The 60948-nt window shown below is 40.4% G+C and overlaps 1 protein-coding gene across 2 annotated transcripts; it reads right to left on the bottom strand.

The window, feature by feature from the left end:
- Nucleotides 1-1180: 1180 nt before the first annotated feature.
- LOC101161184 (delta-type opioid receptor) lies at nt 1181-44123 on the bottom strand. 2 transcript variants are annotated; one of them, XM_023963452.1, is made up of 6 exons: nt 43690-44123; nt 9672-10021; nt 5690-5865; nt 4097-4275; nt 3674-3872; nt 1181-2492 (listed from the first exon to the last, which is right to left on the bottom strand). In XM_023963452.1, the coding sequence occupies exons 1-6, from the start codon at nt 43902-43904 to the stop codon at nt 2487-2489; spliced, it is 1125 nt and encodes a 374-aa protein (XP_023819220.1). In that variant the 5' UTR covers nt 43905-44123; the 3' UTR covers nt 1181-2486. The 2 variants fall into 2 exon arrangements, with proteins under 2 accessions (XP_023819220.1, XP_020565112.2); XM_020709453.2 differs by having other exon boundaries at nt 3689-3872.
- Between the last annotated feature and the right edge of the window lie 16825 nt (nt 44124-60948).

Raw genomic sequence — 60948 nt, 5'->3', positions numbered from 1 at the left:
AAGCTCTCTGTTGCATTAACACAGTATAATGACTCACTCTGTCAGTAAGATTTCATTACTTGCTCTTCAAATGTTGTTTTTCCTACAAAAACATCTGGAAATGTGACATAACTTTATGGTAACAATGACATGTTTGAATACGCTCTGAGTGTTCCAGGAAAAAAAAAAGAAGGAAGAATTAAACCTAACTAGAAGGATCTCCATTTAAAGAAAAAAGTGCAGAGTTGAATGCTTTATTTGCTGAATGAAAATGAAACTTAAAGGGTAATAATTGGCAAAATAAATACATAAAAACGTAAAGAAATGATCAAAGTTGATCAAGTGAAAACAGCACAATAACAAAAATGATATTGAGTCGTTTTACTTCTGGGTAGGAAAATAATTCATATTTAATTTAAAGAAATAATTCTTTTCTGTGCCAAAGTTGATATATTTTCGTATACATGGATAATATTTAATACAAAAAGCTTCCGGATAGCACAGTATAGGCCCTTTAGGGGCCAGCTGTGTATGTTTGCACAAATGTAAACTGGACAGCTAGCTCATGGATTTAGAAAAGGAGGACATGAGCTGGTCATAAAGTCCATCTAAACTGGTGTTTACATGTAGATGGAGGCGGATAATTCACTTTGGTGACTTGTAATGGGAGCAGTCAAAAGACACAATTTTTTTATGTCCTATGCTAGTTATTTACAAGGAAAAAATGTTTAGAAAATTTAAAATTGAAAAAAAAAACAGTGTTCTCATCAATTTTCCCAAAAAGTAATTACTCAGTTCTTAAAGAGTATTACTTTTTACTTGCTTTGCTTTACGTGCTTTTTTTCACTTATTCTAGTAACTAAGTACTGTACATTTTTGTCAATGTAACCACACTTAATTAGGTGAATAAGTATTATGTGCTTTCCACCTCTGCCTTTAATTATCTTTCAAAGTCATGAAAGCTGAAGGGCATGAGCTTCATTTTCATTCTGGTCTCCTCCTAGTAAAGGACTACTTTATTTAACATGCAGCATTTCTTATGACACAAAGCTGATAAACGATAAAAGTGAGCAGTGATTCATTTGGAAACCTGTTCTTTCATTGGTATGTTATGGCCTCGTCTAGCATGATTGGACATTTATTGGTTAATGTGATGCTTTGATGTATGAAAAGGAAAAATCAATATGTTAGGACTCACAGCTTCTCCCAAGGCTCTTTATTTAAAGCAGGCGATGTAAAAAAACTGTAAACAACAAACATGTATCTTGTTTAAAATGAGTGAACGCTGTATTCACAGTGGCTTCAGCATCACTTTTACTCAAAATTGATTATTTTTTTTTGCACCAAACTTCACAGCTTTACACACTGATTGTAGACATTGTCATAGTTTACAAGCAGACCTCAACACAACAACAAAGGTTTGGGAGCACAGTATTTTTTTTCCTCACATTTTCCCATTTGTGGAAAAAAATAACTCTACATTACAATCAAGTTCATGAGTCTTTAGAAAAGTACTGTTTCAAAAAATGTGGCATAAAGCTACTGAAAAAGGCATTTTGCACACATGGCAAACAGCACAACAAGTAAGCACAAGCAATAGTAAATATCCCATCAGATGTGCAATCCTGCTTGCTTCACTTGTCAATTACTGTAAAAGAGACGAGTGGTTCCATTCAAACTCATTATTTAATGTAATGGTTATAAAGCTGTGGTTAATCATATACTGGCAATTGTACTGTTTCCCATAAATGCATGCTTTTTTGTGTGCTGTACAAACAGCCCAGAGGGCTTTCCTTGTAGGTTTGGTACAAAGATCCACAAAGACAGTTCCTGCTTTGTACATTCAGAGATTTGTGATGAACAGAAAATATACAGCTTTTTTTTTTCCTTTCTGGTGAAATCCTGATAAGTTGATGCACAGCAACACACACCACAGTCCAGTAGTGGCTGAGGCCCGCGTGGTGCTGAACCCCTCAATGGAGGGTGTGAAACAACAAGTCCTGCTTCTGCTACACACAAAAAGCCATTTTTTTCCCTCCTGTTTAGTCAAATCCTTGCAAAATCCCACAAATCTCTTTTTTCACATGTAAATCCACCTCAAGTAGACATTTGGGGGAAGCATGACAGAAAGGCATGACGGCGTGTTCGAAAATTGATTTCTGTAGTTGACATTGACGAGTACACGTCACCATATTGGCTTATGAAAGTGGATTTACAGATCTGTCAGTTGAACACTTTTTTTTTTGAATCAATGTCAACAGAGTACTGTGCACATTTCTTCAGAGTGTAACAGTGAAGGGGCGGCGGGCTCTTCAGTCCTTTTAGAAGTTTTTGAGTAAATGCTGTGAGCTGCAAATGCCTCACAAAGGTGCTCTGGATCATCTAATGGGCATGTCTGGCTCGAGGGATTAAAACCCAGTGGTGACTTGTGTGACTTCTGAGTTGAGATCGTCGTTGGCAATGCTGCCACAACAGCGAGAGTCCAGCGACGACCCCTCCAAGGCTAGTCATACCTGCAGAGAACGCAGACAAAGCAGCGCCTCATCAGGATGCACACACTGCTGCACTTGTCTGAGGACGTTCAACAGATGTGACATCACTCTGATAAAATGCCAATGACAGACCAATTAGTTATTTACAAACCCCAAATCTTAAAAAACAGGATTTTTTTGGGTGTATTTATTATGACAGTGATGTATTTGTATTCTGTTTTTTGTAGCAAAAATGTCACATGTTGAAATCTTGCAGTGTTTTCAATATTTATGAACTTTCAGTTTTTCGTTTGTATTTGTCTTTAGCTTAAATTCTTGCCACATTTAGGCAGAATTCTGCTATTTTTGTTCCTAAAAACCATATTTGCTTGGATGAAGAAGCCCTAACACTGTTATTGTTTAAGTATTAGTTTTTTTTCTTTTTTGGGTGACTATACTTTTTTTTTTTTTAAAGATCTATCACCCAAAAAATGTATAATGCTCCAGAAAAAAGGTGAATATTTATGCTTCTATTTTTGTATTTGATGTTTTTTTTATTACATAGCATAACTAATATAACAGTGTTCATGCATTTTGGCTGTTTTTTTCATTAAATACAATAACTTGCAAATGTTTTGCAAGTCTTTTTTACAAAAAACATTTCCAAGCAGAAACAGCCAGCTGTGAAAAACTTTATACTTTCCATCTATTTTTTTTAAAATATAGTATTTTATACCATGTTTAATCTGAAGCTTTTAATGTTCAATTGAAATTGTTTTTTGTTAATTGTTATAAAGAGTGAGATTTATTTCATGGTATAATCACAAAAATAGGATAACATGAATCTTAATTTAAAAAATATAGCAGGTAAACTGAAATATAAGATGACTTGTAAAAAAAATCACTGAAAATAAAATGGCTTTGCATAATAATGATTATTATAAATTATTATAATTATTAATTATGATGATTTCTAATTTGCATATAAATCTAGTTTCTCATTTTGTTATATAGGATTTAAATGCCCAAGTGTTGCACAATTAATACTATAATTAATCATTATAATTTCTTGTATTTAGGAAAAGTTTATGTTGTTACCATAAATGTTATAAAGAAAGTTAATTCATACTAAGAAGGAAAAGCGGATTTCAGTGGCAAATCAGTTTCACGTTTTCAACATCCTTTTGATCAGATCTGGTTCAAGATTACTCATATGTGCTTACACAGACGCTGGCTACCTGTTGGTTGGACCTCTCCCCTGTGTTTGCACTGTTGTGTTCACGCTTCGGGACCTTGCGGCTGGTGGCTCCAGTTCTGGAGGAGTTTTGAATCTCCAGTACGGAAGGACTCGGGGTGCAAAACTCACGGAAACAGCGCTTGAAGTTCTCGTCCAGGTAACCGTAAAGAACCGGGTTAAGGCTACTGCATTGGGCAAAAATAGGGTCATGGGTTAACAATGCTAGCTGAACAAAAACTCAAAATGTAACACTATTTAACAAAATCCTTTTCTTTTTTGCAAGTGGTGAGATAAAAAAAATCCTTTTAGTAAACGACAATGAACAGTTTCTCTCATTAAATCTTGTTTAAATGCCCTCTCTATACATGCTCTCTATAAATGCCCACACAGCTGCCAAATGGATTTTTACCTGTTTGTGTAGCCCAAGGCGATGCAAAAATGCCAGGTGATGGTTTGAAGTGTGGAGCTGGGAATGTTGATCAGTGCAGTGATGATGACAAACACATGGATGGGGGTCCAGCAGACGATGAAGACGGCCACCACCACCAGTACCATGCGAGTGATACGACGGAGGTTCTTGTCTTTCTCCTGCGATTCACAACAACAGCTAAGTACCGGCAGAGAGGCCCTTTCAGAACACACAAAAAGTACAAAACCGATCAAGTGTAATGCTTGCGATTCACTGAAAAATGTAATAGAAATCCAGCATTTCTAAAAGCAAGGCCGTCCTTTTTCAAATGCACAAAAGTGCTGAAAAGTAATTTACAGAGATAAAAAAACGTGTTTAAAAAAATATAATGTAATTAAAAGCAGTGCAATAAATGAGATAGTGACACTGAACATATATTTCAAATCAAGCAAGAGCAAAGTTTTAGGTTTAAAAAAAATGTAAAAATCATTCACCTCATTTTTTTGTTGTATCCAATTGAGTATATCTACAAAGTCCCAATTCACAACTGAGGCCACAAAAAAGATGGATCTTTATTGAATGTGATTAATTATAATTCAATTCAGTCCAGATAATTATTTTAATTTTATGCTAATGGCATGAGTGACCAACAGATTACATTGAAGACCCACTACAGTAAAAATGTTGTCTTAGTGTTTTTAAAACACTCTTCTAACCTTTTTTTATGATGACATACAGCATATAAAAAAAGATAATTTCGAAATGTAATCTTAAAATTGTATTTCCGAGTATATCTTTTTTTATTTTTCCAAATCATTGTGAATTAGGAGCAGACAAAAAAATGCTGTTTGAAAAAAGACTGTAGCTGTGACATAAAAGCTACAGTTGGCAGGCCACAAGTTTCCTGCTCCGCTCCATTCTGATGCATCCACTTCCAGAAAAATAGATCTTTTCTTCCACATCTAAGCTGGAATCTGGAGCAAAACTGTACGGCTGGATTGTTCCAATATTGCTCACCACTTTTGTTGCAGCTGTATTGTTAAGTTGGTGTTGAAAGACGCAGTAAGCTAGCAGGAGAGAATGTAATCAGATGAATGATTAGAAATCAAGGCAGGCTTAACCCATGCCAACAGTCCCGCCCACAACTCAGAGGCGAATTTAGGCAAGTTTCGCTCTGCAGAAACTATGTCCTAGAAAATGACAGTTTTTTTTGATTTTGCCAAAAAACAGCATAATCATAACTAAAAAGACCACTGGGAACACAAAAGATGATTGAATGGGTCTTTAAGGGGTTTTCGATTTGCATACTGAGCTCGTAAAAGGCAACAGTGTTTTAAAAAAACTGGATAAAAGGCAACCAAAATGTAAACACTGTAAGTAGATCATATATGAAAATATTGCATTTCACACAAAAGGTGAGCAAATATTTGTTTTTGTAACCACAGCTTCATTTTTTCCTCATTTTTTTGTCTTGACATCAATGAATGAAACCATTTCCTATCATGCAGTGCTCTGCTATGATTTGTAAATAGTCATCAGTGATTTGTTTCAGTTTTTGTGACTGTTTGGCTAAGTTGATGAAAAGTGTCGCACCTGTGAGCCTGACAGCATTCGAACGCTCTTCAGGCGCAGGATCATGAGTCCGTAGCAGATGGTGATGATGAGGACGGGCATGATGAAGGCAAAGATGAACACACAGATCTTCAGCAGAGTGTCCCAGTACCAGGAGGGGTGGGGGAAAATCAGCTTGCAGTCCACAATCTTGGGGTCTGTGGGGACAAACATACTTGGCAAAACAGCTAAGGGGGGGCCGTGAAGGACAAAACTCATTTCACGTCGCACACGTGTGTTTGACACAAACGCTAATGTTGTTTTTGAAAAATGCAGACATCCATCTTCTTTTGAAACATGTTTAATCCCTTTTAGGATAATGGGGTTGCTGGAGCCTATCCTAACTACTGTTGGCCAAAGGCTTTGTAGTTTCTGCACAGGCATCCAGTCTGTTGCACAAACATGCAAAACATGTTTAATATATTTGTATGTGGTGAACTAGGACATCAAAGCAGCTCAGCTGCAAAGCTTTTTCTAGATTTAAAGCCTGAAGACGAGCAAAATAAATATTGGTGGGTCTATAAAGTGAGTTTGCTTAAAATTCTTAATAGGAAAAGGCAGTAAAAAAATGCAAAGCACTCAGCGAAACTGATGCGGAAATATATTTCTGCTTGATTTACAACTCTGTCTGTGCTGGGTTTACAGTTTTCTATTTCTAGTGGAATTTCTCCATGGTTCTTGTTTTTGAGTTAAAGTGTTGTAAGTGCTTTTTTATTCATACATTTATTTCTCTTAGAGTTAAATTTATTGAAAAGAAAACTTGTAAAGGGACCAGACTAGAAGATTGTTTTACTAATAAAGTTTTCTAGTTTTTCTAATAAAAGTCTACAACTGTGGGTGGCAGAAAGCAGTCATGCATTTTCCCTGAGTGTTAGAAAATCTGCTCTGTATGAGCTGGAAGAGCTTTTTTTTACGGGGCTGTTAAAAGACAACGAGATTTTGAAAATGTTTCTCGACTCCTCTGTTCTCGCTCTCAATTTCTGGAGATTCTTGCTTTAGGGCTGCAGCCATCACACCATGCACCGTCTGCACATCTGAATGCCTTTCTACTCTGATCAAGGCTGTAAAGCTTCATCCACACCAATAAATTCATCATCTGCCAATAAACGTAATTTTCTCAATTTTTGTTTTGGCCTCTTTTGGTTCTGCATGTCTTCATTACTGTTGCTGTTAATGAGCTGCTTAGAAGAGTCTGTAAGCAGAGATTTGTGGCTAACAATGACAGATTGAGGTACTGTTGGAACTCACCTGACCAAGAATCCATTAAATTCTTTCACACAAAAAAAACAAACAAACATTTTAGACATGATAGTTCCATTAGAACTGAAGTTACAGTAAGGCTACTGTCACACCGTCCTCGCCAACGCACGTTCAAGTTACCACTACCAATAATATTTAAATTTGCGTAAATGAACCTGTAGTGTGTGTTTTGGGACTCTGCACAACTTTAAGGTCAAACTTTGACAAGTCAGGGACTTTGGTAGTGACATATGGCTGGCGTCCCTTTTAATCACAGAAGTGCCAACTGCTTTAAAATTGATTATAGAGGAGAAATAAATAATTGTGGTTTGTTCCCAGCCAGAATTCAATGACATCAAGTCTTTCATATATTGGAATAGAGCTGTGAACGAAAAAACCTGGAGCAACATTTTTGCAGTGTCAATATTTCGCACAGAGCCTGTTCCAACTCTAGGTGGCGGACATGCACCAGTAAACAGTAGAAAAATAATAATAATAAGAACCCCCCCCCCCCCCCCCCTGCTTGTCCAGTGTGAACACCATGGACCAAATACACTTTCAAGAATCTGTTTTTAGTACGTTCTTGAACCCCCGTCTAATGAATGCCCGTGTGAATGTAGCTTAACAGATATCTTAAATAGTAAAATACACAAATCTTACTTTATGTGCTTGCTTTTTGTTGCTGTGTGTGTTTTTTGTTGTTGTGGTTTGGGTGTTGTTCACAACAGCTCTCTATCCTTCCAGTCCCACATCAGCAACATCACCAAGTCATCATTTTCCCACTTGCTAAATATCAGCCATCTCCGTCCCTCCTTCACCACCCACTCTGTCTCCATCCTGGTCCACAGTTTAGTAATCCAGCCGCATTGATTACTGCAACTCCTTATTCCCCCCAAGAAATCCATCCACACACTTCAACTGGTTCAGAACACTGCAGCCCGGATCATTACCGAACCCTCCCCTCCATCATCACATCTTCCCAGTCCTGCAGCATCTGCAGTGGCTCCCAGTTCAATCAAGAATCAACCACCAAATCCTTCTGTACAATTTTAAGGCCATCCACATCATTTCTCCTCCCTATCTGTCTGGTCTTATCAAAATGTCCACACCGTCCCGCTCCTTGAATTCTTCATCCTTCCGTACCCCACTTGAGCACCATGTGTAGCACGGCCTTCTCTGCCCCCAGACTCTGGAACTCTCTTCCCCCCTGATCTTAGAAACTTGGACTCTATGTCCACCTTCAAATTCCAACTCAAAACTTTCCTACATAAAAAACACATCAATAGCACCTTCTGTCTTCTGTGTTTTATCTGTTTTCTATTGTGAAGTGACCTTGAGAGCCTCGAAAATGTATTTATTTATTCTTTTTATAGGTGTAGAACTGCAGTCCTCAAAGGTTGATATCCAGTTTGTTCTTTCATAAAACACATTTTTTGCAGCTTTTTATTGGCATGGCACACCTGAGCTAGGGAATCAGCCACAGGTATATATGGGGCACCTGATAACCAGCAGGGCTGTATTCCGTGAGGATTTTTCTGCTCTTTATCTGATTTAATACTGTTGGTGTAGTTGTCCCTTTAAAATACTGGAGGGCCCAATATTCTATGTAGTTTTTTCAGTTTCTGATGTTTTTTTCCAGTAAAAGCGTCTGTGATTGTGTTTTCTCATTTAAAAATGTGAAATAACAAAGTTTTTCAGAAACTATTTGATGAAGAAGTTTACTGTTTTTTTTTTAATCAACACAGACAGAAAGTTGGCCTTCGTTTGCCAAAATCTTTTGCTGGAACCCAACTTATTAAGCTTTGAAATCTGTTTGAATTGAAGCTTTAAAACATCTCAGCATGATGTTTTTCCATTCCTTTGATGGAGCTGTTAGTTTGTATAACACACACTGAAACATAAAGAAAGTCCTGGCATTTGCACTTGCATAAATAATTTTACAACCTTCAAATTTGATAATTAATTTATTAGTGAATTTCATGAAAGGCGATTTGAAAATAGCAGAACTGTAAGTGTGTGTTTTTTAGAGTAAATAATAGCGTGTCCTTCATAAATAGTGATACATTGTGGGAAATTAAAGAGGTTGGTATGATGCTTTTGATTAAAAAAAATCAAAAACATAACTTTTCTACTGAAGTTCAAAGCCTTGACAAAAAGTGTTAGAAAGATTAATCCCCCTCAGAGTGTGGAGTCACACTTTAAACACTTGAGGCAATTTCCCCCCCATAAAAGTCACAGACACAAAGACACTTTATCAGTGAGGTTAGCTTGTGCTGGCTGTTATTCTGGACCTCTGTTTTAGCGTGTGGGCCAGATTGGAGCATGAAAGCAGCCTCATGTGTGGTTAAAAACCTGCTGGAGTCACAGGGACTCTTTGAAGTCATATCAGATTTAAATTCTGAAACATTTGATCCGATTTTCTGCTTCTATTCTATATTCAAAGGAAAAGAAACAAATCCTTTTTTTATCGTTTAAAAGCTGTTTTTACACATGCACTGACAGTTGGTTATTACTTAGATATGGCTATTATTCACTATTTGAGTATTAAATAGATTTTAAGAGAGATTTCTTTTTTTTTTCTATAAAAATTTTCACTTCTGAGAAGATCTGCCTTGTATTCTGACTGCTTGTGCAGACCTGTGCTTTTCAGAAACAGAGTATTTTAAACATAAAGACACACAAAGCTGTGGTCTCGGTTCCACAGTGCGGGTGGGCTCGTGCTTACGGCTTTTGGCTGTAGCAGCCATGAACATGACCGGCAGACCGATGGCGGAGGACAGAATCCAGTTGCAGATGTTGACAATCTTGGCATTGCGAGGCGTCCTGAAGTCCAGCGCTTTCACAGGGTGGCAAACAGCGATGTAGCGGTCGATGCTCATGGTTGTGAGGGTGAAGATGGAGGTGAACATGTTGTAGTAGTCGATGGACATCACCATCTTGCAGAGCAGGTCCCCAAATGGCCAAGACCCCATCAGGTAGTTGACGCTCTGGAACGGCAGGGTGCTGGTGACCAAGGCATCTGCCAGAGCGAGGTTGAAGATGTAGATGTTTGTGGCTGTCTTCATTTTGGTGTACCTGTAGCAGAGAGCAGCATAGAATTTTTATAGACAGCAGAGCTTAAAAAGGCTGTTTTGGGCTCAGTTATACATTTAATCACCTTTTTCATTTAAGTTTCTTCAAAAAAGTATATAAAAACAGAATGTATATCGACCAATCACCGTGTCCCTGTAACTGAGTTGTAACAACAAGACCAATGATTGGCTGGTCGAAATGCATCTTGGGTATGCGTGATCCATGAAGGAATTTATCGCTTTTGCGGCCGAACGGAGAGCATATCGGTGTTTATGAATGACTTATGATGTGAATAATTATTGTATTTGCACGGATTAATTATTTCGAGGGAACGGAATATTATCTTGTGGAACGGAATATTATTTCGTGCAAACAAGATATTAATCTGTGGGAACGAGATATATTTTAATTTTTTAATGTCAGGACACGGGCTCCATTATACTTATATTTATATATATATATATATATATATATATATATATATATATATATATATATATATATAAATATATAAAATGCTTTTTGCACATTATAGACCTAAATGACAAAGAAAACAAGCAGTTTAAAAAAAAAAAAAAAAAAACTTGTGATCTTTTGGGGCTCAGTAGAGGTTGGAACGCTAGATTTAGTCCGTTTGTGGTTCAGCGAGGGAACACATATCCCATTTGTTGAACATACTGAGCAAATTCTGTTAAACTTTTCAGTTTCACCATTTCTGTATCTAAATTCAGATGTTACCGTCACCTGATCAACACCTCAGAAAAAACACACACACCATAACATGTTTCACCTTTGTATTTTCTGATAAACACCAGTGTTATGATGCTTTCCTGTGATTGTGGTAAAAGGCTTTTTTATACCACAATCACAGTTACGGTAACGCTTTATGATAAGAGTCCTTAATAAACTATTAACAAGCACTAGTAATGTTTTAGTAAGCTGCTTATAAGAACATTAATTAGCATTTGTAAATGTCTTACAACTGACTTACAAGTTTAAATAAGCTGTTTATAAATACATTAAAATATTCCTTAATAAACTACTTATAAGACATTAAGCAGTATGAGTAATGTGGTATTAGGCTGCTTATAAAGACATTTATTAGCATTTGTTAATCTTATTCACAAGCTATTTATAAATTGCTTGTATGGGATTAATAAATATATTAACAGTGTTCTTATTAACAGTTTATTGAGTGTTTTGCAGCCCCCCCCAATCTAAAGCGTAACCAAATATGGGGGGGGGGGTCTTTACAAGCCATTTATAAATTGCTATAAATAAATGTACCCAGCTAAAATGTTTATTCAAAATAGATTTAGATTAAACATTGACCAGTTAAATCAGGCAATATAAAATATCTAGGTATTTATTTTTCCCCCAAAATATCAGAACTGGTACTGCTAAACTACACCCCATTACTGAAAAACAAACAGGACGATCTAACACGCTGGACCAACCTGCCTTTGTCCCTTATGGGCAAGGTAGCCACGGTTAAAATGAAAATCTTACCCAAAGTTAATTATCTCTTCTCAATGATTCCCACACAACCGCCACTAAAATGGTTCAAAACATTAGACTCATCCATATCAAGCTTTCTATGGAACAATAAACCTGCAAGAATTAGTTTAAAAACTTTAAAATCTGCAAAAAGCTGTGGAGGATTAGAATTACCTAACTTCCACAATTACTTTCTTGCAAATAGATTACAATACATCTTAAAATGGTTAAAAAATAATCCAGAAACCAACTCATGGTTAGACTTGGAACAGGCGTTATGTGGAAAGATCAACCTGTCAGATCTTCCATTTATTAGTCAAATAGTTAAAAAACAGGATTGTTTCAAAAGTATTAATATAAATGCCACTTTAACAGCCTGGTGGGAATTTCTCAAAATATCAAAATCATCAATTCAACCGTGCAAAATGACACCCATCTGGAACAACCCAGACATCCTCATAAACAAAAAAATTATCCACTTCCCAGCTTGGCAAGCAGGGGGCATAAAACAACTAGAGCACATAATTATTGATAGAAGATTCATAACTCCCCAGGAACTTCAAGACAAACATGGAATATATAACTTCTTGGAATATCAGCAACTTAAATCAATTATTACTAAAAAGTTTAAATACAGAGACAACGATTTAAAGCTACCAGATGTAGTTACCACTCTGATCAATTTCTCAATGAATAAAACTCTCTCCAAAATATACAAACTTTTATGTAATTTAGATAACAATATTTCACTTCCGACAACAAAATGGGATGCGGATTTGAGCATCAGCACAGATGAAAGTTTTTGGTCAGAACTTTGTCTAAACACCTTTAAAATGACAAAAAATCCAAATCTGCAGCTAATCCATTTCAAAACTCTTCACAGAATTTACTACACTGGACAGAGGATGTTCAAGATGTGTCTCAGTAACTCAGACATTTGTCAGCACTGTGACAGTAATCTACCCGACAATTACATGCATGCACTATGGTTCTGCACGCCTGTCCAGGCTCTCTGGCAGCAGGTATGTGCCGATCTATCAGTCTGGCTTAAGGTTTCAATCACAGCTTCACCGTCACTTTGTGTGCTTGGTGACATGAGTGCCATCGATGTAGAAGGAGGATTAGGCTCTATCATTTTCATAACTCTTTGCATTGCTAAAAAAACTATTTTAATAAATTGGAAAAGCAAAAAAAATATAAATATAAGTCAACACAGAAATCTGCTGCTTGATCATATCAGCTTGGAAAAAATGTCAGCCCAAAGTTCAAGTAACTTGGAAAGAATTCGGTCTCTCTGGTCTCCCATAGCTAACTCCGTGACTTAGGGGGTGGGGGGGGCATGGTCGTCGCTGCTCCTTGCCCTTCTGCCGTGGGCCGGGGTGGGGGTCGGGGCCTCCGGTGCCTGGCCGGGGGTGGTGGGGGCTCCGTTGGTCGGGGGGTCGGGTCCGGCGCCTGGGTGGGGCGGCCTGGGGCGCTGCGTGGTCCTCTGGGCTTGGGTGTGGGGGTGCGTGGTGGGGGGGTGGGGTGGTGGTCTGGCTTGGCTTGGGGGGGTGGTCCCTTTGCCTGTGCTGGGGGGGGTTGGCGGGGGGCGCTGCTCGGGGGGGGGGCCCAGCGGCGCTGGATGGGCTTCCCGTCTACACCTGGGGCTGGGATCGGCCCTTCCCTGGCTCTGGGGCGGGACGGGACAACCCTCTTGGGGCCCCCGGTAGCTCTGGGTGTCATCCGCTTCGGCTGCGGGGTCTGGGGGTGAGGTGGGGTGGGGGTCTTGTCGGCCCTGTCCTGTGGGGGGGCATTCTGGGGGAGGGGGGGGGGCACTATTGGTACGGGGCAGGGTGGGTTGACGGTTCGGGGTCTCCGCTGAGGCCATCGGCGGTTTCCCCGGCCGGTTGGCTGCCTCGGTCCCGTCGAGGCCTGACCAGAGCTCTTCTAGGGCCGGCGTTTGGGGGTGGGGGCCTGGGCTTGCTCCGGGGGGGGGCGGCGCTTTCTGGCTCCCCTCTCTCTGTGTGGGGGTGGTGGTGCTGGGCCTGGGGTGTCTGCGCCTCCGGGGGTGGGGCCCCGGGGCTGGGTGGGCCTGGCCCCCTTGCTGGGGGGGGGGGGGGATGGCTGTTTGACCACCGGGGGACAGTCTATCATCTGTCCCCAACTTACCCCCTTCCTCATATAACCTCATAATAGGGTGAGGGGGTGGGGGGCTTAGCCTGCGATGAGCCTTGGGGGGGAGGGGTTTACTAGGCAGTGACCCCCCTCCTGTGGTTGCCGTATGGAGTGGGCCCCCCCTCTTTCGGTTTTATTTGCACCTTAGACATGTAGGGCCCTTGGTAGGGGGGGTGCTTGGACATCACTGCCAGCAAGCAGCGGATGTCCTCCTAGCACCCTACCCGCCAATTTTAACCGCACCTTAGACATTTAGGGCCCCTTGGTGGGGAGGGTGAGGGGACGTCACTGTGAGTAATCAGGAGACGTCCCCTTAGTGCCCTACCCGCCAATTTTAACCGCACCCCCCTTAGTACACACACCCCTCCCCCCTCAATATATACATCCCAACATAAACACACACACATGCACACACACACTCTCTCAAACACACATACACGTACACACATTTTGCAAGGAAGGTGGGACCTAGGACCATCTGTCCCCTGCCTCTTCCCTGGTGGGGTGTACGGGCCCCTTTGCAACGGCGGCTGTGTCCCCGGGGTGCCGGCTTCCTGGGCCCGGCGGTGCTCTCTCCGCGCGGTGGGGGGGTTCACATTACATCTGAGCCGGGGGTGTTCGTGTCCCTGGGGGGTGGGTTCTGGTCCTTGCTCCTGAGTGCTGGGCCCCGCCAAATTTCCAACTGTGGCCGAGCCTGGTCGGGCCATATTTACAACACCCCTTGTGGGCCCTCTTTTTTCCCCGGGGTTCCCCCCTTCTGGGCGGGGGCGGCGGGCCCCTGCCTCGCTCCTCCCTGGACCAACCGTGGGCCGGGCGGATGGCTGCCTGGAGTGCGGAGTGGGTCTCCCTTGGGGGGTCCTGGCTCGTACCTGGGGTTGGGGCGGGGGGATGCCCGGAACTCCTGGGTGGTGGTGGGGTGCTCGTCTGGGGCTGTGGGCGTCCTTCTCCGGTGGGGCCCTGCGTTGGGTTCTCCCGGCGCGGCGGGGGGGCTGCTCTCCTGGTTGGGCTGGGGCGGCGCCCTCTTTCCCTCCGTGCCTCCCTGCTCTCTGGCTCTGGGGGCCTTGCGGCGGCCCTGCTGGCCCTGGCCTGGGTGGCGGGCTTGGTCGCCCGGGCGGCGGTTGTTCCCTGCCGGTTCCCGTGTGGCGTTGGGGGGATTCCGGCTGCCGCTGCTGGTGCGGTGGGGGTCTTGGGGTGGGGATGGCCTGGCACTCTCCCTCCTTCTTTTCACGTTCCACCATCCATTTTAGAAGAACATAAACACTCACCTGAGCACAGGTGTTAGCTCAACAGACTGAATGACTGAAATATTTCACACTAGTTGGTTTTAAGGCATAAGTATGCGTGTGAACACTATCTGTTTTGTGTACATGTCGACAGGTGGACATTTTTGCAACTAACAGGTGTGTTTATAACATTTGAGTGTGTGTGTGGACAGGCTCCGCCCTTTTTTTTTTGTTTTTTTTTACATTTGAACCTTACCATAATGATTAACAACCAGTAAACTTGTTGCTTTATGCTGCTTCATGGTCTTATCCCCCTTCCCCTCCTATTATCACCCCCTACCCCCCCTCTCTCTAACGTGATTCTTGTTTTGTTTTATTCTCGTAAGATGTCTTATATCAAAGATGTCTAATATAATAGAGGTGGACGCTTCTGACTCCGGAGTAGGGGCTGTCCTATCCCAGCGTGAAGAATCATCAGGAAAACTCAAGCCTTGCGCCTACTTTTCCAAGAAGCTATCCCCAGCAGAACGGAATTACGATGTGGGAAATAGAGAACTCCTCGCTATCAAACTGGCTCTTGAAGAGTGGCGACATTGGCTGGAGGGCTCGACACATCCATTCATAGTGTGGACTGATCATAAAAATCTTGCATATCTGCGCTCAGCTAAACGCCTCAACTCACGTCAAGCCCGTTGGTGTTTACTCTTTGATCGGTTCAATTTTTCTATCACATACAGACCTGGCAGCCGTAACATCAAGCCGGATGCCTTATCTCGCCAATTCTCTGACTCTGTACTCTCTGAAATCACCACCAGCATCATTCCGGAGACCTGCATCATTGGCAACCTGACCTGGGACATAGAGACAAGAGTCATTCGGGCGCAAGGTGAGGAACCTGACCATCCCACACCCCCTAACGGCACTCTCTATGTTCCCCTCTCACTAAGGTCAGACGTCATCACTTGGGCTCACACCTCCCGTATCCCCTGTCACGGCGGAGTTACACGCACTGTCAACCTTGTGCGTCGACGGTTTTTTTGGCCTTCCATGAATCGAGACGTTCGAGACTACATAGCCGGCTGTTCCACCTGTGCGCGCTCCAAGTCCTCGAACTCTCCTCCAGCAGGGTTGTTACATCCTCTGCCCACGCCCAACCGCCCTTGGTCCCATATCGCACTAGACTTCGTCACCGGCCTGCCCCCGTCACAGGGTAACTCGGTCGTACTCAACATCACTGACCGGTTCTCTAAGTTTGTCCACTTTGTTCCTCTCCCTCAGCTGCCCTCGGCCACCCAAACCGCTGACGTGTTGGTCAATCATGTCTTCAGGAACCACGGCATCCCCTCCGACATCGTGTCCGACCGCGGACTTCAATTTGTATCTCAAGTCTGGAGAGCTTTCTGTTCTGCCCTAGGTGCCACCGTCAGCCTCTCTTCGGGTTACCATCCCCAATCCAACGGGCAGGCCAAGCGGGCCAACCAGGAGCTGGAGACTTCCCTCCGTTGTATTGCCGCCCAGAATACTACAGATTGGGCCCAATACTTAGTCTGGGTCGAGTACGCCCACAATTCCCATCCTTCCTCGGCCACAGGTTTGTCCCCCTTTGAAGCCTCACTCGGTTACTTGCCTCCTCTGTTTCCCTCTCAGGAACTTGATTTGTCCGTCCCCTCCGTGCAAGAGCACCTTCGGCGATGCCAACGCATCTGGCATCAGACTAAGGCAGCCCTCCTACGCACCTCGGAGAATTACTGTCGCGCAGCCAACCGCCATCGTGTTGACGGCCCCACATACCAACCTGGCCAGAAAGTGTGGCTTTCCTCCAAGAACATCCCTATTCAGGCCACATCACGCAAGTTGGCTCCCCGGTTTATCGGTCCGTACACCATCGACCGCATCATCAATCCCACCTGTGTCCGTCTCCGTCTTCCCGCAGCCCTTAAGGTACACCCATCGTTTCACATTTCTCAAATCAAGCCTGTTCTGGACAGCAGTTTGTGCCCGCCTTCCGCTTCCCCGCCACCCGCCCGGCTCATTGATGACGCTCCGGCGTACACCGTCAGCCGCATATTGGACGTCCGGCGCCGGGGTCGCGGCCATCAGTTCTTGGTGGACTGGGTGGGTTATGGTCCTGAGGAACGGTCCTGGATCTCCCGTTCCCTCATCTTGGACCCCTCCCTCGTTTCCGACTTCTACCGCGCTCATCCGGATCGTCGGCCTGGACCGCCTGGAGGCGGTCGTTAAGGGGGGGGGGGGGTACTGTCACGGTGCCCCTGTCTGCTCCGCCTCCTCCTGCTCTGTTCCTGATTCCACCAGCTGTGACCACTTCACCTTCATCAACCCGTCTGCTCTTAAGGAGATCCAGTCCATCCATTCGACGCCAGATCGTTACCCCTTATGGTGACTACGCCTGGTCTGCCTGCTCATGCCTTGTTTACTCTCGTCTTGCTACGTTCTAACCCTGTGTATCCCTGTCACAGGATTCATCACGACGAAGGTCACCTGTGTGGAAAACCTCGGCTGCTTACCTGTTGCTACGACGAAATCCGGAGACGCTCTGCCGCTACTCTGCCTCCAGCCACGCCACGAGCCACGCTCTCGCCAAGGATCATCTTACAGCCAAAACAGAATTGACATTAAAACACTCTTGTGATCATTCTGGGTTTCAGCGTCTGGGTCTGTCCCGCCTACCGATCATGACACAAATTTGAATAAACTTCAAAATGTTTGCACTCAGAATCTGCCCTTTCCAATGGGCAGTAACTGTCTACAAGCAATTTATAAATGGCTTATAAAGATCATATATTTGGTCATGCTTTAGATTGGGGGGCTGCAAAACACTCAATAAACTGTTAATAACAACACTGTTAATAGATTTATTAATCCCATAAAAGCAATTTATAAATAGCTTGTGAATAAGATTAACAAATGCTAATAAATGTCTTTATAAGCAGCCTAATACCACATTACTCATACTGCTTAATGTCTTATAAGTAGTTTATTAAGGAATATGTTAATGTATTTATAAACAGCTTATTTAAAGACATTTACAAATGCTAATTAATATTCTTATAAGCAGCTTACTAAAACATTACTAGTGGTTGTTAATGTCTTATATATAGTTTATTAAAGACTCTTATTATAAAGCGTTATTGAGTTTTTTTTTATTATTCCAATCAAATTACTAAACCCTAACCCTGCAAATGGACTTGTTTACACTTAACAAGGAGAGAAGCACAGGAAAAGCAATGTAAAACAATTTCCTTCTTCATTTTCCTTCTAGTTTTACCCCTCCAAAAACCCAGAACGCTTACATCCATGTTTTCTCATGAAGTGACTGAAGCAGCATTTACTCAAACCAATTTGAAGAACATTCCTGTTTTCCTAAAACATCCACATCAATGTGGTGCAAATTTGGGCACAAAAAGAGAAAGGCATTGAAAGAAAACATAGACTGTATAGTGTTTCTGAGAACAGCAGTAACTATGAGCATAAATCACCTTAGCGAGCAAAAACACCAATGGCTGCAGTGTTTAGAGCTGCTGTCAGCAAAGATGTAAACCATGTTTGGGGCTTGCTGTCTTTTAAATAAAGCTACAGTTTGACTTTGTAATCCTCTGCAAAATTTTCTGGAACTAAATCAAGCCTGTGTATGAAAAGAGGTGTGAAAAGTTCACTTCAGCCTATTTATGAAGCTGTTTCTGCCTAACAACGCGAGGACTTTTATGACTTTTGTTGCCACCATGGTCAGAACGCCCGCCAGCTATGACGACCTCCTGGGAGCCGTTACACAGAACTAAGCTAATGAGCTCAAATAATGAAGGTTTAATGAAAGTACCTGAGAATTAGAAGAATCTGCCTGTGAAAATGGATTTCAATTCTGCTTCACTCTTACTCTTGGGATGAGTTTTGTTTTTTGTCTTTTCTGGTAATCTGTTTGTATTTTTTTATCAAGAAAAGTTCTGTAAATTAACAATATACATTTTTATAGGATTATTTTAAGTGTTTGAAAGTTTTTTTTAATCTGCTTGTGTTGTTTTTCCCCCTAAATATTTAGGATAAAAAAACATATTTTTCTTTTTAATGTTTTGATCTCAATCTGGGTTGTTTTTTAAAGAATCAATGGAGATGCTTTTTACCTTTTTACCTTTTTTTATTCATTTCCAGCTTAATTATTATGTCTAAAAAGACATAATAATTAATCGTTCCTCCCTCTTTTCTTAGATAAACAAAAATCCAGTGTTTTTGCAAATTGCCAACAGTCAGTAGCAATCCAATGGAGGTCATGCACCTTTCTCGGTACTCCATGTTCTCAGACATCTCCCCACTGTGGTGTTATTTCTTAAACTCGATTTTCCAGCCTTGTTGATAACAAACCGTTCTGCAATCACAGCTTGTTTATACCAATTTTTTTTATACCCAGCTAACATTCGGTGTCTTCCTAACAACCAGAGGTGACAGGTAGTTCATTAAATTCTGATTAAGTCTAGCACTGACAGCTCTGTGCGTCTGTTACATCACTTTTTATTTGCACTGAGACTACCTCGACACTTGGCGGTGAAGTTGAGGTTGTTTCACTGAGTGCTGATTGCCATTTCAAACACCCCCCTAATGACTTGGAGACCCTGGTGTTTGCTGGTGGTGCAACAAGCAAGAGAGAACCGCAAAAAACTCAGATAACCCGACGAGAAGAGGTGTGCAGAAACAGAGGCTTAGATTTTTAGGCTCAGCATTCGATTAGGATCAGTCTTCGATTCCATTTGCTTGTTAGTCAGACCTCAGAAACAAGTCGGAAAAAACCTTGCATTTCATGCTTTGGTTCTTGGTTTGGCTTTTTGCTATGAACACATTCATTGCAGATGTCATATCCAAACACTTGCAATAGATTGTGTTTGTCTATACTCTTCCATTTTCGGCAGCCCTGTCTGCTGAATTAATGGCAGCTCTTTGTCATTGTAATGAGGATCAATGAATCATACAAGCTCTGCAGCTGAGAAAAATGTTTTCTTTTTTCATGTTTACTGATGAAAAATTCATTTGGTTCCCACTTAGTGTTTAGTTTTCATTCGATTCTAAAAACCTAAGGACTAAAAGTAAGGTTTTTGTTAGAGAAAACACTGCAGATCTTTTAACTTGCTGACATGAACCACAGTTTGGCTTCCGAACCTTAAATCTGGAAGAAAAACTAGCATATTTAAAAATGTACTCAGATAACTAGGATTCTGTGTCAGCTGCTTTCAAATTAAATGCAACGCCTAAAGACGTGGAGGGTTATAAAGACTCTCTTGGTCAATTATTGGTGATTTAAATGCACCATAGCCATTCAACACTGCTTTACCTTCCAGATTGAAGCTCCTAGAAAATTTAAAAGTAAGAAAGTCCCACTTTCTGTCACAAATATGTAAAATTTGTTCTCCGCATTTGACCCATCCCCTGGGGGAGCGGTGAGCTGCAGACGAGCCGTGCTCGGGAGGCAGCAGCGTTAAGGGTCTTGCTTAAGGGCCCTCACTGGGTGATGTTAATTGCTCGCCATTGATATTGCTCGCCAATGGTAATTTCCCCATTACCATTGTTCATTACCCTCCGGGAATCAAACCCGATTCCTGCGTGGCAGCCTTCCACCTTACCAACCGAGCTACCCAGCCCAGACCTGGAGCTAGGGTCAGTTTAACAATTATACACTTGGTGGCTTGTCACACAAGCAAACACATTTACGCCATTGTAAAAGCAGTTTGACTAAAAAATGAAAAATAAGAAGTTCATACCCGTGGTTAGATGTAGACATGCATGGCAAAAGATGTTGCATGCAGAGGTTTTTTTTTCCCCGTCTTTGTCATCTGCGAGAACTGACCAAGCAGACCTCACAGCCTGCCACCTGGATCCTTATTAGGCTTCTGGGGAGACACTGAGAAGTCTCACCTCGTGATGTTCTTTGCTGTGTTGATTTTGGTGAGCAGTAAAGTGTCCTCTGTGGGCTGGAGAGTGTGGGAGGTTTGTGGACAGGTAAGACAGGGTATAATGTACATTCTACCTGATCTCATTTTTTTGCTATACACTTTTCTTTCTCTTTCGGCTTTTCCCATCAGGGGTCGCCACAGCGAATCATCCTTTTCCACCTCACTCTATCATGGACATCTTCTACCCTAACATTAGCCAACTTCATGTCCTCTGTTAAGACATCCATGTATCTCCTCTTTGGCCGTCCTCTTGCCCTCCTGCCAGGCAGCTCCATCTCCAACATCCTTCTACCAATATATCCACTATCCCTCCTCTGAACATGTCCAAACCATCTCAGTCTGGCTTCTCTGAGTTTGTCGCTAACACAGGCAACATGAGCCGTCCCTCTGATGTACTCGTTCCTTATCCTGTCTAACCTGGTCACTCCTAAGGAGAACCTCAACATCTTCATCTCTGCTACCTCCATCTCAGCCTCTTGTCTCTGTCTCACTGCTACCGTCTCTAACCCATAGAGTAGAGCTGGTCTCACCACTGTCTTGTACACCTTTCCTTTGAGTCTTGCTGGCACTCTTCTGTCACACAACACTCCTGACACTTTCCTCCACCCGCTCCAACCTGCCTGCACTCGCCTCTTCACCTCTTTTCCACACTCCCCATCACACTGAACTGTTGACCCCAAGTACTTAAACTCCTGCACCTTCTTCACCTCAGCCCCCTGTAACCTAACGCTTCTACCTTGATCCCTCTCGTTCAGACACATGTATTCTGTCTTACTACGACTGACCTTCATGCCTCTTCTTTCCAGAGCAAACCTCCACCTCTCTAGCTGTTCCTCCACCTGCTCTCTACTCTCACTGCAAATTACAATGTCATCCGCAAACATCATTGTCCAGGGAGATTCCTGTCTTACCTCGTCTGTCAGCCTGTCCATCAGCATAGCAAACAAAAAAGGACTCAAAGCTGATCCTTGGTGTAGTCCCACCTCCACCTTGAACTCCTCTGTCTGACCTACAGCACATCTCACCACCGTCATACTTCTCTCATACATGTCCTGAACTACTCTGACATACTTCTCTGCCACTCCAGACGACCTCATACAGTACCACAGCTCCTCCCTCGGCACCCTGTCATACGCCTTCTCTAAATCTACGAACACACAATGCAGCTCCTTCTGACCTTCTCTGTACTTTTCCATCAACATTCTCAAAGCAAAAATGGCATCAGTGGTGCTCTTACGGGGCATGAAACCATACTGCTGCTCACAAATCTCCACCTTCTTCCTAAGCCTGGCTTCCACTACTCTTTCCCACAGCTTCATTGTGTGGCTCATCAACTTTATTCCTCTATAGTTGCTGCAGTTCTGCGTGTCACCCTTGTTCTTAAAGATCGGAACCAGAACGCTTCTCCTCCATTCCTCAGGCATCTTCTCACTCTCTAAAATCCTATTGAACAACCTCGTTAGAAATTCCACTGCTGTCTCTCCTAAGCACTTCCATACCTCCACAGGTACGTCATCAGGACCAACGGCCTTTCCGCTCTTCATCCTTTTCAGAGCCTTCCTAACCTCATCCTTTCCAATCTCTGCTACTTCCTGCTCCACAACAACCACATCTTCATCCCTTCTTTCCCTGTCATTTTCCACGTTCATCAGCTCCTCAAAATACTCCTTCCATCTTTTCTGTACACTCTCCTGAGTTGTTAGCACCTTTCCATCTCTGTCCTTAATCACCCTTATCTGTTGCACGTCCTTCCCATCTCTGTCTCTCTGTCTGGCTAGCCTGTACAAGTCCTTTTCTCCTTCCTTTGTGTCTAACCTGTCATATAGTTCATCGTAAGCTTTCTGTTTGGCCTTTGCCACCTCTCTTTTCACTCTACGCTGCGCTTCCTTGTACTCCTGTCTACCTTCCTCAGTCCTTTCTACATCCCACTTCCTTTTAGCCAACCTCTTCCTCTGGACGCAGTCCTGTACTTCCTCATTCCACCACCAAGTGTCTTTACCGTCTTTCCTCTTTCCAGATGACACACCTAGCACCTTCCTACCTGTTTCCCTGATAGTTTCTGCTGTAGTTTCCCAGTCATCTGGAAGCTCATCCTGACCACCCAGGACCTGTCTCAACTTCTGCCTAAATTCCTCACAAGTTTCTTCATTCTGTAGCTTCCACCACTTGGTCTTCTTTTCTGTTTTCCCTCTCTTCTTCTTCCTGACCTCCAGAGTCATCTTACACACCACCATGCGGTGCTGTCTGGCTACACTCTCTCCTACCACCACTTTGCAGTCAATAACCTCTCTCAAATGACCTCGTCTGCATAGGATGTAGTCCACCTGAGTACTCCTACCTCCACTTCTGTATGTCACTCTATGTTCCTCTCTCTTCTGGAAGTAAGTGTTGACTACAGCCATTTCCATCCTCTTCGCAAAGTCCACCACCATCTGTCCCTCCAGATTCCTTTCCTTCACACCAAACCTGCCCATCACCTCCTCATCACCTCTATTGCCCTCACCAACATGTCCATTAAAGTCTGCTCCAATAACAACTCTCTCTCCTCTGGGGATACTCTCTATGACCTCATCCAACTCACTCCAGAATCTCTCCTTCACTTCTAACTCACAGCCAACCTGTGGCGCATACCCACTGACTACATTCACCATCACCCCTTCGATTTCTAACTTTAGGCTCATCATCTTGTCTGAGACTCTTTTCACCTCTAGAACGCTGTTTACAAACTCCCCCTTCAGAATCACTCCTACCCCGTTTCTCTTCCTATCAACACCATGATAGAACAGTTTGTATCCTCCTCCAATACTACGTGCCTTGCTGCCCTTCCACCTTGTCTCCTGCACACACAGTACATCTACCTTCCTTCTCTCCATCATGTCTGCCAGCTCTCTGCCTTTCCCTGTCATTGTGCCAACGTTAAGAGTCCCTATTCTCAAACCTATGTTCCTGCCTTTTCCCTTCTCTCTCTGGCCACGGACCCTTCTGCCTCCCCTCTTTCTTCCACCAACAGTAGTCAAATTTCCACCGACACCCTGTAGGTTAACAGCATCGGTGGCGGTCGTTGTTAACCCGGGCCTCGACCGATCCGGTATGTCTAAAGTGTTGTGGATGATTCGCATGGTTATTTTGGCAATTTTTACGCCGGATGCCCTTCCTGACGCAACCCTCTCTATTTATCCGGGCTTGGGACCGGCACAGAGGCAACTGGCTTGCAACCCCTGTGGCTAGATTCATTTTTTTGCTATACACACTAGGTAACTATTGCAAGTTTTGATCAGCATCTTGTAGAGAAGTGAGGCAGACCTTTGACTTTTTGTTTTAGTGCCAGGATAGTTAGGTTTAGTTTTGTTCTATTAGTTTCATTACCTTTATTTGACCATAGGAAAAAATTTATAAAATCAAGGCATTTGCATTTTTTCCTAAAGCCGTAAACAGACTATATTTTTAGCAAAACAGAAACTGTTTAATCACAAATTTTTATCTCATGTTTTTCTAATTAGCTAATTGGTTGCAATCTGCTGTTTGCAGGAAATTATCCCGTTTACCGGTGTAGGTACCATAACCATTCGGCCTGCAACAACAGAATGGGTCCTTCGACTATTGCTGGTCAGCTGAGGTTACACTGGACATTTTGTCATTAGATAAAAACTAAACTTCTGGAAGTCAAAGTTGTCCTGAATGAATTGAGTTGGCACAGCAAAACAAGCGCTACATGTGACAGAAAAGGATCTTTTTTTTATGTACATGCAGATATGAAATGATTTCAATGGCACAACAATTTACCAGGAGCCCTAAATTGCTGCATTAAAAGATGCTCATCAACAGGTATCTCATCTAACTGATCCACTTTCAAACAATTATTCCATATTGGTTCATACAGAGTAAAATTAATTTTCGAGCTATCAGCGATTACTTGATGACTTCACTCATGCAGAGAATCAATGGCTTCTCATTTAACAGCTTCCATCAAAGGAGAATCAATAAGCTTTATCATGGTGTTAGTAGACTGTTTAGTTGCTTGTTGTCATGAAGAGAAAATGATGCAGAGGTCATAGGACATCAGACAGAGAATTCTCCTCACATTGACGGTCTGTTCTCATTCCTGACATCGTGTTATTCTCAGCTGCAAGGGGAAGAAGACGGATACAGAACGGCGGTGATGGAGCGTTAAATAATCCAAAGGTCATCTCACTAGAATTTTATAGCTCATGACCATCCATTATCATGGCCTTTCTTCCTCCAGTTTGCTGTCCAAATAGTGAAGCTATAAAAGTATTTTACTACAGTATAAAACAAGGAAAAAAATGTTTTCTGTGACTGTTCCAAAACAATGTCATTTCTTGTTTTCAACGTTCAGTTTACAATTTCAAGTTTGCCAACTAATTTGATGGTAAGACACTGAATCTAATATTTTCCTCTGGTTATAGATATATTATAAAAATAAACTTGGCCTAAAATTTACCCTATTGATTACTGATATTTATGAATGATTAAAAATACCAACAAATGACTCATTGTTATATAGAATCCTATACAAAATATTTTTTCATAAAACTAATACGTATTATTTTTGTAGTAATAGTTTTTTCCTGCTTTGAACATCCATGATTTGTACATCCCCTCATGAAGGTTGTGCTCCATCAATCCATTCATTTTCTTAACCTGCTATATCCCTTTCGGGGTCGTGGGATGCTGTAGCCTGTCCCTGCAACTGTTGGCCAAAGGCGGGTACACCCTAGACAGGTCGGCAGTCAGTTGCAGGCGTTGTGAGACAATTTCTTTTTTTGTATTTAGTGAGAACTTTGTGTTTTAATTTTTTTTGTTTTTAAGACTTTCCAAATTGTGGAGTCAGATATAAAAGGTGCCTGCTATTTGTGACTTTTGCATGAGTTCAGAGGTTTTGCTATTTCTCTGTAAAAGTTCATATTTCCAGCAACATAAAGCGATGAGAGTTACACAGAAAAGAACGCTATAGAAACCTTTTTTTATCTTTTGAAAATGTCTTCATGAATGTTTATTTCTTTATACATATATTTTTTTCTGTTAAGCTGTTTTGGTGCATAGAGGAAAAAAAGCCTGAGGACAAAAATGTAACATTTTGCCAGGAGAATAAAAAGAACAATAAGCATTCATGCTGAAAATCACGCGCTTCTACCTGAGTAGCCACCTTCTTGCAATCTTTGTCAAGACTGACATTTTCTGTATATTTATAGCACTAAATACATCAGGGAAATTAATTATGGCTGTTTCCCCACTTGGGAGTATCCTACACTCATGGTTTTTCACTGAAAAGGGGTTCACTTGTTTTTCTGAAACAGGACAAAATTTCAGCTGTAAGAAGACTCTTATAAACAAACATCACCACTTTTTTATCATTATTTTATCAAATGTCAGCTAAAGGGAAGAACTGACTAAAAAACTGCTTACGGTTTGACCAAATGCTTTTAAAGAAAGATTCTAACATTTTTTTTTAAACAAGATCAATATAATTACTTACTAAGATCTACATGTACTACTATTTCAAAAGTTTGTAAAAGTGTTGAGGGTTCCTTTCACTTTTAGTTCTTTCAAACCTGACGGCTACATTTCATATGCTTGATCACAAAGTCCTCCTCTCCGTGATGAACACCACCAGATTCGTTTAAAGTGTTTTGAATGTCTTCAATTTTTCTTGACAAGAATGTGTGGCTCCGGGAGACAAAAATCTAAGGAACTTGTGGGGTTCCGCAAGGCTGGATTTTTGGCCTCACCCTGTTCACCATCTCCACACTCCCTGCATCATCGAATCTCTTTCCATTGCTATGCTGACGACACATAGCTTTACCTTAAGACTGAATCCTCCACCTCCAGTGCCATTTTGTCATTTTACCAGCACCCATGAAAGAGCCAAAAACATGTACATCTTTACCATTATTCTTTATCAGCTTTAGTCCTCCTCTCTTACAGGTCATTTATGTCTGTCCACCTCATTTCCAGGACAAACCTGAACACAAACCTGAGGATAAAATTTGACCCCCATTTGTTGTTTGGGCATTATATATTACATTAACCTCATTTAATCATTAAAGATAAATGTCAAACCTTGCCCCAGCAGGTGCATCTAATTGCCCCAGTACATCCAGGCACAGTTCTATCAGGATTCTGATGAGTAGACTTAGACCTGGCCCATTTAGTCTGCCCAATGGCTGAGTGTCTCACAGAATCTGATTCAAAATCTGTCTGACATTTCCATACCTTCATAGTCATGCCTCAGAACGTCTTAACGATCTTATTTTGCCTTCATTGTTATTATCATTAACACTGAAGTGCCAGACAGAAATTTATCATGAAAGTACATAGTTGCCTAGCAACTGCTTTTTCCAAAATATTCCAAGTGAGGTCGAGTTTAAAACATATGTGAAACATGGGGAAAGAGGAGAAGACCAAAACACGGATATCTGTAGCCAAAGAAGAATCTATAAAGTCCAAATATTTATTTGAGGACAAGTGTTTGCACGGATAAAGGCGGACGGCAGTCTTTAAAAAAAAAAGCAGGTACGATGTTTAGCACCCTCATATAAACAAATGTAAGGTGAGTAAGGATCTAAAAAGCAGAAAGTAAACAGGACAAGAACAAAAAACTGACAATAAAAAAAATCAATTTCTACATTTATGTGTTAAAGATGATCTAGTTCTTTCTGTAATCTAATGGACCTTCAAAATCTGGACTAAATTCTGGTGTCATGTAGCTTTAAATGGCCATTTTTAGACATGTTCCAGACTGGACTGTTCTCGTGATTCATTATAGCATCACTGAGAGAATAATAAACTTAAAGGCATGTGTTATGGCCTGACAGGAAACGTGAAGATAATGGTAAACAGCATGTGAACACTTAAAAGTTGCTGGATATTAATCAGTTGATGGGTGTGTGTCTGCTCATGTGAGGTTGTCGCTTCGTAGCAACAGCTGTGACCAGGCACAGGGTAACCTTACGGCTGCAATAATCATTTTCTTTTATTGCTTCTGCATGAATAAAAAATGGACTTGTGTTTGCAAATGCAGCAACACAAATTTTTCTTTCTTCTAGTTCTGTAGCCGCATCTAAGGGAGACTCATCTGGTTGCATTTTGGGTAATATTTCTTTGCTTAATAAATTTAGCTAGGGTTTAACAGAATTACCAGGAGCTGTCTTGGGTGAATATTGGATTCAGTCTTGATGAATTAATCTCTTGTTTTTATTTTTATTTTGTGTAGACATAAATTCCAAGTATTTGTTTTTTTTAATTTTCTTGTTTGATGTCTAGGGTTATGACTTTTTAGACTTTTGTTGTTGGAACTTGGACCAATTTTTGCCGATATTTTTTTTCCAGCTCCTAAAGAGCTGCACAGTAGTGTGGTTATTACTACTAGGTCAAGTCCCAGCAGGGACCTTTCTGTGTGGATTTTGCATGTTTTCCCAGTGCATGTATGGGCACTCTGGCCTTCTCCCACAGCCCATAACTTGCTTTACAGGTTAGTTGGTGACTGTAATTGCCCCTTAGGTTTCAAATTGAGTGTGTGTGAGTTTATGTGGCCCAGCAATGTACGATCAAACTACCCTTGGTGTACCCCACCTTCACTCGACGTTGCTTGGTAGGCTCACTGGTTTAGATGATAAATACATACATGAATAAATAAATCGTTTATGGACATCTTGTGGGTATTTTTTGCCTGCTGATTGCTCACATGTTTTGATTTTATGGTTGTTGATGGTTCATAGTTAACACTGTGGAATGACAAATTCAACAGTGCATTTTGTTCATGCTCTTTCACTAATTGGTGTGAATCTGTCCATTAGAGACAGATTCTCCAGATGACAGCTAACCACAGCCTAGACTTGATATCGATGCTCTGTTCTTGCCTTTACAGTCACTTCTTGCTTCTTTCACCACCATTATGATACCTGTAATCATATGTCAAATCTAAAAAAATAAATAAATTTTCTTCTTTAATTATTTAAAACAGTAAATATGTTTATTGAAACCATTCATTTTAACAACAATTCGATTGATATCATAATTTATGGTTGTTGATGGTTCATAGTCGATTTTGAACGGTCCAATTCTCTGACCTAAAAGCAATCCAGGTCATCTTTAGTCCAAAACTCAACCAGTGTGACTCAGAGATAAAAACCAGGGTGCTGAACAGTGCAAGTGAGGTTTTCCAGATTCTGTGTGTTTCTTGCAAGATAGATCATTCTACATCACTGTATGATCACGTCTTTGGTAAATTCAAAGTGTTTCCACACATTGGACTGGAATGATGACTTGATCATTTTTTGCTGTCGTCACAAGTGTGTTGTTCACTGTAATGGCACTTCATTATTTTTAGTAAACAATAAATTAAAAAAAACTAGCGTGCCTCAATCCAAATGGTGTTTTCAAATATCAACATAATTGATTTTATTTAATTTTGAAATGATTTTATAATGACACAGGTCGATGCGATTAACAACTTGCCTCAATCAGAACAATCTGGTTGGATCACAGGAATATATGTATGTATGGTGTATACTTGTAAAGCACTTTCTACCTCCCTGAAGGCCCAAAGCGCTTTACATTCACAAACCCATTCACCCACTGATGGCGGCTCCGCTGCCAAACACTGGCGCCAACCTTCCACCAGAGGCAAGGCGGGGTTCAGTGTCTTGCCCAAGGACACTTCAACACATTCGCGGGCAAGGCAGGAATTGAACCTGCAATCTTCTGATCAGAGGTCAACCGCCTTATATCAATATAAATCGATTATTTGATTAAGTCGAAACATTTTTACACCCCTACAGGTTATGATTGTTTTACATGAAAGAAAATGTTACCTTGTGTAATTTAGAAGCCTCTTAGTTTCTATTCTTTACATTTCCTCTTGAATACAGACTTTAAATAAATATTAATTAGGGAGATTTACAACTAAGTAGCATTAAGTCAACGTTTGCTCAGGGCTGTTGCCTGAAGCTGTTCTTAATGAATTTGTTATCAGCTATGGTGAAATTGAAAGATAAAACAACCAATTTGTTGTAAATCAATATTATTCTCATCACACACTAAATTCACTTAAATTCATGGCTTTTGTAACGCAGCAACACTAAACTCAATTTTTCATTAGCGGGTGGATCTGGAGCGTGTGTCTGTAGTCTTGTGCATGACTCATGAGCTGCCGCTGAGTGCAGATAAACCATTAAGTTCTTGCTGCAGAAACGGCTCATGCAAGCAGACATCTGTATGCCTCTGGCCCTGACCCATAATACTGTCCATGCACGCTGCGAGCAACATGATGGATAAGGGTGCACAGCATGCAACTGTAAATGTGAGAGTGCTGCTGTGATGAGCAGCAGTGTAATAAACATAACTTATTCTGGACGTATGTGGCAAAAAGAAAATCTCTAAAAGAAATGCATTTAACCATATAACAAAATAAACTGTTCACACATTTAATACGCGAATGTCCCTTTTTTAGCTCATATTTTGTTTAATAAAAAAACAACAACAGTCAATTGTTCTAGAGTAGGCTTCGTAAATGAAATAAAGATGAGAAGAAGCATAACATTAAAGGAGCAATGTGTATTTTAAAGACTAATTTAAACAGATTTAAAATCCACTATGATTTTTCTTGTTGTTAAAATGCTTAAATGTATTAGATTGTTTGTTTTTTGTTCCTACCTGCCTTTCTCCTACCTGTAACAAGCGATTTCAGGGAGGCCCCACCCACCAGTCCGCTAGGTCCCTTCTGATTAGTTAACTTGTCAGAATTTAAAGTGTGGATTTTTTGTTTTCGTTTTGTTTTCTTTAATCAAGTCATCTTCATGCACAGAAACAGACCAGCAAAGGCAAAATTTTACACATGTTGAATATTTTGCAGTTTGAAGTAAAACTTTTCATTTCTTTGTAAACTGTCAGGCAGTGTATTAAAATTAAATTCTACATCAGTGTTACATAGCAGGCAGCTGTTTCCTGTTTAACTGCACTTGACACTTTCCATATTGATTCCCAAATCAATATGGAAAGCTGAGACGATGACAAAGTCATACAAAATGTAGATTAGACAGGAAACAGACATACATTTTGAATATCACATAGGGCAAAGTTCAAATCGTCTTATTCAAAACTACACTAAAGTCCAGAAGCTTTGCTGAGGCATTGCACCCTGATTTAACCTCTTGACACCCAACTATTTACATGAATGAAAAATAAAAATAAAGAAAATTCACCTAAAGATGTTAATTTAAAACGATTTTGGAACCAAAGTGGTTTGACACAGATATGCATCAAAATGGGACAAGGGGATAAAAAAATGTACATTTCATGTAAATGTAGTTTTGGAGAATGGCAGTTTTATTTATTTACTTATGTTTTGCAATTTTTTTTTGTAGATTAAGGTTTAATGCAGTAATTTGTTCCAAATTGGCCCAAACCATTATTGCACCTCCAACGTGTTTGCTGACTAGTTTTAGGTGTTTCTGCTGAAATATCAGGTCTAGAAAAATACTGTATGGCTGTAGATGATGGTTACACATGTCCTTTTTGATTATATATAATTATATAAATATTTGATTGCAAAGTAAATTCCACTAGTAAATACTAGTGCAATTTTCAAAGACATGTAGACAAACAGATACAAACACATGTGTTTAATATGAGAAGACGCTTTTCTCTTTGAAACACTTGGTGTCAATTTATTATGGTAACTAAGCCTTGCACTGCCTGTGTTGTGTGTATGCCTCTTTTTCCCTTTCTTTCTTTAACTTTAAGAGTAGACTTAATTTTTTAGCAACTTTTAAAAAGCAATTTTCATGTTGTTCCCTTTAAATTCCTGAGCACTGACAAGTCTGGATGCAACTGAAGCAGATTTTCATTTTTTGGGTGAAAAACACCTTTTTCAAAAAGATGTTATGAGCTAAATATGTCTATGAAGACTCTCATTCATCCAGGTTGATTCCATCATAGTAGGTTTAGGGGCTGTCATCTGGACTGAGTTTTTAAAGTTAGAAGACGTTTCACCTTTTATCCAAAAGGCTTTGTCAATTCTGATGAGCTAAACTTGACTGTACAAAAAGAAAACTGGGAGCTACAAGAAAAACAAAAAAAAAGACAAATAAAAGGGCATCCAAGTAAATTGCTTTGCAACCATTTTTTTAAATTCCTATTTACTTTTGAGCATAGGGACTTGGCAGTTGTTTTTGATTGTGTTTGCCATAATTCTACCTCTCAAGGTCCTTTGTCTATTTCCTGTGGGAGCAAAAATGATCTAAATAGGAAAAGCTGTTAAAAATGTACTCAAGTACATTATTTTCAATCTTCTCCCGTATTAGAACCCATTCAGCAACTTTCCATTTGTCTCGCCGCGCTGCATCTTCAAGAGGTTCAATCTGTTCAAGTAGAAGAAAGGTTCCATCATGAAACGCCATGCGCTTGATTTGAAAAAGAATGTGTAGGAAAAGGTAAATAAAGCAGGCATAAAAGATTAGCACCTAGTTAAATATTTATATAGGAAGAAAAATCTGATGTTTGCAAGGCACCATGAGAGGAAGTTAAACATGAGATAGAAAAGAAGTGAGTTTAAGCTTAAATGAGTCGTCATAGAAACGGCGAATGGGTAATTAGTTATTCGAAGTTTTTTATTGTCGTTGGGATGAAAAAATAAAATAATATCATACTGTGCTTCATTCCTGCAGCGCAGCCACAAAAGCAAATGAATCCCATCCCTTAGTGGGAGCTCAGATTGAGCAGAAGGATGTGCAAAAGGGTTAGAGAATGTGAAAAATAGTAAAATATGAATCCATGTGGCAGTTAAAGTGATCCTGAATTCTAAGCTTCAGCTTCCTTCTACACTTCAACAGACTAAAAAAAACTGAAAATGAAAGTTTTCATCAAGTTAAATAGAAGATATTTGAACTGACTCTGTGTTTGACATCTGTGTGAAGGACTGCACAGTCTTCTCTAAAGATGACTGAGGATGTCTGGGATCAGGCTGACACCGAACGATTCCCGAGCTGTCGCCGAACATCTGCTGTGACTCACAGTCCCATGACAAAGATGAGTAATTACACAGACAGAGACACCCGACGAATGTTCGGGTTGTCAGACAGACAGATGGACAGTGTGGTGACAGATGTGCTGCTGCACAAACTCCAAAAAACAAAGTGATGCATGCACACATTCATGCCGCAACTGCTCAGAGCAACAGTGAGATTTCCAGAAAAAGAAAGCCATGACGCATTTTCTTGTCAAAATAAAAGTCTAACCAAAATTGTTGGGGGGAAAACAACAGTCCTTCCTATATTTTTGCAGATGTTTGCAAGTATCAGTAACAAATACATGTTAAATATATTCCAATAAACGCACAATTGATTTAATAAAACAGAGTGCAATTATGTATTCCATGTGCATCAACACATGAATTGTGTGTCTGGAAGGCATGCTTGCATTTTAATGTCTTTGTCTGTGGAGGAGCAAACATGTGCCACCACTGACAGAAACACTTATGCATCCATCAATGTTGAATCAAAACCTGCATGGACAAAATCTTAAAAGGAAATCAAGATACAAGGATACAGAGATGTGGGGGAGAGAAGCTCTCTGGATGTTTACTGGCAGTGAATAGACAGTGAATAAATAACAATGAATAAAAATTAAGGTAGATTGGCGGTTCCATTTTGTCAGCCCGACCTGTCAAATTAGTATTATAAAGAATAACTGTCAGGCTGTAGCTTAAGTTAAAAAAAAAGTCAACTAGTAAATTAAAATCAACTAGTAAATTAATGTTCCATTGTATTCCATTACAGTAAAACCCTCTCTTGTAAACTAATTTTGCCTAAAGCTGAATTAAACCGACAAGAACCATTTAAAACAAATCCTATTCATCCTCTATCACATAAAACAGAAACTCCGTCTGGCATCATGGTTAGTTGTTTAGGAAAAAATAAAGGCAAACATGCAACAAAAATACAATCACAAAATAAGGATTAAAAAATAAAACATGATAAAACTAACCTCAATACTACTTTTAAGTGGCTAAAACAAGTAAAAAACGGGAAACTGTGGAAAAAGGTAAAAACCACGCTGGTGAATTTTACTGATGTAACTATTAATTAATTTTAAATCAATTTAATAGTCCTATGATCTAACCAGATCAATTTGTCTGAGGCGAGTTGTTAATCAAATAGACATATGCCATTATAAAATCGAAATCAATTGATTATAATCTATACTGGAAAATACCATTTAGAATGAGTTAATGTAGGTTTATTTTACTGTAACGTAAAAACAATGAAGTGTATCACATCGGACAAAACACACGTGATGTCAACAAAAAATGATCAGTCCATCTTTACAGTCCAGTGTGTGGAAACACTTTGAATAATGCAAAGACAAGGTTCTAGTAATGTTCTATTAAGTTATTTTGATGTGAAAAAACAACAGTGGGCTGACCTTTATAAAACTGAAATGTGAATGGATTTCCTAATAATTCCTGTTTACGTGTTTCTACACATATTTAATTTACACTTTACACCTTGCAAGAAACACAAAGAATCTGGAAAACTTCACCTGCACTGTTCAGTACCCAGGTATTTCTCTCTGAGTCACACTGGTTGAAGTTTTGGCTAAAGATGTCCCGGATTGATTTTAGGTCAGTTAAAATCAACCTATATGAACCAACCAACTTTGAATCATCAACAACCACAAATTATGAATTGTTAAAATGATTCGTCCCACACATAGTGAATATGCATTAAAAATGATTAGAGAGGACACAATGGAAGCAGTTGACACAACCTGGCAGAGAGAAGCTCTTCTGGACAGAAGGAAAAATACAAACATAAGGTAAAAAAAAAAAATCATAAGGAAACTAAAAATAACAATTACAATCACAGAAACCCATTTTAGCATATATGTAAAGACATTTAGGGGTAAACTCTTTTATGATTGCCATTTGTGGGCCCATAAGTAAACCAAAGAGAGCTTCAAACTTGACTTTCAGATGCCTTTTCTATAATGAGGTGGACAGAGCAAACTCCAGTCAACTTGCTGGTTTAAACAATGCAAACTTTTACATATTTATGACCAAACCACATTATCCCTTTAAACAAAAGCCTTAAAATGAGGCTGAATATTGAAACAACTTTGAGCAGCTTTCCGAAAACTAACTATATTTAAACATATAAAGAGCTTGATCATCAGCAGATGGAAGAACTTTTTATAAATTTCATCACAGTAGATTTGCAGCTCAAGAGGATTCAGTTAGTATAACCCACGGCCCATTTGTAGCCTCTAAAAGTTGCCCAGGTTTGAGCTTTTTTGTATTTTAGCTTTAAACAGAACCCAAGGGTTTTTCCTCTCTCATGGGAGGCATTTTAAAGACAACATGGACTTACAAGAACAGGAAGAAGCAACTTCATCTACCAAGGTTTTTTTTCCAGACACATTTAACTTTGTCACTGTGGTCATTATGTTCCAGCGAAATGCTTAACATTGTTCTTCCTTTCATATTAGACAGCCGCGCTTCAGCCGAGCACTTCTTCGTGTCTTCACCTACGTTCTCTTTCAGTCACGCTGAGTTTTTAAGCTGCTGCTTCAATTGTAACAAAGAGGATTGGGATTCTTTCTTTTTGTAATGTGACTCACTCATAATGATTGCCATTAAACAACAGAAGCATCTGAGGTCAGATCTAGTTTCTCTGTTTGTTGCTTAGAAACACAGAATATAATGGGCTGAAGACAGGACTCAAACTGACCAACGCCGCAAAACAACAAAATGTAAAAAAACAATACAAAATAAAACATAACTTGAACATCTTTCTCTGTTTGTCCTAACTGCTGCTGATAATAGTTCCTGTCATGCCAAAAAAAAAGGGAGACAGAGGGACCGATTCAATGTGGAGTTGACAGATGGACAAAAGAGCCGAGAGCCGCTGCCAGTCATCAGTCATGGAAATAAAACTAAACCTGTCATGTTGGTCCTTCATATTTAATTCATCATCATTCCTTTGCTTTCTCTGACCTTCTTGTTTCAGTCAAAAGGCCTGTCACAACAATCCAAAAAAAAAAAGAAAAGTTGTTTAGTTTTCCTGACAGCTCTTTGGCTCCCACACCCCCATCTTTGAGCATGTCTTTATCCTTTTGCCTTTTTTTGCATTCAAAAGAACACCTCCAGAGGCAGAGTGACAAATTCCTAATTCTTCATCAGTGTCTGCTTCCGTTAGAAAGCTCGTTACTCATAATCAGACCTGCACACAGGAGGGCTCTTGTGATTAGCTCCCTGCACTCACTGCTCATAATTGTCTTCTTGACAGGAACCTCAGACACTGTACTCCCCTGGTCCACACAGATAAACACACTTGGAGAAAGCAGAGTTGTCTTCACTCTGAATTTCACACTTGTGCTTAGCTGTGCTGGCAGCTTGTTGTTTTATTGCTTTCAAAAGCAGAGGCTATTCCCCAGATACATCTGTATTAACTCATTTGCGCCAAATGAGTTTGCCAGAAGTCTAAAGCAAACAACGTAATAGCTGCATAAAATCTTCATGTGAGTAGCAATTATCGGGCTCTTGCTGGCTAACAGCCGCCGCACAATGGCCGTGCTCTCTGTTATCTTCAGCTGTTACAGGACTGACGTAACAGGTCTCAGCAGCTGTTTGAGGAGGATGTGCCGCACACTCGGAGGAAAGACGCAACATGGGAAAAAAGATGGTCTCGAAGCATCTGAAGGTGAAGACATTAGCAACGCTTACCTCCAACCTCAACAGAAAGGTTGATGAAGTCACATGACCATCGGAGCAATTAGAACCAATTTATGCTTATCAAAAAGAATCCGTAATAAGGTCATTTTTTTCTCACTGCAAAATTAATATTCAGAGAAAGCTAATTTGCATTAATGAGAAAGGAGGGGGGGGGGGCTTCATTTTTAGACGAACTCCTGATGATGAATTCTCCTTATGATGTAAGGCAATTTGGCTCATTTTGCAGCAGCACCATCTGCATGAGCCTGAGCTGCTTAGTCGAATTCATTTAGAAGCTCACAAACCAGAGCTTTAAGAAACAATGTTGTCTGTATTTATATTTTATATCCAGAAAACATGCATGTAAATCTCTGAATAAATAATAAACAAAAGCAGCCATTGCAGCATTGTAATATAAAATGACAAACGATGGTCTGAGGTGGTTAAGATTCAACGCACGTTTCTTCTTGCAGTAATTAGCGCAATGAACTGGGCAAACATGGGTAGGCTCCCATTATTAATGACACCTGCTGTGAGGGGAAGTGGGTGAAGGCACCACAGGTACGCCTTCTTCAGGTAGCCGGACGTCTGACAGAAATGCAGCTGTGCTGTTCAGCACCTGTTAGTTATTGATCCTGTCCAACCTGATCATCTTTATTAAGCTCTAAGACCATCTCCAATAAAAAGTATGTTTTGTGTGTTGTTAACATGATCTTCAGGCATTTTTCTGAATATGGGAGGCCTGTATGATACAAATTTAATTTAATTTCTGAGGAATTTTTTATTCAAATTCCTGTGAACCAGGAGCACATGAAAAATGCAGTTTGAAAATTATTGTGGTTGTGACGTTGTAGCTACTAGGGAAAGCCACAAGCTCTCACTTGTAGATGACTAGTAGACGACTTGTAGACGACTAGATCCATGTACGTCTCTGTTTTCCTCATACAAGCTGGCATCTGGCTCAAAACTGTACGATTGAATATTGGTGGCATTTTTGTTGCAATGGTCATGTTAGGGTGGGGTTGTGAGGGGCTATAAGCAAGCTGGAAAGAGTGTACACAGATGAATAATGGGAAGTGGGGATGGGGTTGCTCCGTGCCAACAGTCACACCCACAACTCAGAGGCAAATTTCTAATCAAATACTTTCGCTCTGCAGAAACTATGTAAAAAAAACAATAAAAAACAATGTTATTTTTATTTGGGCTAAATTAAAAGATCACCAGGAACTTTTTACAATAGATCAATAGATGATGGGAGAGGGACTGGTAAAAAGAAATTCTTGATTTCTCTTTCATTTTGCAATAATGCAAAACATTCACATAAAAAAGCAATATTAAATGCATGACTACTAAATATTTTAGAATCTTTAAGTAACTGCTTCGCACTTGCGATAGGAAAATGCTGTTTTTTCCTTTCTAGATCTATGATTTAGTCTAACTTTTCAATGTGTTCCATAAAAGCCTAAAACCATTTATCTTGTGAAAATATGTGATGGTACTCATTCTATTATCTGAAATAGTCTGTCTAATGGAAAATCGTATAAATTTAGTCTCTGCTAATAAATCTGTGTAGGGCTAATCCACATGCATCAAAAGAAGGGACCCCAACAGTCTAGCAAAGATAATTTGATTTTGTTACTTAGGGGGAAACTGTTGTACGTTATCACATTGTTAATTACACCCTGGACATTTGTCTCAACTTCCTCTCCAGTTTGCATCAGTTGCTTCTGTCCTCCAAATAAGACTAGAGGTGAAGACATGTTTTGTGATTTTTCTCAGCTCCAGAGTATTTTTCTACAGTGGGGTGATTTATATATCAATCCTTTGACACCTATTAATGCAAATAGGCACCTCTTCCTATCAAAAATTACCTTAATTTAGCATCTACTTGACAGTAAAAAAAAATTTTTTTTTCATATCTGGAAACAAATTCAGGTGTCAAGAGGTTAAAATGATGCAGGTTATTCTGTTTAAAAAATAAAACGTTAACCAATATTTGTTTCAAAATCAGCCCTACATCCTTTTCAAAGCCTAAAAGCACAAGTTTAAAAACTAAAAATTATCGTCAAAGTCACCACTTCAGCAGTCAGGAACGTAGCGTATATTGCTTAATGAAAACCGAACATTAGAATAAAACTTTCGATGTAAAAGGAAAACTTTCAGACAAAAAGGGGTTGCTCTTTATAGAAGGAAATGTGTACTTAAGGAAGGCAGCCATGGATGCATTTCAAGCACCACAATGCCTGTTAAATCCAAGACTAAGTTTGGTAAAGGGTCATCGTTTGAGAAAAGCTAAATATTTTCTTCTTTTTTTTTTACTGAAAGTCTTATTGTTTTGTTCAAATGTGTTTTGAACTTTTTCTCCGCTAATTATCCTATGTAAATTGAATATTAATCACAGGAATCCAAACGAATTAGCTTGTTTTTTTTTAATGAATTATCAATACATATGTACTGCTAAAAACACTGAGAAAAATATCCTAATAGCACCGTGTTTTTCCATTAGAAAACACTAACATAACATAACTGTCCTGACTGGCAGCTGAGAAAAACAGGTCTAGTCGTTAGTGCGCATTCTGGCTCCTTACTGACTGCGTGCAAATGCTCCTTACACGGGGCGTACAGGTGATACCTAACTGGCCGTAGAGCACCCACTAAAACTGATCGTTTACATTTCCTGATTTCACCCAGGCTACATGGAAGGAGCGTGCAAGAAGTGCGCACTTACACTTGAATAGCGCTGATGGGCTTTCTGCCCATTGCGCAGGGTTTGGAGGGGGGGTTAAAAAAAATGAAAAATCCATATGAGGTGCCTGTTTCTCACCTACTTCAGCCCAGTGGAGTAAAGAGAAATGAGGTGGAGACGTAGAGCAAGATCCTTCCCTGAAAAGGCAACACAGCCAGCTCACATCTTTCTGACGGATCTGTGTCTTATGTCTTAAGATTGTTCTGTTTATTTCAGCCCACTTCGGGCAATTTACAAGTGCAGCAACCTAAAAAGTGCCCTCAGAGCAGTAGGAGGTTGAGCTTTTGGGCCCTTCAGGGTTGACCTCAGGAGTGTCCGACTCAGGATCACGATACAAAGGCCACCTTTGGGTGCTGTCCCATCCACAAAAGGCCCACTATCTTCCCTGGAGGTGGTGAAGCCAGTGAGGACAAACTCTGGTGACATCTTAGCCTTAAAGCTACTGACATTTGCTGACCTAGGACTGTTTATCATGTTAGGAACTAATTGTCTAACTACAAAGAAATACATTTTATTTAATGAGAAAGGTGATAATCAGCATCAGCAAACTTCATGTATTCCAAATTTGTGTTGTACTGCTTTCACTTCATTGAAGTTCTGTGCACTGATGTGCTGCTTTAATACACTTTTGATCCTCTGTGTCTGATTCTTTGTATATCGGTTAGAAACTTGTATTGCAACCAGAAATACAAATAGTGCATTGCCCCACACAACCTTAAGCATGCACATTCTGTTCTTCAAATACCGTCAATGATAGTTCTCTCATGCTGTCCTTGTGTGACAAGTCTGCTTATTTCAGAAAAAATGTTTGCACACTTGTATTGTTTCTTCGTTTGTTTGTTTTAGTTTTGATTTTTGTTCATTAAAGATCCACTCCGACGAAAATCTTGTTTTTGGTGTTTTTTAGCATGTCCTTGTGGTATTTTTCTGATGATGGAGGGCATATACAAAAGAAAACATAAAGCTTAATTAAATTAGGTTTCTGAGCATTTCTTTATTCAAATCATTGTGAAACAGGAGCAGGTGAAAACATGGTGTTTAAAATAGGTTGTATTTGCGATGTAGAAAACACGCTTGCCACAAGCTTCCTGCTCCACTCTATTCTGAAACATCCACTTGTAGATGACGAGATCCATGCACATCTTTGTTTTCCTTGTTTGAGCTGGAATCTGACTTAAAACTGTATGGCTGGGTAGCTCCAATAGTGCTCACCATTTTTGTTGCATCGTTAATGTTAGTTTGGGGATATGGGGGCTGTAAGAGAGAGTGTAAACAGATGGATCATGGAAAGTAGGGGCGGGCTTATTCCTTGCCAAGGGTCCCGCCCACAACTAAGAGGGGAATTTCCAATGAATTCCTGTGGAAACTGTCCTAGAAAAGGCTAAGTTTTTGATTTTGGATAAAAACTGCATACTCATGATTAAAAAAACCACTGGGAACACTTTTACAATCGATCAAAAGATGATCAGATTGAGACTTCAAAAGATACCTGTGCTTTATTATCAATGTACTAGTTTAGTTATACAAGAGGCTTCTTGATGTCACTGCTGCATTGAAATCAAACACAGGAAGGGGAAATACTTTTGTATTCTACTTTTTTTCCCCTCCACAGTCGCAAATTTTTTAAGATATCGTCAGATAATTCTGTTAAACGCTGGGGTAAGCACTGACACTTGTCTCTGAAAGGCTTTGCACTTCCGTGATTGTTGCAGTGCACTTAGCAGGTCGAGAAGTCGTTGAAACCCAGCGTGACACCTCACTGTTCCCCAGGGCACAAAATGGGAGGCAAGAGAAACCCATTAGTGAAGTGCACTGCACTCTCCAGCTTTCCAATGAGGCCTCAAACCAAAGACCTCGACTACGTTGCGACCATGAGAGGCCATGCCAGCAGGAAATTTTAAGTGAAATGTTGAATATGAACTACCAGTTTCATCTGCCTATCTGCTCATGGAGTTGGTGGGATGTGGAGGCAGGAACTCTGGGAGGTGTTGGGTTCATTTCGCAGGCTCCGATCACCTCCCAGTGTTTCCATGGCAACAGGAAGCACTCTGCTCCCGCGCTTTATTCCTTGCGGAACTCTCTTTCTCTCCGTGCCCAGCCACATCTGAATTCTGCATGCTGCTCTGTGGTCATATCTGTTTGCTCCCTGTAACTTTGCGGATGTTTACCGTGTTTCGTTGAGTGCCAAAGAGTGGGCCGCAAATGGAAGGAGAGATAAAGAGTGAGACGTTGAAGTGTTTTATAGCTTTGAGGTTGTCATTAGTTAAAAGCCTAAAAGAGAGAAAAAAAAAAGAGATTCTACTTTTTCTCTGCTCCAACTGCGTTCGAGAATGCAGAAAGCAGACAGCGAGGTCGACACAACCCGCAAATCCCCGTCAGGTAAATGGTATCACAGAAACCGGAGCTCACTAAGGAAAAGAATGAATTTGTATGACTGTGGGTTTTATCCTTTGTCTTCACCTTACAAGGTGGGAAAACATGTCAGACATTCAGAGAATGCTGTTGGTGTGTCAAACTCAGGACGAGTCCACATGTATCATAATCCGGCGCAGAAAGCTGGGGGACAGATGGAGCACAGGCTGCTCAGCGCTGTCTAGTTTGCATCACATTCAGATTGTGAAAAAGAGAGGAGTAAAGCTCAATTTTTATTTCCCACCATTACTTCTAATCCAGGAAGTTTCTGGACAAAAAAAGGAAATACTACGACCAGCTCATTTACATTTATTTGACTTTTTTTTGTTAGGGAGCTGGTCTGCTATTGCCAAGTTATTTGTGTCAGATAATAACGTTTGGAACAGAGACAGCGATTCTCTGAGCCCACTAGGAGCCAGAGGCAAACTTCATCATTAACACCCCATAAAATTAAAGCACTACTGTTAACTTTTTGTTATAAACAGCACAAAACAGGCAACAGTTGAATGAATGTAACAAATAGTAGGATAAAAATTGCTCAAAAGGAATAAGAAATGCATACAAAAAAAAGAAACATAAAGTTATTTTCTTTGCCTTGACGAGTTTGAGAAATTCCCCTTTTTTCTGCCTAAATCAAATTAGTAACACAATCTGATTATTACATTTGCAGCACTCAAAATTAAACGTGTTTGCATGGAAAACTTAATATAGATTTTCTCTCTTTTTTTTGATAACACTAAATGGATTTTGTTTTCCAGAAAGAGCCCAACGTTTTTGGAAAAATGGATTCAGTGAATAAATGTTATTGTGAGCCGAGACAGAAATGACTGCTCACATGGAATCGGTTAACAAGCGAGCAAAATAATGGGCCTGAATGAAAGAAAGCAGTCATCTCAAATGTTGTGGCGGCAACAGAAGTTATTAAGTAAAATGAACCCCAAAAGCACACATAAATTAGGGAAAAAGCAAGCTTTTGCCTGAATTGAGCTTTTGTCTAAGGAGATGGGCTGAATATTCCCCGCTCCTTAGCTGCTTCATCAGACGGAGTGATAGTTGGACAGTGAAGACCCGCTCTATCTCTGTTCTCCTTGGTTCCCATCAGCATTCTCGTCCTCAACCCTCCTCTCAGCCTCTGCTCTTTTCAAACTTATCTTTTCTTCCCTTCCCTGCTGCATCTTTTGTGCCCCCCCCCCCCCCCCCAACCTGAAGGAGCCTTATCTGGATGACGCAGCAGATGCCAGGGGCCACTCGGGCAAAGGAAATGCCAGCTTTTTCACGTGCAACTAGAAACAAGCTAATCACGATGGAATTCAACTGTTTCCCTTTGACAGAACTCCTTCTTTTTATCTATCTGTTTGCACTTCATGCAAAGTTAGCTTTTCTCATTTAATACAGGTGACTTCAAACCCAAATGGACATTCCTCAGGGCTTTCATTTGAGCCCTGAACTGTGAGTAAAGCATTAAAAGGAAGGGCACATGAATCAAAAAGAGGAAAATCAGTAGCTCAGAAGAACTGTGAGTCACTGTAAGCACATCAGCTGCATTCCAGCCCCCTTTTTTGAACAGAGTTCAACTATTTAATAACTCATCTAATTTGTATGAGGCGGAGCAGACACTGACTGAAGCAGACGGAAAAATGACATTTGAAAGGATCCTTTGTGACTAGCCCTAGTAAAGGCCTATATGAATAATGTCACTCCAAGTTCAGGCACTTTGGAATAAAAGTGAAGAACAAAAATCAAAGCATGTGCTGCTAAAAAGTAAAACAAATCGGCATATTATGGGATTTTCTATTTTTGCTGCGAGGTTGGAGGTATTTTACGCACGAGTGGCGGTGGCGCATGCTTCATCCAAACGCGCAAAGACTGCCCAAAAAATAACACGAAACGCATCAACAAGTTCAACCCGTCTTTTTGACAACTCTGCAAAGGTGCGCCTAACAGTCGTGTCTCACCTGACGATGATGTACATGACCAGCAGGTTCCCCACCAGCCCCACCATGCACACGATGGAGTAGAGCGCGGTGATGATGATCGCGATGATGACCGGGTTGGCGTCGTCCTCGTCCAGGCCGCCGGTCAGCCCGCGGTCTCTGCACGAGAAGCTGCTGTTCTCGGTGAAGTTCCGGCAGAAGCTGCTGTTCTCGGACATGTTTCCGGCGCTCTCCATGGTCCTCGGTTGGGTTCTGCTCCTCTCCTTGGCTACCTGTGGACCGTTTGGCTGTTTGTGATCCCCCGTCGACGTTTCCGCGCGTAAGAGCTGCGTGTCAGGCGCCGGACGGACTCCCCCCGGCGGCGGCAGATTTATATTTTGCGCTTTATTATTTTATTTATTTGTTGCACAAGTTTAGTGACCGCACAGCCAGTCTGCGCAGGACAAAATGAATTCACTTGCACCCGTTTCACCCTTTCTTTTCCCACAAGTCCTGCCTCTCTGTTTCTTTTCTCCTCCCATTACATTTTTTAGCTGTGTTTTGGCTCACGTTTCTGTGTTTGTTTTGCTTTTACTTATATGTTTCCCCTCTAATCAAACACTTTCGTTAGTTTTATCTAAATAATCTTTTTCTTTAACTTTTTTCTTCATTTCACATTTCCTGCCTCTTTTAATGTATTTTCTTCAATTGTCTCAATTTCCTGTTATTACTTATTCATGCTTTTATATTTTTAATGTTTCCATTTTTTATCTCTTCCCTTAAATCCTTAAGTCTTCTGAACTTCTCTTTCTCTCACACCTTTTATTTAGAAAACAAATATAATTTACAGCATTTCAAGTGATACTCATGAGAGAGATATTATTTGTCCCTGAAAAAAGCAGCTGGAAACAGACAACTGGTGGTGGTTTTAGTTTATGTAAAAACCAAAAAGGAAAACCAGAAGCCAGAACAGAAACAAGCAGTTTGAGGGACGTGTAGACAGCCAGACACGAGCCAAGGGACCATCTGTGAAGTCATCTGAGAAGTGTCATCTCGCTTTTGATTTTTGTTGTCTGCACTGTTTTTAATGAGTAGAGCCAGGGAGGGATTTTAATAAAGCCTAACCCAATTGGGATTGATTTTAACCAAGAAAATGCCCCTGCTCGTCTCATTACTGTTTCTAAACCTATAGTTTAAGAAATGAGCGGAACAACCACTGGACATTTTTTTCATTCTGATGCCCAGTTCCGGACTCCTGACATGGACTATGTTACTTCCCCCCGAGGGAATGATGAGAAAATCAGAAGCTGCTCTTATGCTTGAAAATAAAAAAGGTAAAAGGTCGCTTCACCGCGGTCCACCCAGTCGAACCAGGAGATGTGGGTCCCTGCTGAGCCTAAGTGGCTGTGGTGGTGCTGTTGAGCTTCACTTTCTGATGTCCGACATGCAGACACAGATTATCCAATCTGTAATTGTAAGGAAAATACAACAGATTTTACTCACATTTGGACACACTGTTTTTGCAATGATGTGTTAAAAATACACAATGGAAAATATTCGTTTATACTTAAGATTCACATGCAAATATGTTTTGACAAAATCTTTGAAAGAACATAGCAGTATTTACTTTTCTTTTGATGGTCAGTAGCAGAGCAGCATCAGTCATGTTTAACCTCTTCAGACAAGCATTCACACACGAACATTACATTTTGGATTCTATTACTGTGTGTGTAGAAGCTCAAATATTAGGTTGAGTCTAAAGAGGTTACTGACAGCATGTTTAAACTCAACTATGGGGGGAAATAAAAACTCTTTGCATTGTATTTACAAAATTATGTATGCTCAAATGCCAACATTTTTATTAATATGAGAGAAAACATTTTATTTAAACGTTTATCTATGACTGCTATGATGTATTGATTAAAAAATGTATATATAAAGCCTACAATAAGATATTATATTTTGATATTACATATTAGGACCACAGAAATAAGATATTCGAACTTGCTCCGAGTTGGAAGAGGTTGATCAGACCCGGCACGTGACAAAGGAAAACATGTCTTTATTGTTGTCTAAAAGTCACTTCCACCACGTTACATATTATGTGTAAAGCACCAAGTGCTTACCGATAAAGATTCTAACATGATCGTGGACAAAAACAAAAGCAGAGAGAAGGACTTAGTTCGGTCCTGCCTCTTTTCCCCATATTTGGAACATCCAAGTTAGGCAGCGTTAAGTTCAACCAATATGGCGGCCCCCTTGAGCTTACAATTTAGGTTTCAAGTATGGGATTGTAGTAGTCTATGGGTGATGTCACAGATTTATATGTCTATGGTGTAAATGGAAAGCTCAGTTAGAGGTGATGGGAGGAGGGGGCGGGGTTGCTCTGCGCCAACAGTCCCGCCCACAACTAAGGCTTTTTGGGGGGCCAAAACCTGCATAATCATAATAAAAAAAAACACTTTTGACACTTTTGGATTCTAAATTGTGTTATTGAAGTGAAACTGCTTTTCTTTGTGTTTAAAAAACTTTTAAAATACTTTTAAAGACGATCGAAGTGGGAATTTAGCATCATTAGTTAACATTCATCATAACAACAATCTTTTTGTTCTTTTCGCTAAAAAATCAGTCAAGTTTGAAAGAAAAGGAGTAAACATTTAGTGCTTTACACAAAAGTTGCAGTCCTGGTTGACAGATGTTTTTTTCTTTTCATTTATTTTTTAAGGTTTCTTTTCTCGGGCCGGAAAATTCATTTCAAAGATGTGTGCTCCTGTGTCAGGTCTACAACTATCCCTTGTGCTTACAGAATCTCAGGGGTTAGAGCTGCAAAAAATGAATGTGTAATCAGATCAATAAAATTGATTTGACTTTTTTTTGGCATACGTTGTGTGTTGAATGGAAGCAAATGCAAATGAGGTTGGAAAACATTCTGCTTGCTTAGCAGGACCTGGATGGATTTCCAGGAGGATGAAAGATATCGCATTTCATTTAATGTATGAATCTGCAAATCTTTACACCTGGGACAGAAGTGACACAACTTCCCGCATTTTGCGTACATGAAGGAAATCTCACCAACATAGCTGCAGCAGCTCGCTTAGCTGTAGCATGTCAGAAAACCACAAAAGGCTGTAAGGCTTAAAAGTGGATGAAAGCGATTTTTTTAAAGAAGTGTCTCAGTAATCTGTCTTTACTTCTTTTGAGGAGTTTTCACACTAGGTTGGGTTGTGAAACTTTTTTACACAAATGATGTTTTTGTAAAAGCTTTTCTTTAGACTGACTGATCATCTCCACTTATCTACCAAGTGCAAAGTGAGGAGAAATTCTTCTCACAGCATAAACTTGTCTGCAGCTTCACCTAAGCTCTTCTTCCTAATAAACATCTGCTGCACTTTATGTTCCTCTTGAGACAAAAAAAAAGTAATTTCTACTTTTTTCTACTTGGTCTTTGATTTGATTGATTTATTACTTGCATTAAATGTAGTCAAAACTATTTTTTTTGAAATCCCAGATTTAACAAACTTATTACAGAAATGATGAAATGCATTGATAAAAATCAAAAAAACAAAAACAAAGACAAACTAAAGTATCATTTGCAAAATCTATGGAGCCCATGTCCTGACATGGAAAAAATAAAATATATATCGTTCCCACAAGACAATATCTTGTTTCCACAAATTAATATTCTGTTCCCACAAAATAATAATCCGTTCCCTTGAAATAATTATTTTGTGCAAACGAAATAATTAATTTGTGTGAACGACTAAATTATTCACGTTATAAGTCATTCATAAACACCGATATGGTCTCTGTCCTGCCTCAAAAGCCGCTTTTAACTTCCATGTCTCTGTTACCCATATTCGTTCAAGAAAGGAAAAAGAAAAGCAAGAATGATCGATTTATTATTGTCTGAATGAATATAAGAAAAATATCATAAAATTTAGGATGCCCAAGCTTTGTGCTTCACCACACCGCAGCGATTCACAGGACAAAGCTCCTAGCTCCACCGCAGAGCTCTTTTTCTTGTCATGCCGGCATTCGGGCAGCTGACTGCCCGTCTACCGGCCAGCCAGCTGCGGTATGGGATACTGTAGTTTCGGGTCGAATAGGAATAATAATTTACAGGATTTGTCTTTTATTAACATACTCTTTAGCAATCACTTTACATCCGAAGGCTAGTAGGCTACCTAGCCCATCATTTACCTGTCATTCACGTCATAAGGCATTCATAAACATCCTGCTGCAAAAGCCGCTTTCTGCCGCTACTTCCGTGTCTCTGTGACCCACATTCGTTCAAGAGGGGAAAAATAAAAAAACAAGAATGATCTATTTATTATTGTCTATTTATTAACATCCGAAGGCTACATGCTACGTATCGCATCATGCATTACACATATCCCATAATGCATCTCGACCAAGCACCGTGGCCCTGTAACCGTGATGCGTTCATAAACAAAAGGACAAATGATAGACTACGTAGCATGTAGCCTACTAGCCTTCAGATGTAAAGTGACTGCTAACAAGTATGATGCTTTTGTAGAGTTTTTTAAAATAAATAACTCTGATCTCAAAACATCCTCCGTGTCTTCCATGCAATGTATTGAGACACAAACAGACAGAAATGTGAAGGTATCTGATGTAAATCCAACTATTGCTATCATCCATGTTTATGGGAGCTAAGTCCGGTAAGCGAAGCTTATGATATTATATCATTACTTATGATATTTTCTGAATTTCATCGAGACAATAATAGATAGATCATTCTCATTCTTGTTTTTAGTTTCCCCCTCTTGAACGAATGTGGGTCACAGAGACACAGAAGTAGCGGCAGAAAGCGGCTGTCGCAGCAGGATGGACGGAGAGCTTACCAGGATGTGAATGAACCCAGACATGAAAACGTGATTACTGATGCTTTTGTGCTTTTTAACATCCTCTGTGTCTTCAATGCAATGTAATGAGACACAGACAGACAGAAATGTGAAGGTATCTGTTGTGAATCCAACTATTGTTCACACCCATGTTTATGACGCTAGGAGCTAAGTCCGTTAGGCGAAGCAGCAATCAGTGTTTATGAATGACTTATGACGTAAATAATTATTTCGTTGGCACAAAGTAATTTATTCGTGGGAACGGAATATTATTTTGTGGGAACAAGATGTTAATTTGTGGGAACGAGATATATTTTATTTTTTCCATGTCAGGACACGGGCTCCATATAATTAAAGTAGTGATCATTAATCAAAGACATGCTGAGCTTGATTTATTGCTTGAAAAAGAGTGGGAAGAAGCAAATTTATAATCCCACCCCTAATAGGTTAATTAATTTGATAGTTTTGCACAGTTTTTGTAATCCGGTTCTGATCAGATTCTTTTTAAGTAGCCAAATCAAGTGCTTTTTGATGATTGATTGTCTTAAGAAAATATTTATTCATGATTTGACTAAATAGTAACATGAATCACACACCATGTTACAGATATGTGATACTCACTGAATATGATCAGAATACAAATTCATATTAATCCAGATATCATTGCTTCACATTGCAGATCAAGTTATCAAGTAACTAAATCAAGTGCCTTTTGATTATCCTCAGAAATAATTCTTACATCTTTTCATTAAACATTAATGATTCACACTTTAGTTAACCAATATTTATTAATCATGGATTATCATTTGAACACATTATCACATTAAACCAGGGATTACTGCTACACATTGTAGATCAAGTAAAGAAAATCGATTTCTTATTGGTTGTAATTTAATCCATTTCAGTTATCATTATTGCAGATTATGTTACGGTGCCTCTGGCAGATTCCTCCCCCTCATCAGCTACACCTGGTACCTCCAGCTGCGCCTCCTCAACCTCGTCAGCCGGCAGACTCTTAAGGAGACCTCGGACCTGTAATCAACGCTAGTTCGTTGTACTCCCACGGTGCATCTCCTGGCCTCATCTAGATTCTTGTTCATGCCTTTGTCCTCGACTAATTACCTTGTCTTGTGTCACTCCAGGATCTCGCCCTCACGAGTTACTCCACTGGTTGCTGTCCACCTCTCGCTCCATCGCCCTCCTGGCTACCATCACGGATCATACGGTTGTCGCCGCCAAGACCCTCCAACCAACACCTCTGGCCTCCACAGAAGAACCTGGGACTCAATATTATTTCTGCAGTTAAAATTAAACCTTTATTACTCACCTCAGTGCCTGTCGAGTCTCCTTACGGGTTCCAGCACTTGGGTCGGCTAAGTCAGCTAAATCATGACAGAACGAACTAGCCAAACTCCCGACCCAGCTGACCCGGAGGGCCTCCGACATGCCGTAAAACAACAAGGTATCTTTTTGGGACTCCACTCCAACGCACTCACCCGCATTACGTCTGTTCAGGAGGATCTGGTCTCCCATGTCAAGGATCTTACTCGGACTATTACCAATTTAACTGATCCAACCTCAAATTCTACAGCCTCTGTTTCACCTCCTGCTTCCGGCAACACTCTGGCCGTCACTTCCTCTCCGTCAGACGAAAACATCCGCCTTCAACCGGAGCCGTTCCACGGAGATGTTGAGGCCTGCAGCGGCTTTTTGCTACAATGCCGGCTCCTATTCCTTCAGGCACCCAGGTACTATCAGTCCGATCAGCATAAAATCTCTCTCATTGTCAACTCTCTTCGCAGTAAAGCTCTCCAGTGGGCCCAGGCCTTCCTAGCCTCTAATCCCCTCACTCATCTCCCCTTCGACCGGTTCATTGGTGAGTTTCGGCTTGTTTTTGACCAGCCGCGCAAACAGGAAGAAGCGACCCGGCGGTTACTCAGCCTCAAGCAGCGTAACCGTTCGGTGAGTGACCATATCGTTGACTTCCGCATTTTGGCAGTAGAAGCAGGCTGGCCAGACATAGCCCTCAAGGGAATTTTTTATCAGTCTCTTAACGAGGGGATTAAGGATCATCTATGTACCCAACCTGAAGCGGATAATTTTGAGGAACTAGTGTCAGCGGCTCTCCGATCTGATATTCGGCTTCGTGAGCGCCAGACCAAACGAAGTTTCACTCCTCGCAGATCTTCTCCCGACTTTTTTCCCCGTCCTCATCTGGATTCACAACCAGCGCCTGCTGGCATCAGCGCCCCTAGTCCCCATTCTGATGAACCTATGCAGATAGGACATTCCAAGCTTTCCCCTGAAGAAAGGCTTAAACGCCGTACTAATGGTTTATGTTTTTACTGCGGAGACGCCAGCCACATCGTCTCACAATGTCCAAAACGATTAATCTCCCCCATCCCCTCGCTAAGTGACAGGTCACGAGGGGACTTGGCCGAAGGTTCCGTTAAGCCCTTCCTTTTCATACCCGTCAAGTTTTCTAGTTTTAACCAAGTCCATGAATTCAACGCCCTTATTGATTCGGGTGCTGAACACAGCCTTATTGATGCTAACCTCGCTCGTCAACTTAGACTACCAGTTGAAACCCTCGACACTCCTATTAAGGCAGCTGGTTTGGGGGGTAAACAATTATCTAAAATCACCTCACGTACTGAACCCATCCAGCTAATTTCTTCTGGCAATCACCGCGAATACCATCAGTTTTTTATTACTGACTCCCCCCAAACTCCTGTCATTTTGGGGTATTCTTGGTTGCGTTTCCATAACCCCCAAATCGACTGGACTAATTCTCGGATTATCAACTGGAGTACGTATTGCATGGCCAATTGTCTGCACTCTGCTATTCCTTCCACTACTATTGCTAATCCGCCAGAAAATGAGGATATTGATTTGTCAAGGGTACCATCATGCTATCATGACCTTAAAATCGTGTTCAGTAAATCAAAGGCTCGTGCTTTACCACCTCATAGGCCTTATGATTGCGCCATTGAGCTCCTCAGTGGAGCCTCCCTCCCCAAAGGGAGATTATTCAATCTTTCGGGTCCTGAAAAACTCTCCATGGAGAGTTACATACAGGAAGCGCTCTCACTCGGTCACATCCGACCCTCATCATCTCCAGTCGGTGCAGGGTTCTTTTTCGTTGAGAAAAAGGATAAGACCCTGAGACCTTGCATCGACTACCGCGAGCTCAACCAAATAACGGTTAAAGATAAATATTCCCTTCCTCTTATTAATTCTGTCTTCGACTCTGTCCAGGGTGCCAACATTTTCTCCAAGTTGGACCTTCGCAATGCTTACCATCTCGTAAGGGTCCGAGAGGGGGACGAATGGAAAACCGCCTTTAATACCCCCCTCGGACATTATGAATATCTTGTCATGCCCTTCGGCCTCACCAACGCCCCTGCCGTGTTTCAGCGTCTAGTTAATGACGTCCTGCGCGATTTCCTCAATCGCTTTGTTTTCATTTACTTGGATGATATTCTCGTTTACTCCAGCAACGCCGCCGAACATCGCCACCATGTTCGTTTAGTCCTCGAGCGTTTGTTGGAAAACCAACTTTTCGTTAAGGCAGAAAAATGCGAGTTTCATGTAGATTCTGTCTCTTTTTTGGGTTACATCATCGAGGCTGGCAAAATCAGACCCGACCCCTCTAAAATCCAGGCCGTTTCTGAATGGGAGATTCCTGTGTCACGTAAAAAGCTCCAGCAGTTTTTGGGCTTTGCAAACTTTTATAGAAGGTTCATAAGGAACTACAGCAGCATCGCTGCTCCTCTCACTCAGCTCACCTCCGTTAAAGTGCCTTATGTTTGGAACCCCGCAGCAGACTCTGCCTTCCGGAAACTCAAAGAACTGTTCACATCCGCCCCCATCCTCATACAACCGGATACTCACAAGCAGTTCATTGTTGAGGTTGATGCCTCTGATTCTGGGGTGGGAGCCGTGCTGTCCCAGCGTGAATCTCCATCCACCAAGCTCAAACCCTGTGCTTATTTCTCCAGGAAACTCAGTCCCGCGGAACGGAACTATGACGTTGGCAACAGAGAATTGTTGGCCATAAAACTGGCTTTGGAGGAATGGAGACACTGGTTGGAGGGGGCTGAACAACCATTCATTGTGTGGACAGACCACAAGAATCTGGCCTACCTGCGATCGGCTAAGAGACTAAATTCTAGACAAGCCCGCTGGTGTTTATTTTTTGACAGGTTCTGCTTTACAATCACCTACCGTCCTGGCAGTAAGAATGGCAAACCTGACGCCCTGTCACGAAAATATAACACCACGGAGGGGAGCTCTACGCCTTCCATCATTCCAGACTCCCTTTTCGTGGGCAACCTCACGTGGGATATCGAGACGAGGGTGCAACAGGCCCAAGGTGAGAAACCGGCCACCATCAATTGTCCCCCAGGAACTTTGTTCGTTCCCGATAACCTCAGGTCTGACGTCATCACCTGGGGGCATTCATCAAAAATCGCCTGCCACGGTGGGGTTCATCGTACACTCACGCTTCTCAAACGACGCTTCTATTGGCCCTCCATGGAGGACGACGTGCGTGCTTACGTCGCAGCCTGTACTACCTGTGCTAGAGCTAAGTCATCCACCTCACCGCCTGCTGGTCATCTGCATCCGCTTCCCACACCCGGTCGACCTTGGTCCCACATAGCCGTCGATTTTGTCACTGGACTGCCTCCTTCTCAGGGTTTCACTGTCATCTTCACTGTTGTCGACCGCTTTTCTAAAGCAGCTCACTTCATTCCCCTCGCTCAACTGCCCACAGCCACCGAAACAGCCAACATCCTGGTTAATCATGTTTTCCGGCATCATGGAATACCTACCGACATCGTGTCCGACCGTGGGCCGCAATTTATATCACAGGTTTGGAAGGCCTTCTGCTCCGCCCTCGGAGCCTCCATCAGCCTCTCATCGGGGTATCACCCCCAATCCAACGGCCAGGCCGAAAGGGCCAATCAGGAGCTGGAGGCCGCTCTGCGTTGTTTGGCGGCCCAAAACCAGGGTGACTGGTCGGACCATCTCATCTGGATTGAATACGCCCATAACAATCACCCATCTGCTGCTACGGGTATGTCACCCTTTGAAGCCTCTTTGGGATACTCACCACCCTTGTTTCCTTCTCAGGAGCTCGATCTGGTAGTGCCCTCTGTCCAACTCCATCTTCAACGATGTCAGGACGTTTGGCGCCAGGCTAGGGCGGCTCTCCTTCGCACCAAGGAGAGCAACTGCCAGATCGCCAACCGTCACAGGGTGGTGAGTCCCTCCTATCAACCTGGTCAACAGGTGTGGCTTTCCTCAAAGAACATTCCCCTCCAGGCCACTTCCCGTAAGTTGGCTCCACGCTACATTGGACCCTATGTCATTGAGCGAGTTATTAACCCCACCTGTGTCCGCCTCAAGTTGCCTGCCGCCCTCAAAGTGCATCCTTCCTTTCATGTTTCCCAAGTCAAGCCTGTCCGCCAGAGCCCCCTTTGCCCGCCGTCCGCTTCCCCACCGCCCGCCCGGCTCATCGACGGGGCCCCGGCCTTTACGGCTAGTCGGGTTTTGGACGTGCGGCGCAGGAGCCGCGGTTTCCAGTATCTGGTCGATTGGGAGGGTTACGGCCCGGAGGAGCGGTCGTGGGTCTCCCGCTCCCTGATACTGGACCGCTCTCTCATTGACGATTTTTTTTCCGCCCATCCTGATCGTCGCCCTGGCCCGCCTGGAGGCGGTCGTTGTGGGGGGGGTACTGTTACGGTGCCTCTGGCAGATTCCTCCCCCTCATCAGCTACACCTGGTACCTCCAGCTGCGCCTCCTCAACCTCGTCAGCCGGCAGACTCTTAAGGAGACCTCGGACCTGTAATCAACGCTAGTTCGTTGTACTCCCACGGTGCATCTCCTGGCCTCATCTAGATTCTTGTTCATGCCTTTGTCCTCGACTAATTACCTTGTCTTGTGTCACTCCAGGATCTCGCCCTCACGAGTTACTCCACTGGTTGCTGTCCACCTCTCGCTCCATCGCCCTCCTGGCTACCATCACGGATCATACGGTTGTCGCCGCCAAGACCCTCCAACCAACACCTCTGGCCTCCACAGAAGAACCTGGGACTCAATATTATTTCTGCAGTTAAAATTAAACCTTTATTACTCACCTCAGTGCCTGTCGAGTCTCCTTACGGGTTCCAGCACTTGGGTCGGCTAAGTCAGCTAAATCATGACAGATTACAATTTAATACTCATTGGTTGTAATTAAAAGAGCTTTGATTTTTTTCACCACAATCAATGTGTATTTAGAATTATTCAAACACCTGTTCATCCTGAACTCCTCTTATCTTCATATTGTGAAATCAGAGTTTCTTTATACATTTTCTTGAATTTTGGGATATTTGAATATTGTTTGAGCTCATTACTCAACCTATTCCAAAGTTTAGTGCCTCACACTAAAATACAGAACCTTTTCTTTGTGGTTCTTTTCCATTTGTTCCTGAAGTTCCTACATCCCCTCAGTTTGTAGCCTCCTTCATTTTCTAAGAACTGTTTTTGGATGTTGATTGATAATGATTTCCCACTGGCTCTGCACAGAAGTTGTGCAGTGTAAAAATCAACAAGGTCAAAAAATTTTAAAAGTATGGATTGATCAAATAAATTGTTTGTATGATCAAGATGTCCGGCTTTATGTACAATTGGCTTGTTTTTGAAGTAGAAAGAGAGGATGCAGTGAGCTCTTATAATTATTCCCCTAAATTTCTATACAGTAGGTGAAATATGGTACAGTACAAAACATATATAGTGTTGTATTCTAATATATGTTTAGATTTATTTACGATTGAAATACTTTTTGAGACTTAAGTTTGTATGTGTCTGATGAGAGGCTTCCAACTTAGTTTGTTATTGATGAAAACCCCTAAGAAGTGGATTTCTGTAACACTTTCAATTAAGACATTATTTATTTTAATTAAAAGCTCGGTATAGGAATTGTAGTTACCAAAAAACATAACTTTGATTTTAGTTATGTTCAAAGATCATTTGTTGTAAACCATCTATGATTTTATTTTGATTAACTCTGTGTTCATCACATTGATAAGTTCCCTATGATTGTCTCTAGAATAGAATATATTTGTGTCATCAGCAAATAATATGAGTTTTAAAAGTTTTGAAACATTGAATATATAATATATGTAAATATCGAAAAACAGCGGGCCCAGAATTGATCCTTTGTGGGACACCACAACCTATCTCTTTGGTTTCTGATGTAAATTCATCAATCTTGTCAAACTGTTTTCTTCCCGTTAAAGAGCTTTTGACCCAAGTTATTCCTCTTATCCCATACCCTTCCAGTTTGTCTCAGAAGGATGTCATGATTGAAAGTGTCAAATGCTTTTTCAGTCAATGAAAATTCCAGCTGCATCAATGATGGCCAATGAAGTTGATTTGTTTTCTCTAAAACCATATTTGTTTTCATTTATAATGTTGTGTTTATCAATAAATGTAAATAAATGTGGATATTTTTTCTAAAATTTTCAAGAATTGTGAAAAGAGAGAAACAGGTCTATAGTTTGTTCATAGGTGTTTGCTTCTGCTCTTATAGGTAGGAATCACTTTTGCAAATTTCAAATGATAAGTTACATATGCATGTTAGAGGCTTAGAGATACTAATAATGACCCTTTTCACCACTGTCCTATCTATATCCTGACAATCCTTTGAGTTTTTTTATTCTTGAAATTATTTAAAATTGATGTCAGTTCATTTTTGCTCACATCAGAGAGAAGGTTTGAGTGTTAGATCATTTTGATGCAATCCAGTCACTGGACACTTCTAAGCTTGACCCTGGCAACCTATATTCACAGCTTATAATGACATTTTTATCTGAATTGTTACATATTTCAATTGTAAGAGATTCTAGTATTCTATCAACTGCAACTGACAATATATCGATTACTGTAAAACTTAGTATTTCTTTTCACATATTTTGCGACTCCTCCACCTTTGTTGTTTACTCTGTACACATAGTTAAGCCCATAGTTTTCCAATTCAAATTCAGGAATGTCCCACATTCCGTAGATAGTCCTTGATATCTCTAAAATTGGTATACATGCTTCTCCTGATAAAGTGAATGATTGACAGTCTTCCTTCTGGGTTAACAGAGTTTTTAAAGACATCTATGCTGTAATATTTGCATTCCATATTAACAGTGGAAATTGATCAGGGTTGATGTTGTTGTCATTATCACTGAGCACTTTAAGGTCAGTTTGCTAACCATTCAGATCTCTCTGAAATAGGTGGATGCAAGTGACTTGAAGGAAATGTGTTGTTATTAGAAGCCATTGATTGTGGAGTTTGTCTTCTGACCTTGTAAGACCAGCATCTTCACTTACTGTATCTCTTGTTTAGAGTGTAGTGAGTAAAAACTTCTTCAACTCCTCAAGGCTACATCTGTCGCATTCACTTCATCAATATGAAGCTGAAATATATTACATTTAAAAAACAAAGAGAATTTATTTGAATGAAAATGTTTCCATAGGAGAGCAATACTAATGGCAGCCAAATCTCAAAGACTTACAGCTTTAAAGACCCACTCTGATGAAAATTGTTCTTGTTTTTTTTAATTTTTAAATAAATAACAAGAAATTCCAACCAAGCCCAAATTCAACAATAAAAAGTTTTCATTATATGCATAGAGTTTGTATTTTTGTACACCAGATGTGAATGTTCACAGACGAATTTCTTAAGTCACAAAAGTCCATCCTTTTTTCATGTGATGCAAATTCTTAATTATTTTGGTCAAATAAGTATTTTAATATTATTGTTGATAATATTGTTGGTAAAAATGTCCCAGTACTTTACTAACCACCTTTATAACCAAACAGGCACTTCATCCCAAAAGCGACTGTAGACCCTAGAGTTAGCTTTAAAATCAAATTTACAGTAGTTGTTAGAGGATTTAGGTAAGGTAACCTCTGCTAACAAAGCTGCAGTTAAAAGGTTGCGTGTCTGGACTTTGTTTTTTTTCTTCCTGACATGGGCTGTCAACAGCAGGTGACATCTTTTTTCCTGTTTTTCTGGGGTTTTACAGCCCTTATTTTTAGGGATGGAAGCACCGGAGGGCCTTGTCAATTCATGAAAAACACACTAAAAGATTGGTTTGGCACAACGTTCTGGTGGTGCACAGCAAAGCAGAACATGCCAAATCTTAACCTTCTGTGATTTCTTTCTAGTAGAACAATGACACAATGAAAACCCAGATTGTTCTTTTAGGCTGATATAAAATGAAATGCTTGTTTCAGGGGGACAGATGTCTATGAAATGATAAAATCCTTTAGGTTTTCAAAAATGTACATGTGGTAAAGCTTTTCTATCCATTTGGATATTTAGTAAAACATTTTCTGATTGTTGATGCTGTGCTAAATAAGGTCCAGAATGTTAAGAGGGAAAATATGCTTAAAGAAAGGTACGACAAGTTGAACTCAGAGACCATCTCCACACAAAATGAAGTGTTTGGTGGAAAAGGAATAAAAACAGGACATTTATTGAAAATGCATTCCATTCCCAGATTCTACCCATAAATCTACCATCAGGTTTATTCTCATCCTTTCTCACAAATACAGTTGTAATCCGAACAATCCTTGAGAATACACAACATAAAAGAAATTAAATTCCACGCAAAGCACAAAGAAAGGATTCGATTTTTTTTTTAGTTTAATACCTAAATGCCTGTTCAGCCTCAAAGTCATTTTCCACTATAATAGTCTTTGACAAAGCTATTACCACTGAAGAATTTCAATAAGACGTCTTGCAATTATTCTGCATCAATTGATACTTTTTCCTGGTGTGAGGTGACGGCTGCAGCAGTTACTAACTGTGAGATTCATCAACTTTCGAGAATAACACAAAAAACTTTTCTTCCTTTATGAAGTCCAGACTTTTTATACTCAAATTTCAACATTGCATTTATTTAGTTAGTATTTTTGAAAAGGAGTAGTTTTTTAAAAAGGAGTAGATATGATTTTCGTGTACATTTCAGAAAATTATTTCTCTCAATTAGTTCATTTATTTCTGTTCTGCAAAAATGATGTCTTCAACATGGTTTTACATTGAGCGATTTGTTGGTGTGATTTGGACTTCAGGGCATGTTAATGCACCCATGCAAATATGTTTTTTGGTGCAGGATTAAACATTTATGTTTATAAAAATAATAATTTAAATTAGTCACTCAAGCTTTATTTTCAAATTTTACTTTAAGAATTTAAGTTGATTTGATTTGATTTTTTATTTTTTATTTTATTGATTTATTTTAAGCATTGTAGTCAAAGCAATAAAGAATTTATACATATTTATCAAACTCATTACAGAAATGATGAAATGCATAGATTAAAAAGACAGAAAACAAAACAAAAATGTCACTTAAATCATATATGCTTAATTAAATACAGTGATCATTAACTGAGGTATAAGTAGGATAAAGTTTGATTTATTGCTTGAAAAGGAGTGGGAAGAAGCAAGCTTATATAATCCCACCCCTACTGATTTCATTCATTTGATAGTTTAACAGTGTTTTTAAATCCGGTTCTGATCAGATAGATTCTCTTCAAGTAACAAAATCCAGTGCCTAGAAATGATTGATGATCTTCAGAAAACATTCATTCATGATTTCAGTGAACAGTAACGGTACCGATATGTAATAATAATTGATTATCATTAGAACACATGATAACGTTAAACTAATAATTATTGCTACACATTGCAGATCAAGTAAATAAAATCAATAGCTTATTGAATGTAATTCAAACAATTCAGTAATCATTATTACACATTACAGTGTAATACATATTGGTTGTAATTAAAAGAGCTTTGATTATTTCACCACAGTCAGAAACTTTTCTTTGTGGTTCTTATCAGTTTGATCATGAAGTTCCTACATCCCCTCAGTCTGTAGCCTCCTTCATTTTCTAAGAACTGTTTTTGGATGTTGAATGGTAACGATTTCCCACTGGCTCTGTATAAAAGTTGCGCAGTGTAAAAATCAACAAGGTCATGCAGTTTTAAAAGTCTAGATTGATAAAATAGATTGTTTGTATGATCAAGATATCCGGCTTTATGTACAATTCTGACGGCTCGTTTTTGAAGTAAAAAGAGGATGTAGTGAACTCTTGTAATTATTCCCCTAAATTTCTATACAGTAGGTGAAATTTGGTAATATTAAAGAGCAGTACAATAAATATCTACTGTTGTATCCTAATATATGTTTAGATTTATTTACGATTGAAATACTTTTTGAGACTTTAGTTTGTATGTGTCTGATGTGTGGCTTCCAACTTAGTTTGTCATCGATAAAAAACCCTAAGAATTTTATTTCTGTAACACTTTCGATTAAGACATTATTTATTTCAATTGAGAGCTCTTTATTTGCATTGTAGTTTCCAAAAAACATCACTTTGGTTTTATCTAGGTTCAAAGATAATTTGTTGTAATCCATCCATAATTTTATTTTGTCTAACTGTGTGTTCACCACCTTGATAAGTTCCCTTTGATTGTCTGTAGAATAGAATATGTTTGTGTCATCAGCAAATGTTTCCTTGTTGAAATGAAACAAACTGAGAAAAGGAAATAAAAATAAAAACTCTTTCCATTGCAATATTTTAGGTAGCTACAAAGGTGTTTAGGTGCAGCTCGGTGAGGCGTTGCTTGTTTGTCTGATCAGTGTGCAACATCACGGCCTGTTGACAGTTCGAGCACTTCCTCAAAAGCAGCTTTTATTCCAATCATGCAAAGTTTTGCCTTCATTGTCTTTTTGCTAAATCCCAGACCGCTTTATAAACCACACTCCTGACATGATCTACACCTGTTGTTTCCGCTATCCTTCACATATTAGAATTCACAACACTTGCTTGTGGCGTACATAATATCAGCCTTGCAGAAATTCTTCTCCCAACATGGAGCTTAACACTTCTTCGCTATTAGAGGCGTCTTTCCTTCAGAGACCCTTAATACTTTTGAGGAGAGAAGCTGTTGATATGTGATACATGCCGGCAAAAGCTCACTAGGGATGTTGTTTTATTTGTGAAGTGATTAGAGCTTGGAGCTTCTTCTTGTTGCCATGGCGAGGGTGAATATTGGTTTCTCACAGAAAATGCCACTGCTCACACAGAAGTATTTGCTTCATGCATTTGCTTATGCAAGTGCAAAGAAAACTCACAAAGCCCACAAATAATTAGAGTTTTTTAATGGTTTCAGACGCACATACTAAAATACTTCAAGAGCGTCTTTCTTTTTCAATCTACTTAGCTGTTTGCCACTAGGCTACAAATTCATTTTTTCTAAAATAGTTAAAGCATTTGGTTAACATAAAACCTATTATAGATAATTTTATACATTTATAGATATAAAACAATTAAAATGATTAGAAAATAAATAAATAAAAGCAAAATGAAAAATGAATTCATTCA

The sequence above is a fragment of the Oryzias latipes genome, chromosome 15 (genome assembly GCF_002234675.1).
Source record: "Oryzias latipes chromosome 15, ASM223467v1".
Taxonomy (NCBI): Eukaryota; Metazoa; Chordata; class Actinopteri; order Beloniformes; family Adrianichthyidae; genus Oryzias; species Oryzias latipes.
Note: the sequence above shows the minus strand (reverse complement) of the source record. Positions and strands in the feature narration are given on the sequence as shown.

Excerpts from the sequence above, each read along its gene's own strand:
- LOC101161184 (XM_023963452.1), bottom strand. The coding sequence starts at position 43,904 with ATGGAGAGCGCCGGAAACATGTCCGAGAACAGCAGCTTCTGCCGGAAC. Across the intron at positions 10,022-43,689 it reads GTCATGTACATCATCGTCAG|GTACACCAAAATGAAGACAG; the intron begins GTGAGACACGAC and ends TCTCTGCTACAG. Across the intron at positions 3,873-4,096 it reads GCCTTGGGCTACACAAACAG|TAGCCTTAACCCGGTTCTTT; the intron begins GTAAAAATCCAT and ends TGCCCAATGCAG.